The 72,089-nt window shown below is 42.1% G+C and overlaps 3 protein-coding genes and 1 long non-coding RNA gene across 17 annotated transcripts in view; 2 read left to right on the top strand and 2 right to left on the bottom strand.

The window, feature by feature from the left end:
* The window catches only part of LOC105018784 (BTB/POZ domain-containing protein KCTD1), a 14,002-nt gene extending 6,649 nt beyond the window's left edge, over positions 1-7,353 (top strand). For 3 of the 4 annotated variants that reach the window (XM_010884507.5, XM_010884530.5, XM_010884522.5), the window contains 4 exons: positions 1,334-1,512; positions 2,468-2,612; positions 4,545-4,850; positions 6,046-7,353. In XM_010884507.5, coding sequence (XP_010882809.1) covers positions 1,334-1,512; positions 2,468-2,612; positions 4,545-4,850; positions 6,046-6,210 — 795 coding nt within the window. In that variant the 3' untranslated portion in view covers positions 6,211-7,353. Of the gene's footprint in view, positions 410-1,333; positions 1,513-2,467; positions 2,613-4,544; positions 4,851-6,045 lie in introns of all 4 variants that reach the window. The other variant, XM_034291459.1, reaches the window with a different exon arrangement.
* Positions 7,354-37,903: 30,550 nt separating this feature from the next.
* Positions 37,904-40,741, bottom strand: LOC105018818 (proteasome 20S subunit alpha 8). The gene is made up of 7 exons (XM_010884553.4): positions 40,561-40,741; positions 39,917-40,043; positions 39,545-39,669; positions 39,233-39,355; positions 38,608-38,727; positions 38,420-38,482; positions 37,904-38,328 (listed from the first exon to the last, which is right to left on the bottom strand). The coding sequence occupies exons 1-7, from the start codon at positions 40,660-40,662 to the stop codon at positions 38,233-38,235; spliced, it is 756 nt and encodes a 251-aa protein (XP_010882855.1). The 5' UTR covers positions 40,663-40,741; the 3' UTR covers positions 37,904-38,232.
* A 446-nt stretch (positions 40,742-41,187) lies between these two features.
* On the top strand, positions 41,188-56,588 carry ss18 (SS18 subunit of BAF chromatin remodeling complex). Of its 11 annotated transcripts, XM_010884584.4 has the most exons (14): positions 41,188-41,370; positions 42,012-42,088; positions 42,206-42,290; positions 42,854-42,892; positions 43,464-43,623; positions 44,004-44,240; positions 44,381-44,551; positions 44,962-45,039; positions 50,716-50,793; positions 51,352-51,399; positions 51,749-51,871; positions 53,316-53,452; positions 53,955-54,017; positions 54,774-56,588. In XM_010884584.4, exons 1-13 carry the CDS (start codon positions 41,302-41,304, stop codon positions 53,970-53,972), a joined length of 1,320 nt encoding a protein of 439 aa, XP_010882886.2. In that variant the 5' UTR covers positions 41,188-41,301; the 3' UTR covers positions 53,973-54,017; positions 54,774-56,588. The 11 variants fall into 11 exon arrangements, with proteins under 11 accessions (XP_010882886.2, XP_010882878.2, XP_010882870.2 ...); XM_010884576.4 differs by lacking the exon at positions 53,955-54,017 and having other exon boundaries at positions 42,857-42,892; XM_010884568.4 differs by lacking the exon at positions 53,955-54,017.
* Positions 55,563-61,557, bottom strand: LOC109615629. Its single transcript, XR_002196627.2, has 2 exons — positions 61,434-61,557; positions 55,563-59,869 (listed from the first exon to the last, which is right to left on the bottom strand). It is a non-coding gene; the product is annotated as an uncharacterized LOC109615629 (long non-coding RNA).
* Positions 61,558-72,089: the final 10,532 nt, after the last annotated feature.

Here is a 72,089-nt window from a genome sequence, read left to right as displayed (position 1 = left end):
GGCTTTGACTTATCCCAACAACCGTTGCTAAAGCGACACAGTGACTGTCTGCCACAGCAGCGTCTCTGTGTGTGCGCGCGGCTGCCTCCCATTCACTCCTCCCCGAAGGCTGCAGGTTGAAACTGACAGCATCTTCCAGCTTTAAGACGTTTTTTGCACCAGGTTTGTGATCATGGACGCAACGGATATCATGGATTTAACGCATCAGAAAACGAGAAAGCGCCCGCGTCCAATCAGTTCGGTGGATGAGTCTGTAGTGCACGCGTCCCTAAAACGAATCTCAATGCGAACAGGAGAAGAATCCGGAGACGCTCCGTTCATATACTCCAGAGAACCCTTAACGGCTGCACCACTAAAGCAGAATGATCAATCTGTGTCTTCCTCGCCAGCCACTATTTTGTCATCGCAGGTAACACAGATTTAGTACAATTTATCTTGAACTGTAGGCATGTCAGTTGGCGACCAGGGAGTTATTCACTTGGCTGGATTCACTTTTGCGTTCTGTAGACTTTTTAAATGTATCTTGCACCAACCGTGGAAGTTTTTATTTTTTTAATTATTTTATTTATCTTTCATTGATTTGTTGTGAATCAATGCAAATGTTTTGTAGCTATCAATTGTCCAGCTTGAAAAAAATCTGTGCAGCAGGGCAAAGTCATTTAAAACTTATTCTTGAGTTATCAATGAAGGCGTTCTATATACCTATGTAATTAATTAGAACATATGTATTTCTCCCTCCAATGACGATGTTCGCATATTGTGCAGAGATGGACATATTGTAGGCGCCTTAGTTCTTATTGGCTCAAAGGGTTTTTAACTTTTGATTAGGGAAACTCAATTTGTTCTGTGTGCCATTAGAGATGTCGGCTAATTGTGTTTTTAAGTTAGCAGGGAACATTTCTTCAAAATCTTATTACATTATTTAAATCTGGACTGATTATTTCTAGTTTACAGTCTGTGTGAGATTGCTGCTCCAAATTAATTTGATTTTAGAATTTGATTATGCCCAACAGATATGGAGGGTTGTGTTTGGTAACATTCAGGTCAAGGTCAGGAACTACTTAGTAGTTTCATAAAGAAAGACATTTCTCAGTCATGACTGCATAGTTGGGCATTGGCCAACTATTTCACCATTACCTTTTCAAAATTATGACGAAAGAATTGCCTGGCCAATCAGAGTTCTGCAATGTTGCTATGATGGATTGTCGCTTTTAAATCTGTCCACATTAACCGAGTGAAAAACCATACTCAAATCACTTCATTGCCTTAAATTCCATCTACTCTGTCCACTATATTGATAATCACTAACATGTATTTGTCTATTTTGTGACAGGATAACCGTTCCAACATGTCCAGGCCAATGATCACCAGATCGCCAGCGTCCCCACTCAGTAACCAGGGCATCCCGACGCCCGCCCAGCTCACCAAGTCCAATGCCCCTGTGCACATTGATGTGGGTGGGCACATGTACACCAGCAGTCTGGCCACTTTAACAAAGTACCCAGAGTCCAGGTAAGCATATCATATTGATGCAATTCCTCAATTGCAAGTTGCATAGTTCATCCAATCACAGACCAATGCAGCAATGTGCGGAAACGGATGTACCACACACTGATGAATGAGGCAGAGAAGATTGGATCTGTACACATGGCTTAATATAAATTATTATTGTCTGAGACTAGCCTACCATGGTTATAATTACTGTACAATCAACCATCACAATATTTCCCTATTGTTTTTTCAAACCTACCCAGAGTTATTTTGAGCTGTAAACATTCGGATGGCTCAAAAATTCAAACTGAAGACAAAAGCAGCTCAGTTATTCTGACAGATGTCCCAGTAGCAGTAAAGGTCCAAAGGGCACAGGGCCATCTGGAGGCAGGAGGGCCACGTTGCAGCCTGGAGCCAGGCCCCCAGGGCGCCACCCTGCCTGGAGCACCTATCTACCAGCTGGCCCTGACCCCTCCATCAGACCACAGCACAGCTCTCTCCTCACATCTATGTGCTACATTTTTTCTTTTTCTTTCCCTTTCATTCTCTCCATCTTTCCTTTCTTGTCTTTATGACTCTTTCTCTCTCTCACTCTCTCTCTGTGTGTACATGGAACAGAGTAATGTGTGCATCACTCAACAAAGGTGTGAAAGAAATCAAACACTCCTGAGCTCACCCACATCCAGTGAGTCATAGCTGAGTCGGTGTACTGTAGCCATATTAGGGGATATTTTCCTATGCGCAAAACCACACCTGGTGTACTGTCAACTCAACTGTGCAGCTCAGCAGCTTAACTCAAGATTAGCAGCAGTTCCATTGGCCCTATAATAGAAACTGTGTGCATATACAAAAATCTTCCATGGACGTACAACATATCTTGACTGGAATGTTTTCGTCAGGCTAGACGAGTAACCGAGAATGTCACCAAGCATTTTGTTCCGGGTCATGTTATCGCTCCCTCTGTTTTCCCCTCTAGAATCGGGCGTCTCTTTGATGGCACAGAGCCCATCGTTTTAGACAGTCTGAAGCAGCACTACTTCATAGACAGGGATGGACACATGTTCCGCTACATCCTCAACTTCCTCAGGACCTCCAAGCTCCTCATCCCAGACGATTTCAAAGTAAGTTTCTGTTCATCTCCATTGCAGTGTCCTATCAGCTGACAATATTTATTCTCAATATTCCGGTCTACAAAGAGACGTAGTGCTTGGTCTCCCTGTAGGATTGTTTCTGACACATTCCGTATGTGTGTGGAAAAGGTCTATGGTTTGAAGCTTGTATGATATTATATTGTATGTCATCTTTAAGAGAATTTCCAGAACTTTGGCAGATTTGTCAGTATACCTCCCGCTTTGGGTGGGATGTGTCAATATGCTGTTTATACATGCACAATAATCCATGAACAGAATTCCCAATATACCTCAATTAGATGGACAATTCTTAATTTGAAAGCAATGTTTTCTGGAAGGTTTGCAGTGCTATTTCCCTAGCAATTAGAGTTCCAGCCAAAGAGCTTTAACATCCTGGCATTTAAGTAACATCTAGCAAAATCAGACACATGCGAAGAGAGAATGCGAAGATGTGACTGTGTGCAATTGTCAGTGACGTGCTTTGGCTTGAAAGTGGTACTTTCAAAACCACTAAAAACGTAATTTGGAGTTAGAGACCTTTGTTTTGGAGTAGATTTGCTGCTTGACCCTCATCTCTGTGTTTGGGATGGCGTGACTATCATCACTGTGTTTGGGATGGCGTGACTATCATCACTGTGTTTGGGATGGCGTGACTATCATCACTGTGTTTGGGATGGCGTGACTATCATCACTGTGTTTGGGATGGCGTGACTATCATCACTGTGTTTGGGATGGTGCGCACAGAAAAGAAGTATGTCGAGGAAGAGGGCTTCTGATCCTCACTGTATGTGACACATTTGCATTCCATTTGCTCGCTTTTTATGTGTCATTTAGCCCTTAATTACAAATTTGCCCTGAGAGAAAACAAATAATCACATTATCTGATGGACTGTCCACACACAGTGTGACTCAATCAGGGGGAAAATATGTCAGCTAAAATAAGCAAAGACAAAAGACTGGCCCAAGTTCAGACAGTGGCCAAATTCATCCCGACAAACACAAAGATGTGAGACTGAGAAAATTTGAGTGCAATACAGCCCCACATTTGTCTTAGTATGATAACCCCCCAGAAGGCCTTCTTGGCCACTCTAGGCCACTATTTAACATCTAAAATAAAAACCTATGTAGAGTTTGAAATGGACCATTACATTTCCAAATGACTGCCCTCTTTCTGGCTTACAACTTGCTTTTGCGGAAGAAGCCTAGTTCCAAAACCAATCTTTGAGGCCTTTTTGAATTCTACAATCTCCATGTGCCCTTCAAGCCAAAATGACCATGCCCTAGATTCCAGTGATGACAGTCTTTGGCTGGATCTCAGTAGATTTAACCAACTTTCCTGACTACATGAATAGTAATCCGGTAGAAAATCAATGTCGAAGAAATGGTTTACTTTGAGAACTCATCCACATTCATCCTCCCCTTGTGTCAACCTGTCCTAACAAACCTGGTGATGCTTCCCCATATGTCAACCTACTTTAACTGACCTGGTGTCCTGTGCTATAGGACTACAGTCTGTTTTAACTGACCTGGTGTCCTGTGCTATAGGACTACAGTCTGTTTTAACTGACCTGGTGTCCTGTGCTATAGGACTACAGTCTGTTTTAAGTGACCTGGTGTCCTGTGCTATAGGACTACAGTCTGTTTTAACTGACCTGGTGTCCTGTGCTATAGGACTACAGTCTGTTTTAAGTGACCTGGTGTCCTGTGCTATAGGACTACAGTCTGTTTTAACTGACCTGGTGTCCTGTGCTATAGGACTACAGTCTGTTTTAACTGACCTGGTGTCCTGTGCTATAGGACTACAGTCTGTTTTAACTGACCTGGTGTCCTGTGCTATAGGACTACAGTCTGTCCTAACTGACCTGGTGTCCTGAGCTATAGGACTACAGTCTGTCCTAACTGACCTGGTGTCCTGTGCTATAGGACTACAGTCTGCTCTACGAGGAGGCCCGGTACTTCCAGCTGCAGCCCATGCTGTCTGAGCTGGAGCGCTGGCGCCAGGACCGCGACCTCGCCTGGGTGTCGCGCCCCTGCGAGTGCCTGGTGGTCCGCGTTGCGCCCGACCTTGGCGAGAGGATCACGCTGAGCGGAGACAAGGCCCTCATCGAGGACGTGTTCCCGGAGATCGGGGACGTCATGTGCAACTCCGTTAACGCCGGCTGGAATCACGACTCCACGCACGTCATACGCTTTCCACTCAATGGATACTGTCACCTCAACTCTGTCCAGGTGAGGAAACACACACACACACACACACACAAATATATACAATCAAGCAAGTATGGACCTGCAAGTATAAAAACTAATTGTGTGGTTTGCTTTGTGTATACTGGCATGTGACTAATAATCTTGAAACTTCACACCCACATGCACACACACGCACACACGCATGTCACTTTTACTCTTTGAGGGCACTTTTTGATTGCCAGATATGGATGCTGTGTGGTAGGCTAGTTCCAAATGTTCCCCTTATGTTCGTCAGTTCTGATGAAACCGTTGCCTCAGTTGGGGATGCATCAATAAATGAAGGCACGGAATGTTATTATTAAAAAATGTTGGACAGTGTTTCTCCCTGCTCTGTGTACTGCAGAAAGCCTTTCTCTCTTGCATGCATACACACACACACACACACACACACACAAAACCACTCTCAAGTGTATGCAGTGGAGAAAGAGAGAAAAGGGGGAGGGAGTGAGGGAGAGAGCTCCAATCCGCTCCCTGGCAAGTTGTCCTGAGGCAGGGCCCATAATCCTGTTTGGTTATTAAAGTACGCCGGCGGTGGGTGCTGTATCTGGGCCTAATGGAGGCTGGGTGGGGGTAGCAGGGGGGCACGGTGAGACTGCCGGCAGTGGGGAGACCTTTGTAGATCAGGCGGGGGCTTTGGCTCGGGGCTGGGGACGAGAGGGGAGGGGGAGACGGGGAGGATGTAGGGAGTAGTCTGAGAAGCCCACACCGCAGAGCCAAGTGGCAGAGAGAGAGAGAGAGATGGGGTGGGGGGGGGGGGGGCTACTGCTCCCTGGGGCCTCTTTGATGGAATGTGATCCTGCTGCCCTCCGGACATGTCTGTAGATGTCTGCAAGGCTGTAAGTTTGGGAACGAATCTACAGAGACAAATACGCTCATACACGCAGGCATGGAAATGCATGTACTTACAAACAATACCAAGTCAGGGAGTAAGATAGAGAGGCTCTTGGTTTGTGGTAAGAAGGGATGGATGGCCCCTCCATTCCTCTGTGTTTCGGCCACCCGCCTCCCCTTGTACTAGACGATGGTGCGTGTTTGTGGAGAGCGATGTCCCTGTGGATAAGTGAGCATTGTACATGAATCTCCTCACTGTCATTAGGAAAGCCATAGGCCCTCTGTGTGTAACATCTAAACGTTTTCAACAGTGTTACCTCAACGCCCTTCTCTCGCTCCTCTCCAGGTTTTGGAGCGCCTGCAGCAGCGTGGCTTTGAGATCGCCGGATCCTGCGGTGGGGGCGTGGACTCGTCCCAGTTCAGTGAGTACGTCCTGAGGAGGGAACTGAGGAGGCCAGGCCAGCGAGGAGGGCCTAACTCAAACAGGATAAAACAGGAACAGCTGGACTAGACTGCGGACCTCCCAGAATCCAGGGGGTGCTAGACTTTTTTTTTTCTTTTTTTTTTTTTGGGTGGCAGCCAAGCGCTTGACGGGTGCAGCGGAGCTCTGTAGACTCTGTGTATTATCTTTTTGTTTTCTTTCTTTGTTGTTGTATTTTTTTTTTTTTACTTGAGAAAAACCACAGAGAAGGAGCGACAGGAGATTTTTTTATTTTTTTTTGCCATAAGAAGAGACAGAACATTTGATAAGTTAATGATATATAAAGGACATTTGTGATTGTTCAAGCCCCCCCCCCCCCCCACATCGAGAGATAAAAAAGGGTTAATATTTTCCCAGGGTCCCCAAATGAAGTTTGTTTTAAAACTTTGAACCTACATTAGGTTAGATATGATTTCCATGACTAAAAGGGTTTGATTGCACATGTAGTGCAAGGCCTCTCACAAATGATTTGTAGTTTTTCATTTCCCCACTGGCATATTAGCCAAGTGTAATTTTTCTCCCAGTCTCTAAAATGTTTCAGTGTAATGTGTTGCTTACAGTATGCAAGATCGTAGTTCACATGAACATTATTCTTTTGAACCGCACTGAGTATGAACACATTCTTATCTGCACACTTACTCACACAGTATGGCAAGTGTCGGGATACATACAAATGAAGTGGTTTTACTTTAATGGAAGTTACCTTATTGGATTTTATGCTATGGAATAATAGTTCACATTAGTATTAAAGATTTTATGTCATAGACCATTCTATAATCACTAAATGAAAATGATTAATGAAATGATTATAAGAAACATCAGTGCATTACCTCATTAGGGGACTAAGCCTAGAGAACAGGTGATTCATTCAGATGGGTCACAGGATCCTCCTGGGTTCCGTACTGTAAATTAGATTTACCATTGTATATGTGTTTGTGTTTTTTTTACATTGAAATGGACACCTTTTTAAACTGAATAATGTTGCCTCATAAATGACTGAACATAGACAGAAGGCTATTATTATAAGACCCACATTAAGATATACTCTTAGGACACATTGATGATACGAAGTTCAAAATGATTTCTAACATGATCTACCTACACTCCCTAGATTTGAGTAAAGAGGAATGTAGCACCAAAATGTGAAATAAATCTTAAAACAATCAGAAATTGTTCTGACGGCTGGCTGACCTTTTGACTGTGTCTTCCTCTGGTGCTAACTGAATATCATTGCGCATGTTGTTATGCTGGTATTGGTTCTTGTTGGGTGCAATAGTATATTCAACACCAAGTTGGAGAACGATTATTTTCCCACTTTCCGTTACGTGAAGTTAACACACTCGTAAAGCATCAATCAGCGGTTGACAAATCAACAAAGGGTTCTCCTGGCACTGTTTCAGTAAAAAACTGACATATAGTGCTGACGTTTTTTTAACCACTCTCATATCATAGACATGGCTGTAGATGCAAGCACGGTTCATCGATGAAATAAACATTTATAATTGTAACCATGTTTAACTCTATAGGGTTAGTTAACATTAACAAGCAGCCATTTTGGATTCTGATGGGGTACGTTAAACCTAGCTGATGAGGTTACGTGTAAGTTACATGTAAGTTACGTGTAAGAAACAATGGGTACATTTAGTTAATTTGTAAGTCCTGAAATGGGTGTAGCAAGTGCAGATTGCCTCCGAGTGAGTAGTTAGACTGTTGAGAGAAAGTTAATATTCTCCCGTTCGCCAATGTTTTCTCTCTGTCCTCCTCTGTCATCTCTTCCTTTCAATACTCTGCTATATTGTGTTCTTTGTGCTGACTAGAGTCACATGGACAGCGCTTCACATCATGGTGTTGTGAGAAGTAAGAAATGAATAGGTAAAGCTTTGCTTTGCTTCAGATTGAAGAAGCACCTACTGTACAAAGATTTGTTTGGGCTGGATCGGTGACTCAAATGGGCATTCTTTACTTAGTTAAACTGAATAGAGATGACTGCTCCTCGCAAGTCCTGTCAGTTGTGTTTCCACATATCCCTCCAGGACCACAATCCAAAGTGAAATCCCACACAGAGTGCTGTCGTACTGTCTTCTTCCCTCTTGGCAAAATCTCCACTTTATTTAGGCTTTTTCTATGCTTCTCCCTAGTATATATCCCTATTTCAGCCACGTTGGCCGAGATTCTCTTTTGACGGACTTGTTCTTTTGGGTTAGAGGTAATATTTCGCATAACATGCTCCAGACAAGCGTTCAACTCTTGTTAGTATTTCGCAGGTTTGTTAACACTTTCCAATTACTGTATTGTAGCTGTAGTGTAAATGAGGGGACTGGTGTCTAAAGGACATGTCTTCTGAAAGTGTGGTGAAGAGAATTTCACTGTTATGGAATGATGGCTGCAAATTCTCACGCAGTTTCTGACCACTTCAGAAGTCTGCTCTGAACTAGCATGGTGTGTATGCAGCGAAGGTACTTTTTGTGCACTCCTATGTGATTTTTAAGTTTGTACCTGTGGGGCATAAGCCTTGGTAATGAGACCCTGTCGAGCCCTATCTCTTCATTTCCTGAATTCACACAGAGTTGAAAAGGAATCGCAGAAAGCCTCCTATCAGGACACTGCCCGTCGGAGGAACAAGATGAATGGTATTAAGAAGCGAGACTTCCAGTCTTCTTAGAGGACAGGTTTTGAAGAGCAGAGAATGGGCTAATTTGAGAGATGCTTGTCCCATCTATGTGTCCTCTCTCTCTGTGATCATGTCTCTCTCCAGTGATTAGTCCCAGTCGCCAAACCAAGGGCAGTGTGGCCGGTAGACTCTCCGCTAAGGGCCCAGACCTCCCCGGGCATTGCTTACTCATCACTTGGGAAGGTCAGTGTATGGACTCTCTCACCTCGCCTCCAAATCATCACTGACTTGACTGCTTCCAGTGGCCAGTAATACAAGCTACCGTGGCGCGCTGCTAATGAGTGCCCTGGCATACTGTATGTCACTAATGAGAGGATGCTATTTGTCCTAATCAGGTTCTCTATCATCTTTTGCTCTCTGAAAACCATATTGCCAATTATATATACTGTAGCATGCCTTAAAACTTTTTAACAAAAACCTTGGAGGCTTTTTAAGCCTTTTATTAAAACGGTCTCTCCCATTTGAACGTCTTACAGAGAGAAGACTCAAGTCTCATAAATACCTTTATTAAAATAGAATAGCCACATTTGTACCAATTATTTATCGTGGAAAGATGGGTGGATTGCTAACTTGATGAATGCATCAACAGTCTTTTAGGGTTTTGGACGTGTTCGACTGAATATTCCGAAATGTTTAAATAGGACCCAAACTTGGCCCTCCCTTGAACAACAGAACTAGAAACAGTACCATTATTGAACGGATCGTCCCTACATTGAAGATATTGAGTAACAGGCACATGTGTCTTCAGAACTTACCTGGTACACATCTTATCAGTCATTGCTAAGATATCGGTGAAAAACTTGAATTATATTCGAAAACCTATAGATGTGACTAAACTGCTGGGGTTGAGAAACAAACCTCAACCTCCAACCAAGCCAGTCTTTCAGTGGAGCGTCTACTAATTCAATATATCTGTGAGAGCAGTCGGAGTAGAGGCTGTGGAGTGGTACTACTGATCAGGAACCCACTGCGTTCGGTATTGTTTATTTATCAGGCTAGCCTTGAGTTATGGTACGCTTGCGGTGAGGAATTTTAGCTTGGACTATGGTCGCTGTGGGCCCCTTGGCTTTCACTGTACACCGAGGGGGAATCATTTATATTCTACACCAGAGGTGACAGAGGAACATGAGATTGGGAAAGCTCCAAACTTCACTCTGCCTGTGTGTGGCTCAGGGCACCGAAAAAGCATCGCAGAGTTAAGGTTGCAGGAGCATATTCAAACAGCTTTCAATATGCATATGTTTTCCTTTTTTATGGTTACTCAAATCTACTCATATGTATTCTATATGACTCGCATGACCTCACTCACTCTCTAACTTTCTGGTGTATGCTTGGATTGTAATGTAACACTGTGCCGTTTTATTTTTCTTCCAAGTGGTGAAATCAGACCAGAGAACATGGCAATAGATGCCACAGGTACCTCTCTCTCCTTGCTAATGTATCAATAAACCTCTGCGGCCTGTTTAAGCCACCGAGACGTATAAAAATATCCTTTTGAAAAAATGAAACACCAGCAAGAGCGTCTTTTACTCAGGCCTACATACACACTTTCACTCACACTCATTTCCTTACTTCGTTTCATGTTTCAGATACTGGCTTGCATTGCTCACGCCAGATCTCTCCTCATCCCTACTTTCCTGGCTTCTGCATGGGCAGACCTGCATATTAGGAGTAGTGCTCTAATGATTCAGAGAGCTTGCCATTGGAGGGCCACCTATCCATCACCGCGGTAAGGCCAGGGGCTGTATTATAATACAGAGGACAGACGTGCTCTGGGGCTATGTGGGACACAATAGAGGTCTTTCAACAGACCTATAAATACATGATCTGTCAGAGCCGCTGTCCTGGGGGCGCTTTCAGCCAGCTTCAGCCCTCCGGTCGGCCATCACTTATGCTAAGATATGCGCTAGCCCCCAGGGCTCAAGCTAAGGCTCAGTTCATTTGAGCCCCTCATCAACCATCAAGCGCCTTCTACCTCCAGCCACAAGAATAAATAAGAACAAGATGAAAAAAGTGATTCATTATGATGGACTAGAGTAGTGAAACCATAACAAAACAAACACATGGAGGTGGAGTAGAGACTGAAAACAGAAATACAATTAAGCCATTTGAAGTAGGGTTGAAAGAGTATTATAGCATGTGGAGTAACCTAACCTATAAAGACCTTAGGAGTGACAGGTTGGCTTACTAAGGACTGACAGTGTGAAGACCAAGACCGATCTTATTCAAAAGTGGAAGCCAAGGCTTGCAGAACCTATCATGAGCTTATCACAGATGTGTCCCAGTTTCTGAATGCATATTTCTGCACCTGCGCATTAGTTTGTGGGTAATACCATTGTATTGGTACTTTTTATGGTGCTTTTCGAAAAAGGAAAGTTTCCCCTGTCTCTGTATGACTGTGTCCAGCTGACCTCATCCTTTTCCTTTCCGCACCTTCCATCTTCCATAAGAACACCAACACTATTACCCCCCAGCAAAGATCATTGCAAGTAAGAATAACAAACAGGTAACTCTGCATAATTCGCTATCTATCTGTTAGCCATCCATAAATGTTAAAATGTTATTCCCCCTCAGGGATGGAAACCAGTGGGAGATAACCATTATGTCCAGCATGAAGTGACTGGAAATGCATCGACACAGCCTCACACTGCTAAACGCAGCAACAGGGATGAGTCTGACGTGTGCTCGGTGTGTTTGGAGACACAGCCTTAACATTGTTGATTAGCCCAAAACAGTTGGATTTGAACTGTCAACCACGCTGATCCCACCCAGGCATGCTAACCCCATCGCACATCTGTCCACTCCACTTACCCACCTCCGAGTTCCTCCCCAATCCCCACCAAACCCACCACCCACTCCTCTCCATACGCTTGACTGCAGAGCCAAGCAGAGGGTTGACATTGGCTGGCTCACACTGATGTAGGTTTACCCCACATCACCATACCCTCCCCGCCCCCCCCCCCCCATCTCCCACTATTCCTCCAGATCTCTCCCCATCACAGCTGCCTCCCCCTGGTCTAGCCCACGGCCTTCAGGAGGCTTCCCTGACTCCCTCTCTCTACCCCTGCAGCCAAGACGGAAAATCAGGGAGAAGAAGAAAATAAAACTTCAGGCACACCACGCAAGGCCATCTGGGTAATCTTGTTCAAAAGGCTTGAGGTGATTGCTACAATTTACACAGGCAAAAAAAACTCACACCTAATTTCCATACCTACCATCCTCAAGGTGACGGAATTTAATAAACCAAGAATTAGAAAAAGAATTATACTAAAACCAATACAGAATATTCAACATTAGTTGCATTTTGTTCCTTGTAATTCTCCTTGCTTGCTCCCTGTGTATACTTTTTGATTTATTAAAGAAGAGAAGTATATTGGGACAAACATAAAACCTATGAGGACATAGTAACACACGTGTAAACACACCCGAGCACACACACACACACACACACAAATTCAGCCATGGGGGCGAAACAATATTTGCGATGAAAGCAAATCAAACAAAAATTCAACACGTTAAAGTCAAATTGATTAGTAGAAAAATGCAAAAACGTCTTCAACTGGCATATCCTACAGTCATAAAATGTTAATTTGCCACGTTATAGCCAAAAGCAGAATTCTGCTTATATAAACCTTGAAAAACTCAGCATTTCAAAATGTGCCTTAATTTAATGAAGTAAACATCCCCACAAAACAATAAATGGCCCAATTAAAAGAACAGGCATGAAGAGAAGTGTCTATTTCCTGTTTCGCCCCTGCGGACATATGTACCCAAGCGTGTCTGTGCATTTACCCACACTCAGGAGCATATGCATTGTGTGCAGCTCGTGAACATCATTCCTTCACGTTTCACATTAGCATCTGTCCCTGTTTGTGATGTAGGTTATCTGGTGCTAGATCCAGGCTATATGTTTGTGAAACTAAAGTGTATGTGCGCACCAGTGTTCGTGTGGTGATGTTTCTGTATGTGTGTGGGCATTAGCCGTTATTCCATACGACGCTGAATGTGGAAGCGTGGAATGAAATATGCATTACGGGAATTTATTGAACGTACATGTATGCAAAATATTCAGCGAGTGTAGGGCATGTTTGCGTGTTAGTCTGTATGGACACGATCTGCCCTCTCTGCTCCGCCACATTCTCCCTGTTCCTCGTCGCTCCGTCTGTCTGTCATCCCGTGGCCTGCCTGCGTCTCGTTCCCCTCCGGGGCATTTCCCATCAGGCTTGCTGTGCTCCAATGTGTCCCGACAGACCTGATGTGATCTGAGTGGCTGACGGGTCTGTCCCTGCTGCCCGCTGTCTTTTCTCCTCCCTGCATCGCTCACACATGCAACGCGCTATGGAACACATACAACAGGAAAAGACACACTAAGACACACACAGACACAAACGTACGTAAGCACAAATACATGCAACCCGCGTGCATGTGGAAACACAGTGACTTCAGTCTACATGTACTGTACACAGAGCCTAATCAAAATATAAGCAGACTTTCAGATATCTTCTGTAACAGTGAGGCATAAAGTCAGCGAAGCAGGAGTAAAAGGTTTTCACTTAATTGATAACGTCTGGTGGGAACGCCATTGTGAACGTATTGTGATGAATGCTGTGCAAAGGAAGTAAATGGTTCCTCACCTGTAATAGGAAATCCCCCTTCCCAGGTGATGCAGTGGTCCGAGGTGCTCTTCAGTGGGGCTAAGCCGTATGCTACTGTCTCAGTTTGAGCCTTCACCCTTGCCGCTTGCAAACGCGTGGCTGGGAGCTCCATGTTGTGATGCATATTGGCCAAGCATTGCCCAGTGTCGGGATTTCCCTGTCACATGGCACTCAGGTGGAGTCGTGTTCCTGCTAAAGCTGAGTCTGTCAGTCCAGTGATGGTGACCTCACACACATTAATCTGACTGAGTTCTCTAGGACATGCAGAGTGAGATTCCCATTAGGAAGACAAGCAGCAATGGCCAACTTTCTTCCAGCCCCTTGGGAGTTGCTGTGGCAATATAGAGTCATTGGTGCAACTGGTTATCACAAGTAAATGGGAGGGGAGAAAAAATGGCAGAATATAATGAGGGGAAACAAAATACTAAAGATAAGTTGTATTTATCATGGCCATAAAGTACCCTTTTGTTTTCATCATTTATTTTGCTATGGACAATTTTGACCATTTAAAATCACATTTAAGCATCACCCATTGTAGGCCCAGGCCCTAGCATGAGGTTTCTGTTGCTGGGACCAAAGCCCAAAAATACAATGTTGTGAAAACACTGTGTCATCCATGTTGGGTCTTTATCTGAACCTTTGATGCCTTCCATAAGAATACGTGATGTTGAAATATTTTGGGATCAGTCTGCATTTGTATATCTCCGGAATTTTCACCTTAACTGCATGGTTCCTCCCACAGACTTCTGGGAAAATGGGGGTTAGAGTATTTGAGTTTTCTGGAATTTGGAATTTGGATCACTGGCGATCTGTGTGGATGTAAATTAATCGAAGTAAAATACATGAAATGAAACTGCCTTTGTTCTATCTCTTTTTCTCCATGGAATTCAGTCGTGTGAATACGTATAGATGTAAAACCTTGTCTAGGTTGTCAAAGTCTTCTTGTGTAATGCCTTTTAATTCATTATCTCTTGTATAGTCTAGTCATTTTAATAAGATCCATTCTCAGACCAATCCTTGCAGACAACTCACTGAATTATATCGCTTATCTTTATCAATTATCAATTCGATCCGATTATAAATGCTATTTTTTTTTGTATTTGATAAAAGATCCCATAAAAGGTGTGCAGTGATATGGAATATTATTCAACTACACAATGGTGTAACAGTGTATACTGGTGTAACAATGAAAGAGTGATTACGTACAGTATGTGTGCCTGTGAATAATGGTGTAACAGTGTAAGAGTGTAAATGTATGTGTATGTGAACACTGAGTGGAGAAAAACAATGCCCTGTTGGTGTAGTAGGCATCACATACACAGAATAGCCTGAAGGGATACGCAGAGAGGATGGGTGTAGGAGTGGGGGTTGGATACCATGAGATGAGGGCATAAAAATGGGGCTTAGCGACATTAAGATATACCAACTGGAACCTTTACGCCAACGGGGGAGGCGGAGGGCGGGGTCGGGGGGGGTGGGGGGGGCTGCAGGTCTAACTATGGGCTGTGCTGATAAAACTGGTCTGACATCTCAAATTAAAAGAAATGCCTGGCCACTCGTGGCTCATCATATATAAGTACAAATATACCACCCAAAGCTGATCTAAATCTGGTCACAGTTCATGTCCTAACCTGCATGTGCTCATGGCCGTAAAGTGCCTTTTCCCGCCATCATCAATACCCGATGGACTGGACACAGGAAAAAAACAAGACAGCACTATTTCCCAGAGTCAAGCTTTCCAATACAAGATCAACATCTCCAGTGAAAAGGCTTGGCACTTTAATTAAAAGACAGAGGGGATTTGTATTGATATTTGGCCACATACTTCAGGCGCCAGTCTATAACGCCTAGAGAACACAGTAATGTTTGCTTGATCAATGATTAACTCTCCTAGTTGAGATCTTAGATCACTCTGGCGACATACCTGCCGGTAGTCCTCGGTTTGCCGTGTTTCTTCGGGTCATAATGAAGCTCAGCAGGGAGGAAATGACTGCTGAAATGGTGTTGGGGAGGAGGGTTGGAGGGTTGGAGGGAGAGGGATCTAGAGGCGACAGTATTACCTACTATTATCCTGTCCATTCAAGCAGAAAGAGGGAACATCTACTTGAGCTCAGTAAAAGGTACAAACACTGCAGGTGCTTTCACTCAGTAATTTGGTCCCTGTGACAAGCCTTAAAGTGGCGTCTGTGTGAATAATGTTAAGCTTTATTCCACCCAAGTTGATCTACAATGTTGTATGATGATGATGACTCCACATAAGCCAAAGGGGTTGATCATTTCTGACAGTGTTCTGACACATTGTCAGCCCTGCTGCAAAGCCTTCCATCGACAGCCCAAGGACACTGACGCCATTTTGGAGCGTGCAGATGACCCTCAAGTTGTCCCTGACTCCACAGACCTGTCTCATGGCCAGCAGAGAAGTACAAGAGGGGTAAAAGTGGGGTGGAAGTGTTCTGAGGAAGAGGGGCAGAAAGGTTGAGGGTCACATGAGTCACATGACCACCCCATGGGCTTTGAGAAGGAGAGCGACAGAGGGAAAAAGATACAGTGAGAAAGAGGCAAAAAAAGAGGTGGTTGAGGGCGGATGTGAGCTGGGCCCAGGGGTGAAAAGGAGGTCAGTGCCACAGGAAGAGGTGGAACAGAGTGCCCGAGGCAATGTCCTTAATGAGAGCAGGTCCCTAGGCTGTTCTCTCCCTGTAGCCCAACAGCCTCATAAGGCAGGCTAACTCTTCACAATACAAAGATAGAAGATCTTAACACTGTGGCCCATTCCCAAATGCAACCAGGGCAATTTTTGACAGGAACAAGCCTAATAAGTAAAAACATGTATATCTTTGGAAATAGACTACTGTTAAAAAAAATATTATGGTAATTCATCTTGAGGAAATCCTAAAGACATTACTCATTGGGCATTATTACAACAATATGGAATTCTATCAATTATTGTCTGTCTTTCCCAGTTAATTCAGTGTATCTAAATCATTTTATTAATGAAGTTTGTAAGCTGGTGGAAAATAGAACTTAATCAATTTTGGGGAAAAAACAGAGGTGTGAGGCGAGTAGGCGAGAGAAACACGTTTGAAAATAAACTTTGAGTAACTCATTAGATTAAGAAAATTATAAGAATAATATCCTGGAGCGCTGCCTTGGGGGAGAAATCTCATTAACAGGTTTTTCGATTCTCCTCTTTCAATACATTTGTTAGAAGTGCCAGAGAGCGTTCAATTATCACCCGCCCTCTCACCTCAGAGACACGGGCTTGACGCCTGGTGCCAACCCCTGCTCTAAGGGAGAGCTTCAAGGCTCCTTAGTCAATAACATTATCCACTCTCACCAACATTCAGGATTCAGTTTTTGTTTGTAGGTTTGAATAGATCCATCCAATCAAATGTACACGAGATAAACTCAACGTCATTATCTAACAGAGCTGTTTAAGAGAAACCGGGTGCACATTTTCTTCTCTTACACTCTGTCTTTCTTTTTCTTCCTGCTTTCATGTGTTTCCAATCTTCCAATCGGGCTTGGGAGCTTGAGGCCAGATCCTTGGGGCTGGGGCTTTGGAAGGCTGTGTTTATTCTGGAAACGTCCTCCATGCCCTCCTCCCTCTCAAGACATGACAGAGAGCGCCTCCGGGGGGGTGCAGCACGGCCCACGTGGAGTGTCTTGTCTTCAGCCAACCCCCAACCCCCCCTGGTGGCGGCCCACGGCGTTGCACGGTGACAGGCTAGACCCTGCAGGGCTGCGCTGAGGCAACTCCTTGGAAAGGCATCACCTCTGAACAATCTGGCTGCTCAGTCTTACTGATACCAGCTCCCCTCGCCACTCCTCCTCTAATGGGGCCGGAGCTACGGAGCTGAGAAGTGGAACTGGAACGGATCATGCCCCCCTGCTGATGTAGGACAAACACCAAAAAGACGGAGGTTGATCACAGTGATGGAGACGACCAACAACCGTGGTGATGTATCTGAATGTCATGCCAGGGAAACCTACAGTAATGATATATAACAGGGCATATGCCAACTTCTCTCCCCTCTTCAGTATATCTATATAGTCTAATGTAATATCTGATTAATATGTGTAAATTAGGAATTCTCACTTCTTTAGGAATCTCGACTACAAAGGGCTTGTTGTATGGAGACATCTTGGGTCACAGGAAGACTGCTGTGCATGTACCGTTTTTAGTTCAACACCAGAACGGTTATTGCCATCCGGGATGTCCGCTGGAAATGCACATTAAATAACAGCCAATCAGCAAGTAACCAGAAAGTGAAGGACCAAACAGGTATATAAATAGAGAGGCATCAAACAGAGCATTGTGGCGGTCACTGATGTGTGGCCCTTGTGTGTATTTAAGCATGCAGCGAAACACATCTTCATTTCCAACCTGAAAGTGACAATTTTGCTTTTAAATAGGTAGTCAAAGACCAACGCAGCCCTGTTTTCCAGATCCTAGCTGGAGGGGCGAGAGCAGTCATTTCTTCTTTGAGCCCTTCAGGAGAAAAAAAGCAGCGCTCCATTTCCATCTCTCCGTTGCATCTGCGGCCAACCAAACTGCAGCATCTGCTCTGTTTGTTTCATTTTATATCCATCCGATTGGCCTTTTGTGAGTGAGAGAGAAGGGAGGGCAAATAAAAAATTACCCATCTGTTGCTAAAAAGTACTTCTTCAACTGCTTTGTATGAAAAGAACCATGTACTCTTTGTTGATAATATAGATTTGTACCTCTGAAGATAAACTTTCTTTTTTGCAATCAATCTCCTGAAAAGAATGTGTTCAGACCAGTCAAATAGGATTCAAACCCAATCCCTCTACTTAAAAACATGGATTAGATAGAAACCAAGACAATAAGTTCACCACCCATGAGTGAACAATCCTCTGTCTTTGATATGTTAAAGCTTGTCACGGTATGAAGAATGCACACACACACACACACACACACACACACACACACACACACACACACACACACACACACACACACACACACACACACACACACACACACACACACACACACACACACACACACACACACACACACACACACACACACACACACACACACACACACACACACACACACACACACACACACACACACACACACACACAGGTTTTAAAGCGACTTGGGTTACAGAGATTTACTGGGATATACATCCCTCCAAAACCCAATCTCAGTTGGGTAAATAAATAACGGTGTGAAACCAGTAAATTATAAGACTAAATTGTCTATGAATAAAGAGCATGACAAGAAATTGAACTGTTAAATTAGATGCAGTGTCTAAATCTAACTTCACTACACCCTTCACTGCTCTGCGATCAATCCTGAATGCTTAGCGTGTGTGTGTGTGTGTGTGTGTGTGTGTGTGTACATGTGTTCTTCTGTAGCCTGCTACAGTATATATTTACAAGTCGCTATATAGAAAAATGTGAGGATTTCTCCTACCTGACATGCCACAGAAGAGAGGAGAAATTAGCTGTAATGCAGAAATAATATGAATAATATACATATACCTTTCAACTCCAACCATCACAACATAACTCAACATAAAGCCCCCAATAGAACAGATCCTTTAGGCAACTTGCATGGCTTCTGTACATTTGTTTTTCATTTCTATTTTGTGCAGGCAGAATGACTCTGGCGTAGGCTACAGGACAACAGGCACTCTCAAAGTAGTTGTGTTGACAATGGCCATTCTCTATCTCAATTCAAACTACAATGTGATACTGGCAGAAGCTCAAAATGTACTATACATTATTACCAAATGGCTGATAAACTCTGTCCATAAACAAGCTTGAAGAAAAGGACATTTGCAACTGTATACTTTTTTTCAAATACAAAAGTGAGCACGGGACCAGTCTTACTCAGATTCACAGACACGTGATCGATGATTACATCCATGGATGGAATCTGTGCTGCTATTAGTTTGTCTGCAACACTCTGCATCTCACTAGTGACTTTCCATGAAAGCTATGCCGAGTTGGTCCCTGTGAGGGAGACCAGATGCTGTTGAAAGTGGTGTTGGAGGGCCAGTGGGGGGCACTATTCCTTCTGGTCTAAAGATCAAATCCTCCTGTCTCAGGGCATTGAAGGGGATAATGCTCTCCATAGGCAGCTGTCTTTGGGTGTGATATTAAACTGGTGTCTTGACTCTGTGATCACTGCATATCCCATGGCAGTCATTGTAAGTCAACAGCAAAAACCTCCCTAAAAGTCATTTTCTCAAAGGGAATAGGGCTTCCATGCTGTCTGACATCTTTCAAAGAAAGGTATGCAAAAAATTCAACTCACCTAATTGCAGTTTCTCTAAGTCTTTTATATGGTTCTTTTATTTTTTTTTGTCTAATAAAAAATATTAGGAAAAGCAATAAACAATATCACATTTTTATTAGACCTCATAAGAATTTTTCCAGTCAACTACGTGTTTCATGTCGACAAACAAAACTAGGCTACATGTTGTTCCATTTGAAAGAAAGGAGAATTGTTAGATTGTTTTGAGATTGGTTCTGTAGAATTAATGAATAAACTTAGCATTATGAAAACATTATTTTGCTGAAATGTGATTTGCGACCAGAGAAAGTTAGCAAATGGATTGTCCCTGATACAAGAACTATAGAACCCAAAAATATTAACCCAAGAACTATATTTTCTGCCAATGAATTATGAAACAATGGTTTACCCGCGTCAAGCCCACCCCACTGGCCTGTACACAGTATTAGTTCTTTCTTTGCCTAGTAATATGTGGCTTTGATTATTGCTTCTTGATCGGTTGTAACCTATTCCCTGTATATCTGATAACGTTTTTCCTCTTTACTTACTTTTCATATTTATTTCATATTTTTTCATATTTTTTTCATTGAAATGATAAGATTCAGGCCCTTTCATCGACCATTTTCTAATCACTAAATGCTGCTCATTTCCCAAAACTGGCTCATTTTGTCAGGATCAAATTCAGTAGACTCATTCTGTGCAACCTTAAATATCAATATGCAGATTTTACAAACAGGTATCCAGAATAGCTTTCCAAAATGTTGCTGTATCTACAGGGTGTCCAACGCAATGTGTGCCAGTCGCCTTATTTGTACTATTGATTAATATAAACAGCCTTGGAAAACGATTCAGCCCTCTTGGACTATTTCACATTTTATTGGGTTACAAATGAAATCAAATAGATTTAATGAGGTGTTTTTGCCACTGATCAACACAAAAAAACTCTTTCCACATATTCTTATGTTTGGCTTTCCACATATTCTTAGGTTTGGGCTTTGACCTTTTTGTTTTCACGCCACTCATTGTGGCTTTGGCTGCAAGTTTGGGTTCATTCTCCTATTAAAAGATGACTATGTTCCCCGGTTTCTTATAGACTTTAGCAGGGTATCTTCCAGGATTCCTATCTACTTTGCAACATCCATTTTGCCCTCTATCTTCACTTGCTATACGAGCACTGAAACCGAAAAGCATCCCATGGCATGATGCTGCCACCACCATGCTTTATAGTAGGGATTGTGTTCTCATGATGCACAATGTTAGGCCTGCGTCAAACATTCAGTTTAGCATTGAGGCCAAAAAGCTTTTTTTGGTCTTATCAAACTATATAATTTTCATCCAAATGGCCTCAGAGTGTGCCTTTTGGTAGACTCCAGACAAAATCTTGTGTCTTTTCAACAATGGCTTTTTTTTGCCACTCCCATAAAGTTGACTTTTGTGAAACACCCAGCCTATTGTTGTGGTAATAACCGTGTCTCCCAGCTCAGCCCAGGAAGACAATAACTCCTTTAGAGTTGCCATGGGCCTCTTGGTGCCCTGCCTGACTGGTGCCCCTCTCACACGGATACTTGGTTTTGGAGGGTAGGTTGTTCTAGACGGATTCACAGTTGTGCCATATTCTCTCAATTTCTTAATAATGTCCTCTGGGGGATATTCTATGCCTTGGAAATGGCCAAATATCCTAGCCCGATAGGTACTTTGAAGAACCTTATTTCAGATTTGCTTGAAATGTTCCTTTGTCTACATTATGTAGTTTGTGTAACAAATTGTGTTGATCAGTGGCCAAAACTCCTGATTCAATCCACTTTCAATTTATGTTGTAACAATAAAATGTGAAAAAGTCCAAACGGTGTTGTTTTGTACCTAAGCATGAAGCTTAACTGTAATTGCTCTTAGTTCGTTTCTCTAAATTATTATGTGTTCTTTGAATACTTACCTTGTTCAAAGAGATGTAGTGACTCTAACCAAACAATGTTACCACTTTAAGACAAAGGGAGATACTTCAATCCGTCAAAAACATACATACTGTTTTAAAGATATTTAATAAAATTGCTGCTAGAGTAGTGTGGTTACAAAAAATGTGTGACAGAAGCTTTGCAGCACATTGAAAATGCTGAATTGTTTTTACTTTAAACCCTACATAGGCCATAAAAAACATATTGATGCTCACAAAAGCAAAGGTGTGTGGCTACATTTCAGAAAATAGTTTAAATATATTTTCAATAAGAGTCAGAGTTTGGCTTAATTTTATCTTCTCCCAAAAGTCCAGAACAAACTAGGGACCTCCCCGGACCAGTCATTAGTGGAAATGAAAGTACATTGATTACTTTATTAAACTTTTTGCTCACACTTGCAGCCATTATTTATGACACCCAAATGTGTTGAACATTATCAAGGAATTTAACAACATAGGTACAGCATACATTTTAGTCACCATGGATGTACAGCAGTGCTTCCCAAACTGGGTGCTGTGACTACAGTCCAGGGGTGCAGTGAAGAATCTGTACTCATTATAACAATTGATTGGCTTCTTTTTTTTTAAGAATGTGTTCAAGTTGACTTTTTTCTATTTCTGTCAAAAAAAAATATGAATCAGAGAAAGATGAGCATTTACTAGAGTGATGACAAGAGGTAAGTAGGAAAAAAAGAACTTTCATACTACAAAATCTGTGAAATATGCTGGGGAGCATGTTACGACTTGGGCCTTTTTGGATGCTACTGGAACTGGCTCACTTGTCTTCATTGATCAAGTAAATTATGATGGCAGCAGCTGGATGAATTTTGATTTGTACCGAAACATTTTATCTTAACAGATGCAACCACTTGCATCTACATACTCAGTGGAGAGCACTGTATCCTGCATTAGCAAATTGACCCCAAACACAAAAATGGCAGAATCCAAATCAGCATTATATTGACATGTTGAAGACAAGATTGAAGACCAAACTGCCCCAAAATAATTATTTATTGTGCATTATGTTATTATGTCCTTGTAGCTCACTAAAATAGTGGGACTATCAGCTAGTTATAGCACAGCTGTTCCCTGTTCAAGTAGGGGACACCATCAGAAGACTAACCACCTTCAGACAAGGCCAAGTATAGCTCACATCATTCTCTCTGTGACTTAATGCACTCTCCCCAAGTATTGCAAAAAGCCCGTAATGCACCATCTTATGGGCTGGATCGGGGAATGTGAGTAGGCCAGTGACTCAACCCCATGTAAAAGCAGTGGAGAGAGGGGGCTGAGATAATAAAGGTGTTTTGCCAATCCAGTGTCTTGCCATTCACCTTCAAACTCTCAGCCCAGGCTACACTCAATCGCAGGACCTGCTGAAGAGGTTCTTCAGTAAAGGTTTAGACCAAGACAGTTTTTCACATGAAATGGAATCCTGATCATTGCTCTATAACTGAAGGCTGTTTTTTCTGGGATCAGTTTTAATAGTGAGAACAAATAGTGATCTGAACACAGAACACCAAAATGTAGCTTTCAATTGTCCGAGGGCAGATCAATCACAGATAGAAACTGATACATTTACAGTAAATGGCATCTAAACCAGGCATGAACTCTGTGTAGACAATTAAGGATCTCTAATATATCCAAAAGAAGAATGGTGCAGTACTAAGGTCAAGAGGCACAAGAACAGACGCATCACCTTAGTTGAAGACACGCGTGTAAAACCGGCTCCACACGGGGCACAAGTGTCTGCAGGTTTTGCTCAGTAAGTCATTCAGTTTGTTAGGATCCACCCAACCTGGCAATGTTGGTCTTTAGGCACCAACTGAAAGGAAAAACCTGAAAAGGAACATACACTAGGACCTAGGGATTGTTTGACACGTGGTCTAACACCATTAAAAGATAATTAACAATCTACATGAGTGTGGTCTCTGTACTGTGATGTGGTCTATAAAAATGGAATGTTGATATTTTCCTCAGAAAGATGTTGGGTTTTTGGGATTGTCTTAGATGTTTGATAGGAATGGAACATTTAATATAGGCAGATAGTTATTAGTGTATTGCAGACCTTAAACAGAATTGATACCTAATTAATCTCCCGGGCCTGATGGACAACGTCTACAAGTGGGTTCAGAATTTCAAGGTTTCACTGATAGCCTAAAGGCTCATCTCTTCAGCAAGGTCTGTGATTAAGTGTGGTTTGCCCCGGGGTGTGAAGGTGAACGGAAAGACTTGGATTTACAAGCCACCCTTGCTGTCTTTGCCAGGTGGGCTCTCCACTGGGAAGTCCTCTCTCCAATGCCATTCGGGGGCGGAGTCACTGGCTTACTGATGTTCTCCATTGCTGTCCTCGTGCAATGGGAGTGAACGCTGTGGGCGATACTCGGCTCTCTTTCAGGTTGGTTGTGGTTGGCTGGTGTCCCTTTGGTTACTTCCTGCCTGTTGGGCCCGGTCCAGGGGGCCCTGTCCAGGGATTGATGTAAGTCTACAGCTTGACAGGGTATTTGAGGGAAATTACGGGTTTCACATTGTCGTCAACCTTCTACAGACAGTGTACAACAAGGGGTAAGATTATTAATAGAAATCATCATAATTTTGTTCTTTATTTTGGATTAACTATAACATTAGCAAAGTTAAATAAAAAAATAGCTAGGATTACTTCCTAATTGGAGCTATACACTGTATTATGTCATAGAAATTTGAGTAAAGAGTAGAACAAAGCGACATGTGTTTTTCCAGTGTTTTTCAGGCAGAACAAGCAGTGACCCCTGGAATATATATATATTTATTTTTTTACAGCTCAACATGTATATGGATTATGTATGTAAGAAATCATAGGAATCTATTTTTTTTCAAAGAAAAGGATATGGAAACTAAATTAAATAATTAAATTAAAGATTCACAGTACACATTATACATCTTCCTGCTATTGAAAAGCCTCTTAGATGCAAGTGTTCCACGACACAGAATATGACATTTAGTTTGACTTTGTACTTTCAAATTCCATTGAAGAACATACAATGGTGTATGTGTAAGCATCTGATTTTAAAGTTTGCTATTATAATGATGAGTACAGGATTTGAACTGGAGATGCTTTGGATGATGAAATCATATTTGCAAAAGTGAAACTCATGCATAGTTCTCCAGCAAGATCATTTTCTTATCCAAACAGAGAAGACATGTTATCTACAAAACCAAATACCATCTATGCCATAAAGGCACAAACCACTGCAACTGGTCAGCAATAAAATGTAGAATGTTACAACATAATTTCAAATGCACTAAACAAAGAAAAGAAAGTTTAATAAATGTTAATTAACAACTTTTTGGATTCTTCATGTTGTACTCAATTTGGTTCAAATTAAATGTTGGGTACTATATTTATAGAATATTATGTGAATCCTATAAATTTAAAGGAGCTTTTTGGTGCAATGATTTGCTTATTTCTTCGAAGAGTAATACTGTAACAACAACAAGATTTCAGGAATGTGAATGTGACCTATTACTAACTACTGGAACTAAAACGATAGTTTTCATGTCTGTCCAAAATGGAACAATCAATTGTGTTGTGGTTTTAAATTAACTTTGAGTTGATTAAATTGCATTAAAGTACAACAAGAAGCTGTTAGATGAATGTGTATATTTCTCCACTTACAGCTATAATCATGTCAGATTTTAGCCTGCACACTTTTAAATAGTTTTAACGGCAATACTTGGGTGCCGGGTTATTTCCTGCAATTTTCCCATGAAGAAAAATTGGTAGATTCTCTGGGAAATATTAACATGCGTACGCACACACACAAACACTACTCAAAGTCAAAGTTTTTGTGCTTAGTTTTGATTCACTCGCTCTCTTCATTAGCCGTGGGGCCTAGCTCCGGTTAGCTCCAGTATTAGGCTCAATTAGGACACGATCCAATTAGAGGTCTCCGCTCCCCTTGGGCAAGGAGAGGCAGGAAGAGGGAGACTGGGAGAAATGTATAAGTCGACAACATGCGGACACAGCCAACGTAAACAAACTAACTTTGTTGATCTCTGCGGTTGCTACGCAGTGGGTCCTCTGGGAGTTGAAGCCCTGCTAGTCTAAGCTATGAGATAAAACAAAATAAAAAAAAGCCCTGCAGCAAAACATGAACTCTGTGAACACAAGGGCTCTGACACCATGAAGGGAACGTCTGGGCCCAGAAATTGAAAAGCCCCCAGGCCTTTTCCATTTACAGCAAAAAAAAAAATCCAGCACTAGCTCCTAGCCAGGGTTAGTATCAGACTCACAAAATGAACACTTACACTACGGGGGAACAAATGAGTAGCTCCTTTATTGTAACATGTCTGTTAATAGAAATATACCTTACTTGTGACAGGATATCACTGCTGGAGATATATAATCTGATGGAGGAAAGAAAGAGTCGCTATTGACACATCTTACCATTCACATCTCTTTTAATCATTTCATCGGCATTTCTGTCCTGTACGTATGGTTGGAGGTGGTTGGTGGCAGCCATCTTGAGTGAGCTGTTTGGACTTGCCCTTGCCTCGGGCCTCTTGTGTTCCTACCTCAGGCGGTGTGTGTGGGAAATGGTGTGTGATGGTAGGGTAAACCTTGACCTGCCTGCCAGGTGGCTGCTGCACACTGAATGAAATGAGCACAAACAAAGTAAGAGGGGAGGGAGGGACAGAGAAAGAGAAAAGGGCTGGTTTGGTTCCTCCTATATCACTTCTCTACTTCTGTCCCATGAAATTAGGGAGGAGACTGTGCATATTTACGTCACATAATACCACACTGAATATCTCAGACATCACTGGCTTGATCAAAGACGAGTTCCATAGAGATTTGGAAAGCACTAAATTATGCTGATTTGCCAGATGGTGGCGCTATAAAAGACTAAATCAGGGACGGTTGATTTGTTCGGATGTCACACACAGAATGTCAGAAGGCCTGATGATGGCGTAATAATAAGTGAATGACAATGTACAAGGTCATGCCCCTTACCCTATTAACAAATGCTCTTGAAATTAGTTCATAGGAACCAACATGGGTGCTCCGGTCAAGCCATGACAGTTTTGCCTCTATTTTTAATGACCAATCTGAAAAAGCTTGATGTGTGGCATCTATGAACAGCGCATATTGTCTAGATGAGAACACACAAGAACATGTATATTAATCAATAAATATTCAACAATCAACCAAATTGTGAAGACAACATAAGTACTGTCAAAATAACATGAACCATTTATATTTACTACACAGCTGCACTATAATGGGCACATGTTCATATCTCTTCATCTGTTTGACATACAGTGATAACATTTGGCATACTTGCTCAAGTATTTCAGTCAAGCTAACCGACGCAATATCTTAGATCCCACAGGCCTGATGTTTACAAAATGCGGTGAATCATGTATTTACAAAATTATATTTTGGTCTTTATAGTACTGAACTGAAATATAATAATCATGCAATATATCAATTTCCCAAAAGGGGGTGCTGCATTATTAGTGGGGGACAGCATGTTAACTTTACCATTGCATAACCAACAAGAGGATCCTCATTCTCCATTGATTGAGAGCATTCAGGTTGCGGTACGTGTAAGTTACATTAAACATGCACTATTTTGAAGGTGGAATGTTGTAGCCATTTCTTTCATGTTATGCCAAGCCCTATTTGTAATGAAGATGGAAATCCCATTATGTCACATGTTGAAATTGGTTGACTTCCACTCGCTCAGGGCCTGAGCATTTATATATGCTCTACTTAAACTTAACATGTGAGTTTGAACTGTAATGAGCAGAAAAGTGGTTTGATCTTAAAAGGCTTTAGAATAAATATTTGCAAGAACATCGCTCACTGAGAGTTGTTTTGGATCATTCACTTACACAAACCTAGTCCCGCACTGCCAGACCTCACACTGTGTTTCTTGTTTCTGCAAAAACCTAGCATGCGTCGATACATTTTGCAGAGATGAACAATCCAAAAACATACTCCTGCATTCAAACAGCTAAATATTTTTTTTCTAGCAAATGTATTGCTAGTTTATAGAAGCCATATATAGTAACAGAAAACATATAAAAAACAACTTCATTAAGACATTTACTGAGACAGTGGTCAGTGATTACTTCTGGTCACCTCAACCCAATGCAGATTTAACTTGGATCTTGGATTGAGAAACATTCCATTTCCTCATGTAAAGCTTCATTTTTTGAAAAACAAACAGGTATACATCTAAAGACAGGTAAATGTCACTCCTCTTAAAATCCATACACAGCTTCACATGGAAAGACTGAACCCCAGATCCAAGACTGTACATCCATGGGCAGATTCCTGTTGGTCAGTTAGGGTCACGACCAGGGCAGACGGTGAATCTGCCAGAGTGATGTCTCCATCTATGCACACCCCCACTATTTTACCTGTGAACAGTCTACTGAAATCCATTACGCACTTTAGAGAAGACTCATAAATGGAATAATTAGCACAGCATGCTCTCCGCTCAGTTGGAAGTCAGTCCTGATAATGAACAAAAGGAAGAAAATTAGGTTTTGTCTCATAAAGTCACAACTTCAAAGATCCCCGGCATTGCATTAGTGCAGCCATAGCCCCCAGCAGCACGAGAGTGAGAGTAAAATAAGCACTCTACTCTCGCTCAAACCTGATTCCACACAAGGGCTTTCTCAGGACAAAAATACTACTGGTGCCATAACACACACTCCCGGAAACACACACGTCCAAACACCCACACAAATATTCTACCTGATGGACGTATGAAAAACAAGTTGCAGAAAACACAGGTCATTATTTCGATAGGCCTCCTAAGCCTTTTTTTCTATGTTTTACCCACCCGTCTGATCATATTCATCCATCCATCCATCACCCAGCATTCCATCCAGATTCACTTGCTGGCCTGAGGCCTGGAGCCCTCAGGGTCCCCAGCTGTGGCCTACCCTATCCTCTCCTGGCCTGGTTGAACCTCCAGGACTGTGGCCTACCCTATCCTCTCCTGGCCTGGTTGACTCTCCAGGACTGTGGCCTACCCTATCCTCTCCTGGCCTGGTTGACCCTCCAGGACTGTGGCCTACCCTATCCTCTCCTGGCCTGGTTGACCCTCCAGGACTGTGGCCTACCCTATCCTCTCCTGGCCTGGTTGACCCTCCAGGAATGTGGGCGCTCATCTCCCATCTAACCGCTGTTCCAGTCTGTGGTGCCCAGGACCGTGGAGAATGGAGCGTGACTGGGTGGCTTAGCCTAACCTTCTTATTGCTGCTTAACAACAAACACAGTGGAAAACTGAACACACTGAAATATAAACACAAGTCTGTGGTCCGTTTGATTTGAATGGGGTGAACTAATATTTTAGAAACGTGCCAGAATGGCTGTAGACAGTATACTCAGTTTGTAGTGAACTAATATTTAGTGTGTTCCTCATATGTGATCTGTATAGGACAAGGCAAAGGCATGTACGAAGTCCATAAAAGGGGTTGACTCCATTAAAAAGCAAGGGGTTAATGGCAATAATGGGTCTGAATCTGGGATCCAAGTCTTTCCGTTCAATCTGGGATTACATTACACATGTATTATGCTTAAGTTATAATCATTTAATTACATTGACTACTGAACAAAGAATTGACTGTAAAGTCACATGAAAGTTTGTCAAAACAAAGCATGAACACATACTGTCCCACTACGCTGAAAGCCATTTAAGGGCCACCCTTAAACAAGGAAAATCATGAAACCTTTAAGAGGGGAGCAGAGCCCTTTTATAGCTGGGAGTTGTTGGTATATAAACTGGATTGTTGACTAATCGTATTACTGCCAAGTCACCTTCCAATCAGGTGTCAGACATGCAGGATGTATTCTCAATGTCACAGAGGTGACAGAATTGTGCTTGACAAGAATTCCTGGGCTACCTTGTATGGAAAGTCCTGGAAACAGTCTTGATATATAGAACCCCTGGACACAGTGTTGATATATAGAATCCCTGGACACAGTGTTTATATGTAAAATCCCTGGACACAGTGTTGACATGTAAAACCCCTGGACACAGTGTTGATATACAGTATAGAACCCCTGGACACAGTGTTGATATTTAGAACCCCTGGACACAGTGTTGATATACAGTATAGAACCCCTGGACACAGTGTTGATATACAGTATCGAACCCCTGGACGCAGTGTTGATATTTAGAACCCCTGGACACAGTGTTGACATGTAAAACCCCTGGACACAGTCTAAAAGGAGTGTATGATGTACAGTAACATTATTAAGTCATGTTGGGGCAGACACAGGACAGAGGTGGTAGTCAATTGGCTTAGATAATGTTTTCTTTCCTCTCCTCCTATCTCCTTTATCTGCCAGGATCAGTTCTTAGCCCTGCCAGCTTCTCCTCCTGCCTGCCAGCCTGCCTCTCCTCTTCTTGTCTTCTGGAGAGAGGTGGCTCTCAGCTGGGGAGGTGCCAGAGGCTACACACGCTCCTCCATTGTGTAGAGAGACATAGAGGACAGGACAAGATCTGTGCAGTGTGAGGGGGAGAGAAAGAGAGAGCGAGGGAGAGAGAGGGAGAGAGAGGGAGAGAGATGGAGGGAGAGAAAAAGATGGAGAGAGTGGGAGAAAGAACGTGAAGGAGAGGAGCAGAGAGGGAGAGGGATGGAGAGAGGCAGAGAGAGGGGGAAGGAGAGGGAGAGAGAGAGAGGCGGAGAGAGGCGGAGAGAGGCGGAGAGAGAGGGAGAGAGAGAGGGAGAGAGGGAGAGAGAGGGAGGGAGGGAGAGGGAGGGAGTGCGCACCAACCTCACCAACCTAAGGGCTTCTTCTTTCTCACAAAATTGTAACTTGTTTTTTGAGGGGCCTTTTTTGTGTCAGTCGGACCATTGCGTAACCTGGTTACAGATCTGATCTCATTTGATAGGTGAAAGCATTGTGGTAAAAATCGTATTTTAACCCTACCCACACTTGTCAGATCAATGAAATCAAGTGGCCCAACGCATATGTGGACTAAAATAAGTAGGCACTGAAGTTCAAAGCACTTACAGAAGACGAATGCACGAGTTAGTACAATCCTCCTGTTTTCCTTTTCGTGTGGACACCGCCACTTCAGACACTCACACTAGACTCCCACACTGTTCACACTGTTGGGGACAGGTGCAAGACACAGTATAAATGCTCTGCGTGTGGGGTCACATTTGTCCCTTTCTGCTTCAGTGGCAGGACACATCTTTCCCCATGGACAGGTGTGAGTTGGAAGGGGCAGTGAGTGCGAGGCCCGGGCTAATGATCTCACCGCAGACACACCGAAAGTCTTTCCTGTGAAAGTGATACTTTCAGTGACTGTTTGTACTGACAGGCTACAAGAGTCTCAGTGACAGCGCCTATTCATCACCCTGAGTGCAGGAAAGAGAAAGAGAAAGGAAGGAGGTGGGAGGAGCAGAGGGGCTAGGGAGCGAGGGGCGGTGGAGGTGCGTGAAAAAAAAAAAAAAAAAGATACAAATTGCACCACAGGTGAGATTATCCGTTGAAATTCATTCCAGCGGCACTGCCACAATCATTTCAATAGTTCAAGCTTATACCTTTGGCTTTGAAACATCTATAAGAAGGTCCCAGTTGTAATTGGAGAATTCACCTAGTCAGACAGTGAATGAATGAATGCAGATTTTTCCATCCCAGCCGTATGAACCTGATTTTAATTATACATCTCACTCAGCAGACTCTTTCCTTCCATTCGGCTAATTTAGATTGAGATCCTTCCAGGCTTTCCCCCTATCTTTCATTTCCCTCCTTCCCTCCATCCCTCCCTCCCAACGCTCTCCTCTCAGCCTCCCATCAGCCCTCACTCTTTGTAAGGAAAACGGAAGAAAAAAAACGAATGTCTGTGACTTTCTTGCCCTCCAGCACATGAAGCCCTCTTTCATTTTGATCATCGCAGCACAATGGATTCATGCTATTCTGGCAACTTTATTCAGTATCAGTTCAAATTTACATACTGCTTAACAAGTTAGCGCGCGACTGTTGATGCTTCTGATCAAAGGGCTTTTGGAAATCTTTCTCTCATCGCATCTTTTTTTTTTTTTGCCTTATTTTTTTTTTTTGGCCCGATTGCAATGCTGAAGACAGGCGTCTTTAACTTGGGGGCAAACAAAGGTAACCTCAGCACTGCACAAGGCCAAATGTCATCCAGCAATGAGGCTATGTGTCCAGAGGACATAGATAATGTAATCTAAGCAGTATACAGTGTGTTTGACCATTTGTGTGTGAGTGTGTGTGTGTTAGCCTGGGTGTTTGTTCGGGGCTGCCTGTAGATTGTAGTACGGCTGGGGGCGGGGAAGAGGGGGAGGGGGATGACAAAAGTCAAAGCAGTCATGTGTCATTTTGGGTGCTGAAGGGCTGAGACCTGCCTTTAGGCATGTCCTCCCTGTCAAAGGCACTCAGATATCCGCACGTGCACGCGCGCGCGCACACATACACACACACACACACACACACATACACAGACACTCTGACCAACATTATATTTAGAATTTTCATGTGATACCTTAATGGCCATGCTTCCAAAATAAACAGTTGTACCACACAATGCACTTGTTTCAACGATCCAATCCTATTTCTTTCATTAAAGGCCGTAAGCGTAACCAACCGTTCCGCCTAAGAGGGAAAAGACATCTCCCACCAGTAACAGAATGACAGGCAATATGGATAGTTTTGTGTGGCGCAGGTTATATGAGAGTCAAAGTGAGAGCATTTAGAGAAAGCAGCAGGTCCTGAATAACATAACAGTCAGGTCAGAGACCCTTTCTATAGCCCTGAACATATCCATGGGGAATAGGGACAGGTGCTTGGGGATACTGCAGTCATTCCTCATAGAAACACACTAGGCACACGTTACATGCTTGGCTACTAGAGCGCATAGTACAATTGAAAACATTAAATAATGGAGAAGAGTGAGAGAGAGAAGAAAATGGATTCAGAAATACAATGAAAAGAGGGTGTGGGTGGAAAGAGAGGAATCGTGGGAATCCGAGATTGCACCCCCCTCAGGCCATCGAATTATGCTATGGGCCGATGGTTCCTCCTTATGCGTCGGCTGACATTTTGCTGTAACCCCATCCCGTGTAATGCCATGTGATGTGTGTGACTGACTTCTGCCACAGCCCTGAGAGGCCAACCACCCCTGGGCTACTGCTTCCTGCCCCGCGGCATAATGGGAATTGTTTACTTAGCCCTCCCTGCTCCTTTTGCCTCTCCCTTTGTTTCTTACCCCATTTCTCTCCTTTTTTCCATGCCATCCCCCTCCCTCCATCTCCTTGTCTCTCCCCTTGTGTATTTGTATCCTCTTTCAATTAGAAGAGGATGCACTCATATTTTTCTCCAATAAGACAAAACCCTTGTCAGGCGACTCTTGAGGGGTAATACTAAACTGTTGGAACTGTAAAATATTCCAACAGCCATTCAACACACACAAAGACCAAGGCTATCAATGCGTTCTGTTGGATCTGTTACCCCACTGTCTATGTCAGCAACTGTGGCGACAATGATAGAGGGTGTGTTCATAACGCCAAGATAGACACTAAGGAGGCTTATGAATGAATGGATGGTATGAAAAATAGAGTGAAAGTGATTCTAGAACAGCTATAATAGGGGAAACAATACGTGATTATTGGCCTACGCACTGTACATTCAGTGTTGTGAAATGTTTGAACATAAAGATGAATGAAGCTTGGAAATAATTACAAATCTAAGCTACACATGTATGTATTAGTTGAATAAAACAATTGGAATGGATTTTGGACCTCCATACAGAATCCTTCCAGATTTTCCATGTCCTTCGCTTACATTTACATTCATAGGCTATTGTAAGTTGGGTTTAAAGTCCAGTAAATTTAATGGCCATTCCATAATGTTTATTTTTTGGGGGCAAATAACAATTTATTTGGTCCAAGGTGCACTTCTTCAGTCAATGGCATCAACTTCATCCGATAATAGGTTATTTTTGCTGGAGGCAGACACAAAATACCTGGAGGCAGACACATGGCCACACGTGAATATACAAATAAAATATTGTTTCCTAATTTGAACATATGATATAAATCACTATTTGAGTTATCATTTCATATTTATTTATGTTTATCAACAATGTGTAAACTTTCTCACCGACTGTACTAACAAATTGTTCATTGTTTTTCTTCTTGGTATTACAGCAACCCTACAGGGAATGAGCAAAAGCTAGCGGATCCGATGGGCATGGAAAATGGTGTGTATCGTACCTAGTGATTCAACACACCTTCCATTTTGCTGCCTTCAAAATCTAAAAATGGATTACACTGCATTTTTCTTTCCTACAGATCTATACAACCTCCACCACAAATGTGAAGTGAAAAAAAAACGAGTTTAGAAAATGTTGTAAATGAGTAAGAAATACAAAAGGAGGAGGTATCGATGACATGTCTTCACCCCTCAGAGTATCTACCTGGTAGGAGCACCGTTGACAGCCATTGCAGCTGTGAATTATTTGGAATTGTATTCCACAACTTTGCTTAAATATTCATTTGGTTGGAAACCACTGATGGATAACATTTTCAAACTGTGTCTGTTTTGATGGGGTTTCCCATTCAGAAAAATTAAACACTTCTTGGATGCTACTCTTGCATGTCACCACGTGCCACCACAGTACTTGGCAATACTTGAGGAAGAACAACAAGCAGCCTGTTTGAGCATCGTGGAGGCAGAATCATGTTGTTAGTATGCTGTTCATTGTCAGGTAATGTGGAGTTTGTTAGGAGTTTAAGAAATATGAAAGGGGTAAAGGTTAAAGGAAAAGTTCAATCTTATTTTTCAGCAAAATAATTATACTCATTTTCATGACAATGACACACTGGAATGACTAGAGTGTTCCTGAGTTGTCCAGTGCAAAGCCTGATTCAAATTGACTAAGATACCAAAGACAATGTTTAAATCTGCCTGTCCATCATAAATCACCAAATCAACTGGCCTGGGAGTGTTTCACAGTTGTTAGAAGATAATTCAAAAGGATTAACAGCTGTAACGGCTGTCGAAGGTGCTTCCATCAAGTATTCATTCAGGCGAGTAAAGACATACACATTATTATCTTTTATACATATTCTATAATATTCCTTTACTTTTAAAATGTGCAATGGGTTGTGTGGATCATAAGAAAAAAACATGCCATTGAATGTAAATGTTAGGCCACACAACGGGAACCGTGCCAAGGGGGTGTAGACTTTCACAACCCACTCTTTATCTTTCGACAAGTGACACACAGAAAAGGGACAGTGTTGAGACTGTAGCCTTTCATGACCCAACACACTCTGACAGCTTGGCCATGACTTCAGGACATGAGCCTTGTTGTTTTTTCATCTGACAGCTTTAAGCAAACCCAACTCTTTCTCCCTCTCTTTCCCTCTCCCTCGGTCTCTCTCTCGATGGATTCAATTGTTCTAAGAGTGTTTGAGGCTGTGTGTTAAACTGCAGAGTGACAAAAACATGTCAGAAGCCAGTAGATTCAGCTTAGCTAGACTAGACTTACACTTTCAGTCTTTAGGACAGAAGTGAGATGAAAGAGTAACTGATATGATGTGTACTGCTTTTATGCAACACTGCACCCTGCTGGTGAAGAGTGGTACTGGCTCAAATGATTTCAGCGAAACTGAAGTACTCCATATACAAGAGGACTGATATAACCTTAGCTCCCAAGGGTCTGTGTGTGTCTCTCTGTCTCTGTGTGTGTATTTGCCCTTGAAGCAGTTATCTTATCTGGACCCGGGGACATTCCACACTGATAAATTTAAACATCCCAAGAGGGGCCTGCTTTGAAATACAGCCACAGGGTAACACATTAGAATGACAAAATGTAGATCCCCAGCCTGCGCGCTCTACCATGTGCACTGTACGTGAATTGAAATCCACACAACAGGAAGGCAGCTACATTGATTATTATACAAATGTGTAGCAGAATCATCAAGGTGGTTTCTAATGTTTTCCACATTCAGCCAACAACTGTTTCTGCATTCAGTCTATTGAATGCATAAATACTGTGTTCAGAGTAAGCAAGAGTTGAGTTTTATATTCTGTGTGCGTGTGTGTGTGGCTGCACATTTTATTCAGTTTGTTATCTATATGTTATCCATTGGTTTAATGTGTGTGTGTGTGTGTGTGTGTGGGGGGGGGGGGGGGGGGGGGGGGGGGGGGGGGGGGGCATCAGGGTGGGTGACAGTTTCCTTTCAGTTCAGAAAGCACACTGAAATTCCAAATCTGTTCAATGCTTTTCAATGAGCAACATTTGGAATTGAGTTTACTATTTGAATTGGGAGGAATTTAAATGGAATTGACCCCATCCTGATGTACATGTACATCTTATACTGTTTACTGTGCTGTCAATAGCCAACCACAATGTGTGTGCAATTGGTTTCTGACAAACATTGTGTGTGTGTGTGTTTGTGCATAAATACACGCTGTAAAGCACTCAGTCTACAGCCCTGGGCACTGTGCATTCTTGCTTGAAGAGCACATGTCCTCCGGCATCGTTCCTCCATAGATGACCTCTGGTTGAGCCATTATTTTCTGCATTAATGACGAACAGCATCCAGCCAGCGATGAGAAAGATGGGCTTTGCCCTCAGGCAAAGTAACTCGCTCTGATTATGGGCAACAACAACAGCCAGCAGAGAAAAACAAGGAGAAACTCTTCCCACAAGCAGTTCAAACTAAACTAGGAACAGCAGCCAACTTTCGCTTTATAAACTTAAGCTCCTCTCAGTCTATAGATGAGATGGATGTAGATAACCTCTGTGTCTGAGTGGATTAGTGAACTTGGAAAAGTTAAAGAAGAGGCTTATTTCGTAGCTCCTTTGTAATTCGGCTTCACTTTCAATCATGACCGCAAGCACCAGAACGTATTTGTCGGTTGTCTGTCCTTGTCAAAATAATAGTTTTACATGAGCTTCTGACACAACTAAAAGCTCCAGCATACAACTGATATTAATACCAAAAAACGTAAGCGCGTGGATTACTAACTGGAACACACATTCTTGCTCAGTACATATCTACACTAGACATTACATGATTTAAGAAATTAGATGGCAAAAATAATTTGACGATCTCTACACAACAATCAAACGGCTACAAAGGACACTCCCGAAATGAACTTCCTCATACTCATCACCCACCTATAACCCCATGAAGAAGACAAATTGTGCAGACAAATTGTGGTTGCTCTTGCCATGGCAGTCAAGACACCCACTCAAGAAATCCTGGCTGGGGGAGATGACTAAAATGAAGGACTTTACCATTCACCATTATGTCTTTGGTGAGAGTCACAGGGACCCCCCGGGGCTCCTCAGCAGCACAACTTTTCAAAGGGCTCCAGATTAAAGTCAGTGAAGTTTCCCACTGGGGTCTGAGGCCAGGATCCCATTAAGCAGGCCTAGCACACCGCCGGCCATAATTGTGTCGGAGAATTCAGAGCAGCGGTTGCTTGATAAGCGAATTTAGGGTGAAATAAAAGGAGGGTGTGAGGCAAGAAAAGAGGGAAGAGGCATCGGGACCCACCATTAAGACACTTTCCTCAGTCCATCGCTAATTTGTTTTAAATGACTATGTGAGAGGTGAGCACTTCATAAAGTAGCCGTCAGGGTGTTAGGCTGCTCTTCATTTGCTGTACAGTGATGTTCTAAAGAATGCTGAGAAGTGAAAAGGTTCCATTATGGATGTTGAACGGCTTTGGATGGTATAATAACAGAGAAACTGAAATTGACTCTTGGAATAGTTGGTGTGAACTGTTGTCCACTATCACCAGTCTGAGACTCAAAACGAAGTCTTCAGCTATGAGATTCTCTAACCAGAGCATTTTTCCCCTGTTGCTATATCCAGACATGCTCTGGGATCAATAGCAACATTTAGATAGTTATTGTGATAGAGAAATAATCTTGAACGTACCCAGATCCAGCCTGAAGAAACTGACATCCGTGGGGTTTAGCCAGAGCAGTTTGGGTAGCAAGGGAAGGTAAAACGCTGTTCTGCTGCAACTGTTGTGACTCAACAGTATTTGTTTATTATCTAGGCTAGGGTGCTTTTTTTTCTTTCAATAAATATTTCACATAAGCAAATGAAGAAACTAATGTAAAGAAAGTAACATGTTCAATTTAATGCAATGAATGCTTGAGAAAAATAAGTATATAGTATAAAATGGCACACAATCTACTTGATTTTATTAAGTATGTTGATCCATTAACATTCACTCAAGATACAAAAAAAAATAAAAAAATAAACTGTTCTTACAGAGATTTTCACATAGGTCTGAATCCTAATTTGAGTTCCATACATTAACTAAACCTCAAAATAAAACATGGATGACAATGCCAACTAGAGAACTGAAAATTCAACATACAAAGCCAGATCAAATGAAGACTCAGACCTTAGTTTGTGACAGGTATACCATATTTGGGCCTGTAAACCCAATACAGGAGCCTTTACCTAGTACTAAATGAAAACCGCTGGTTCAGTAACGACATCAAGTAGATTTCTTCTGTTTTTTCTTCTCTGCCTCCTCTTCCTTCTCTTTTTCAATTTCAGCCACCAGTGTCTCAATTTCTTTGGACTCCAGTAACTACATGGAGCAACAAAACAAAAATGCATTTAGCCCATAAACACATTTGCAACACTATAAATAACAGCACTTTAAAGTCGGAGGAGGCTACCTTCAGTGGCTGGTTTCTTCTGATCACTGCAAGCTCAATGTTCTTCCCACCAGACTGAACCACCTGTAAACATTGATAGAAAATATTTGTACAAATAAAAATAAACCTTATGAATTACAGAAATGCCTAGGGATTAAGATGTAGAGGTCTATATGTTTTACCATAACAATTTGAGTGCTAGACCTCACCTCAAGCAAGGCTTTGATTGACAGCTTTATCGCATCATTGTCAGTGGCAATGGCTTCGTCTGTGTAGTTCTTCTCCAGGAATTCCCTCACTGTCTTAGCACTGCGGCCAATTGCATTTGCCTGAACAAAGGGGTGAGGGGAAACAAGTAAGTACAATCAAGAACACCAATGGTGTGGTTTACATACACCTAAATCCGATCCTTTTGAATTCATACTTGCATAGATTAAAAAACAAAGCTCATAATTAACATATACTTCAGAATCACTTCATATAAAAACATAATATTTGTATAATATTTTTTTTTATTTAAAGCACCTAAAATTTTTATAAAAAAACACTGCACAGCATAGACAGAAATCCCCCAAACACCAATATAAATCTAATTAAATCAAAAAAAAATTGCAAGAACTCAGTAATGGTTGCGCTAAACTGAGGGAGAAGGCCAGACTGAACCGGCAGTGTTTGATATTTCTGAACCTGGTGATCCAGTCACAGTTACAGGTGGCTGGAGGGAGTTATAGTTTTCGGGGCTGCAGCTCCCCCTCCACGATGAACAATCTGGTTTTTGGGATGGTGAGGAGAGACAATCTAAAGACAAAGGGGTTCCCTTGCGAATTTGCTAACCTTCCATGCATGGTATGTTCCTGAAGGGTCAGTCTGGTAGAGTCTTGGGGTCCCATCGTAGTCAAAACCTACTATCAGCGCAGAGATGCCAAACGGTCTGCGTCCATTGCTCTGAGTGTACCGCTACAGAATCAAGATATCAAACAAGTTATTCGTACAGAATGTCCTTCAGTGACCAAACACTCAAGCACCATATGAACCGACTTTTAGGTAACATTGTGGCATGTTATTAATCCACTGCAAAGGCTTATCACAAACGGTGTAACATTTCATTTGAGTTGTGTCAAAAATGGAAACAGTAGGTTATCATACCTGTTTAAGAGTGGCGATGTGTCGTGTTATGTATTCTACAGTGACTGGGTCCTCCACAGTGAGCCGATGACTCTGGCACTCCACACGCGCTCTGTTGATCACAATGCGGGCATCTGCAGTCAGACCTGGAAAAGACAAAAACGTGTTTAAAAAAATAAAGAAAACGACACTAGTGCCAATACATGATTCAGACTGAGCAATGACCTACAGCAACCCTAAAACGATTGAGCAAAGGCAGAAAGCAACTCCCTCCACAAAGCTGTGCCTAACGAAACAGATATTACATGTGCATTAGATGTTAATTGGTATGTATATTGATCTTCCGATGTTTATGAAAATGTAAAGCAAACGCATGACCATGCAGCCACTTACCGGCGAATGCCATGCAAACATGGTCGTCTAAGGCGCAGATTTTGCGGACTGTTCTTTCCTCTTGTAGTTTGGCGACGGACTTCTTCTCAACTCCAAGGACAACAATGTCTTTGCCTCTGATGCCCACCTAAGTAAGGAATTAATAAGAAAACTAGTCAGACGCAGAATAGTTAGCTAAGTAACATATATTTCAGACAAAACATCCAGTCATTCTAATAGGTTATTTAATACAGCAGCTACTCAGAAAAATTAGTTAGCCAGCTAAGCTAACGTCACCCAATTACAGAAATGGCAAGCATTTTGCTCTATCAATCATCAACATTATGGGTGTATTGTAGTGTTCATTCGCCATACAGAAACAGGATTGGCAAAACATTTTTCGCCAAACAGAAAAAAAGAAACGATACGCAGAGGTACCTAATTTAATTTCAAAAACTCAAAATCTGTTTAAAGGAACGCTTTCGAAAATACAACTTTTTGCTATGGATACACCCAGCAAGAAAGCATCACAAGAACGTTAGCTAGCTAACTAGCATGTATTAGCCACGTTAGCTGTAAATGACAGTTATTGTATAGCTATCATCATGCTAAGCTGGTGACACAGCTACGGTAAGCATCGCCATGGTCTCATAACATAAACTTACAGCAGTGGAGCCTTTTTTCACAGCCTCTTGGGCATATTCCACCTGAAAAAGATGACCGTCAGGAGAAAACACAGTGATTGCCCTGTCATATCTTGCAGCCATTATGTTTCTACGGCAGATCCTGACAATTAAATATGTAAGTAGCTACTCGGCAAGGGAATGTTTACTAGCCAGTGTGCAATCACACTGCGCATGTGCTTGAACTCTGAACTTGGACGAGTTCATTTTAAGAATTTCCCCCCAAAAAATATTAACACTTTAAAAGTATGCCACGGAATCTTTTTACTTCACTATTCATAACTCAAAAGCATTTAATTCGCATATTATTTGGGGTTCAATTACCATTTTATAGGTTTGATAATAACGTTTTCTGCACTGTTCGCTATATTCCAATCCCCAATGGCCTTTGGGGCTGAGTTTGGAATGTTCCACTACCGTGAAGGGGTTTTAGGTATGAATAAGTATTTAGAAATGATTCAACTGTATTCTACATATAACGATAAATAATATGTAAATAAAAAAATAATTTCGATATTTTAGGTATTACCGTATTTCTTTCTTTTAAATATCACATTAAAATATATTACAGCTCAATGGCAGTACTGTTCACCCCTGTACTGGACTACTACATTACAGAATAGCATCCTATTCCAGCTAGCTAAGTTGTCTGGCTTGTGTTCTACAGATTTGTTAGCTTTTTAGTTGAATGTTTTAGTTTATTTTGTTTTGTAGGAAAGCACCATGTCGGTGGCGTTTGCACCTCACAGACAACGTGGGAAGGGTGATATAACACCAGCTGGAATTCAAAAGGTAATTAATCTTTATCACGCACCACAAAAGAGATGGAGCTGGAGAGCACCAGCTCCTGCTAGCTAACTAGCCTAGCCAGGTCGAACTGTTAAAAGGGAAATAGATTGGTAACAATGTTGCTAGGGTAAAGGCAAGCGCGGTCAATATGAACTTCGCGGCTATGGGCAAATAATAAAATCATTACGAACATGTTTGGTCGATTCGATGGACTAACATTGCATTTGTTTCTAATATTAATTAAGCTATAGGCCTAGGCTAGTGTTTTCTTAGCTAACTGAATTGTTGGCGTCTTTTGTTAGCCAGACACACAACGACAGAACACTATTACTAGTAGTATTAGCGTTCAGCTGACCCATTGATTGAAGCTAGTTAGCTAGAATGGCAAAGGCGGGCTGACCACTTATTTACAATTTTGCTACCAACATAATTTATTACTGTAGTCCAAATAAGAAAAATGTAACGAGTAGTTGTCATTTTAACAATTACTCTTTCTACATTACACCGGTATTTTCATGCATGTAGTATACCCCCTTCACATTTTATTTAGGCGTTTTGCTGACTGTACTGTTCTCGTTTTCTATAGGCCTACCCTAATTTTCTTACGTTTTTTCTTTCTTTCCTGTTTTTCTCTAATGTTTAAGTTATTGGATGAGAACAATCAACTGATTCAATGTATAATGGACTTCCAGAGCAAAGGAAAGACAGCAGAATGTTCACAGTAAGTTAACCTTAAGTAAAAAAAAATTCATATCTAAGCTTTCAGGTAGCGTACTGTTATACACTTATGTATTTGCAGTCTACTGGTTGCGCCTAATGTGTTTATTTCTGTCAAAAGGTACCAGCAAATGCTCCATAGAAATTTGGTTTACCTGGCCACGATAGCTGACTCCAATCAGAACATGCAGTCTCTGCTTCCTGCTGTGAGTATGGGTCTGGGGCGAAAAAGGCCAATCATGTTAAACGAACTGGGAACATAATTGGATTCACTTGTAAAGTTTTTCAGGAACACATTCTTGTAGTCAGTAATTTTAAAATCTTGAAGCAAGCATAGCCTACTTTTCTTTTTGAAAAACACGATTTTATTTGAAGGTGTCTAATAATATTCCCTCCTCAATACTCTCTTCACCAACGGATAATCTGATAAAATCATACATAGGCCTAGGTCATGGCAAGGTAATCTACTGGCAACAACAGAGCTAAGCTGCAATTGAAGAATAGGTTTATACATGACAGATAGTCAAAACATTTTTGTAGTCTTATCAAGTACAGCTAAATGAAGCCATAATACTAGTTACCTATTCCCATTTTCTAGCACTTCTACGCCGTGGTGCTCGGAATTATTTTTTTGAGCTGCATGTGAGATTGAATGTAATCACAATGTGCCTCGTATGCCACCCAAATGCAAGCTTTCCCCTTTCTCCCCTATTGATGATCAAAGGGGAGGTGTATAATGTTCACCTAGATGCTTTGTACTTGATTTCAGAAGTGTGACTCCCCTACTCCCCCAGAGGTAAAGTTTGAAGTGAGTATAAATGGAGAAGTGGGGGTTGAATAATGATAGCTATGATAGGGTGTCTTGGTTCTCACCATGTCCAGACAGTTTGTTTGACGCTATATGGCTCCCCCATAGATTCCCTAACAGATGGTCTTTGATTTTGACACAACACACGTGATACATGAGTCTTGAGCTACACTGCAGGTGTTAGGCTAATTGATGGCCTTTACGGTGCAATAATAAGTTCTAGTGTAATGCAATGGCATACTCTGTTGGTTAGCGGTCCTTTTTTTTTTACAATTCACGTCGCTTCAGTCTGCTGCTGTGAAATAGACATTATCATAACATGTTCATTCCAGTGATAATCTATCATCTTATGTCCACTGAAAGCCAATGCCATAACCTTTTAACTCTGTACCTAGTACATGTTTTGCTTTAATTAGTTTTAAGATGATTGATGTCACTATGTGTTTTGTTGAGGTGGCATGGTTGTCCATGCATCAGTCTTCAGCCCTCACTCTCCCCCTCTCTTTCTGTGTCATACATGGCCCCTATTTACTGTATCTGTTAAACGGTTGTTGTTTCCCTCTCTCTTTAGCCACCCACTCAGAACATGCCAATGGGTCCTGGCGGGATGAACCAGACCGGAGCTCCAGGCCCCCAGCCCCCCCATGGACACACCATGCCCTCTGAGGCCATGGTCAGCGGTGGCCCTCCAGCCCCACACATGCAGAACCAGATGAACGGTCAGATGCCCGGTAAGTGACCCTCCCCTCCCCATCATGTCCTCCCCTTGTCTCACTCACTAGGGTTGCCTAGCAACACCACAGTGCTCCGAGGGGAGGAGATGGTGCCGGGCGATGATGTCACTTGTTTATCTGCGAGCTGCGCTGGTCTTGTATTCTACTTTGCTGTGTTTGTGTTGGTTTGTTTGTGTCAGGCGTAACTGTTAACATTCAAACTATTTCATCGTGCCACTGCCTAGGTAGACTAATCTTTACAGCACCATACAGCAGATATGCCTGGAAATATTAGAATAGGGAGAAATTCATTTCAGAGGAGAGTGAATGTTTTTAAAGGTTATTATGGAGTATAGGGTAACACATTGCAGATTAAATTATCTGTGGTTGTTTCCTAGGCCCTAATCACATGCCCATGCAGGGCCCCGGGCCAGGCCCCAACCAACCTCCCAACATGCCCGGCAGCGGCTCCATGAACATGCCCCCCAGCAGCCACGGTTCCATGGGCGGCTACAACCATGCCGTGCCCTCCTCCCAGGGCATTCCAGCTCAGGGCCAGATTAACATGACCCAGGGGCAGGGACCCATGGGCAACTATGGCCCCCGGCCCAACATGAACATGCAGCCTAACCAAGGTATAGGGGAATGGGGCTGGTATTTGCTTGATGGACCTTCATTTGTCGCTCTTGATGTTGATGACATCCACTCATAGATTCTTCTTTTCTCACCGGGTTCTATCATAAAACACTGAGCATGTTTGTTGTTCTCCCCCCAGGGCCCATGATGCACCAGCAGCCTCCCTCCCAGCAGTACAACATGGCTCCTGGGGCTGCTGGGCAGCACTACCAGGGCCAGCAGAATCCCATGGGCATGATGGGTCAGGTCAACCAGGGCAACCACGTGATGGGACAGAGGCCCATGCCCCCTTACAGACCCCCACAACAAGGTATGCTGCGCTCCTCAGAGTGGACCACAGGGCCTCGGCCAAGCTGCCTGGATTCACTTGACACAGGGCTGAAACCTTCTCTCTTCTCTCCATCTTCTTGTCCTTTAAGTGGAGCTATCTTTCAGCGTAACTCGGTCGTTGACCACAGACTGCGGTAGCTCAGTAGCCAGAGAAGGAGCACTGAGTCAGGACCACTGAACGTTGCTCTCAGCTCAGCCCAAACTGTAGTCTGGTGACCAGGGGAGGCTCACATTGGAGCTCTCTAGCGAATAAGCAGGCCAAAGTCCCACCACTCAACTTTCCCGCCGAACCCCCCCCCCCCTCCCCACACCCCACCAACCCACCCACCCCAACAACACCTTGAATCTACCTGTGTGTGTGTTGTGTGCCGTGTGTGTATGTGTATGTAGGACCCCCTCAGCAGTACCCAGGGCAGGAAGACTACTATGGGGACCAGTACAGTCACGCAGGACAGGGAGCCTCAGAAGGTAGGAGACCCAACCCTCCAACCAACCAACCGATTGCTCACTCGTAGAACCCACCCAAGCCTTCTCGGTCTAACGTTCATTTAAGGCTCTGATACATGACCCAATTTGTCCTACGGGTCCTGAGAACCACTCCGGTTCAACAGTACAAACCCAGTCATGTTGCCACAGTAAGCGGTGTTGTTCAGAAACTTTCCCGTCCATACAATCGGGCAGTCAGGGCATAATGGGGCTAGATTTGCTGGGCATGTATCCCTCACCAATGTCTCACCAGATTACTTGGTTTATTCCACACAGTAAAATAGAAGTTCTGCATAACAAGGCATAGTATAATGTTAGCAAAAACACAGTAGCTGCGCCATTATAGGTAAACACGCTATTACTTAAAGAAAATACAGCTGGGAGTGTAGCATCTTAATTGTTTCTGTTTTAAAGTTTGCTTATACAGTGTAATGTTACCCAATCACTCAAGAATAAGATCAAAATGCATGTAATTCCCTTGAAACAGATTAAATCAATACAATTGTTGGCTTGCAGTCAAAAGAGAACAATTAGGTATCAGTCATGACAGTGATTCACTAATTATTTCTTAATTTACTATAAAATAGGTCTAATTTAGTTGATTAGGCTGGTTATATCCTAATCAACTTAGGGGATGTTTATATTTGGATGATATTGTAGGCTAACAATTGGTATATTGTTACACTAACTATTGAGAATTGATGACGTACTTAAAAAGAAAATATATGCTCCTCTTGCATAAAATACTAGGCTACAACTCGGGCAAACTCATGCATTAAGAAGTGAATGCCATCACTGTTGATTTTACGAAAATATCCTATAAGAACAGTTTTAAACGTGACTTCTAACATAGGTTAGACCAGCAGACAAGCTTGGTTGCTTGAGTGCGTGCATGCGTGCGTGTCTGCGTGTGTGTGTGTGGGCGCGCACACATGTGCACGATTAACTTATAGGTGCATAGGTGTAGAGGACCTTTTATAGTTCTAAGTAGCTGATGGTGGGACACTAATCTGTGGATGCTGTAAGTGCCCGTAGAGTCTGTGAGAGCCATCAACTGATGATGTATATGCTTGTACCTGACCGCTGCAGTGTTATTTTCCTTGGGGTTTCCTGCCATTTCCTAAGACCTGGAAAAACAGGCTGCTGATAGCGGATGGTAAACCTGCAGATGGGGTGTCAGTGTGGGCTTTGTGGAGCTGTTGAGGCATGGCCAAGGACAGCGGATAAGGGAACTCATACAACATGTTGTGACACATAACTGCTCCCTTGTCTCAGTGGATTGTTCAGTACCACAAAAAGCTGTATAGGAATTGAAATGGCTTTATTTAGGTTTCAACGTGGTTATCATGTGGAAGTAGACCGTGGAGGTTGCCTAACTACTTAGTTGGACGTTAGTCACATTGCACTGTAAGCACTTTGCCTGCCCACCATCCCTCAAGGGCTGTGCGTCATCGCTAAACAAATAGCTATTGAGTTCTGTCTAACCATGATCTTGTTAAGCTGGGGCTGAAAATGTGTACAGCAATTCAGTCCATGGTGTTGATATCAAATGAGGCTTCTAGCGGAAGAGCTTCTACTTTGGCAGAATGCCAAACCCAAGAGTCTGCAGACTGGCCAGATGTTACGTTGAAGGGTCCTGGCAGTAAAGGAGAATAGTTGGACGTCGATCTTTTTTCCAGAGTATTTGCACCCCTTAAATATTGAATTTGCGTCACCAAAAACCATTATTCTGAAATGAAAAACGTTGTCTTGCATGTGTCTCAAGTACCTTGGTTGTACTCTGATGGGAGTTACCGGACTCAAATATTGTCTTGAAAAAATAAGTACATTCTAGAATTAAGAATATGGCTGCATATCCACATTTTTGGGGACTTTCCTAAATCTTCTGCGCATGTTCACTCTCAGCACTGCACAACTGTACGTCATTCAAAACTGCAATATCGGCTACTTTGAAACATGTCCCAACTCAAGAAGAAACTGATTGAGATCAAATGGTTCCTAAGCACAGGGATGCTGCGTGGATGTCTCACCACTGAATAATGATCATTCCTGTGGTGAATGACTGCAGTGGATGTGCAGTCAAACATTATACTAGGCTATTATATTGCGTTCTGTCCCGCGTGTGCACAATACCATGATATGTTGTAGGATGTTCTCTATGAGCGTTGTGGATTAACGTGTGCCAAGCATGATGCTTGCACGCTCCGAAGCTTCTGGAAACTCAAGCTATTTTGGTCTAAATGTGGACTGCATATCCTGAAAATGTCTGCTGCACAGCCTCCTCAGTTTAATTTCCGTCCATGATTTATTACATTTGCCATATAAACAATTACATGCTTTTGGACGCTGCTTAAATGGAAAAAAATATATGATTTGTACAGTACCATTACAAACCTAATCATTCAAAGGTATTTCTTTATTTTTACCATTTTCCACATTGTGGAATTATAGTGAAGACATCTAAACTATGAAGTAACCGATATGCCGACACATGCACAATAAGGGAAGGCTTAATGTGCAGAGCACATGCCCCTTTGCGATATAGTGCCATTTCCCATTGAGATTGGCCCGTCCATCTGCCTGACTTGCGCAAACTCAGATGCTTCGGCCATCTTTGTTACACTTGTCACATACTCTGGCGGCCATGCGTCTTCTGTGTTTAAGGGCGTTACTAACTCTGATGCCTCATCCGTCCATGTAAGCAGCCAATTTACTCCACCTATTTATTGTGTTTCAGCCCATGCCTCTGGAAATGTCTGAGCATGGTGCTCTCCATATTGCAGCCAAAAAGTGGCAGATCAAAATATATTTTCACTAGCCGCACTTTGGCTTGTTTACATCATTACACACCCTGTGCATTCTCACAACCAGCTTCATGAGGTAGTCATCTGCCATGCCTTTAGATTGACAGGTGTTTCTTGTTAAAAGTTAATTTGTGGAATTATGTAATGCGTTAGGGTGGGTGTACAGAAGACAATCTTTGTCTTTTAAGTAGTTGTCCATATTATGGTGAAAACAGCTAAAATAAGTAAAGAGATAAAATATCCATCATCACTTTAAGAAATGAAAGTCAGTCAGTCCGGAAAATGTCAAGAACCATGAAAGTTTCTTTGATTGCAGTTGCAAAAACCATCAAGTGCTAAGATTGAACTGGATGTCATGAGGTACGCCGCAGGAAAGAATACCAAGATTTGCCTATGCTGCAGAGGATTAGTTCATTAGAGTTACCTGCCTAAGCAGTCGGCTATTAACTGCACCACAGATTGCTGCCCCGGGAGTGATGGTGTGGGGGTGCTTTGTTGGTAACTAAATTCAAGGCACATTCAACTCACATGGCTGCCATAGCATTGCGCAGCGATACCCCATCTGGTTTGCGCTTAGTGGCCCTAACATTTGTTTTTAAACAGGAAAATGACGCCAAAGAAACAGGCTTTCTAAGGGCTATTTGACCCGGAAGTAGATTGTTGGTGCTGCGTCAGATGACCTGGCCTCCAAAATCACCAGACATCAACCCAATTGAAATGTGTTGGACTGCAGAGCAGAGTGGAAATCCCACTCACCGCTCCAAGTCTTTCCCAGCTCACCGCTCCAAGTCTTTCCCAACTCACCGCTCCAAGTCTTTCCCAACTCACCGCTCCAAGTCTTTCCCAACTCACCGCTCCAAGTCTTTCCCAACTCACCGCTCCAAGTCTTTCCCAACTCACCGCTCCAAGTCTTTCCCAACTCACCGCTCCAAGTCTTTCCCAACTCACCGCTCCAAGTCTTTCCCAACTCACCGCTCCAAGTCTTTCCCAACTCACCGCTCCAAGTCTTTCCCAACTCACCGCTCCAAGTCTTTCCCAACTCACCGCTCGAAACCGCTCTTTGCTCACAGGAAAAAAACTGCTCCAAATTCGCTTCATTCATTACTTTTGTTTAGTCATAATTCAAACAATCTGTCAATTCTGCGATTATGTAGGCTGTCGAGTATTATATATTTTTTAAATATAGTCAAGTCATACAGTATTTTAATGGTGGCTAGCTTGTTTTTGTTAACAACATGAAGGGATGAGGATACAGTATAAGTAATCAGTAGTCTACAGATCTCTTTTAACCAAAATGTAGGCACTCAAACAAGTAGGATGCCATTATTAGCTTATTATTAATTGTATATGACAATGTCATACTAATACCTTTCCAATACACTTTAGGCTGCCATGAAATCAAGTGTTCAGCGTTAAAAAAAGTGCCTTATAGAATGTATCAAATAAAAATTAAATGTAAATACTTAGATTTCAATTATAATGAAACGGAAAAGCCTTATCAGCATGCAGCCAAAAAGGAACAGAAAATGTATTATTTCAATAGGCTACATGTAAGACATTTCAAATGGCATGCTTTGAAATATTAAGTGCTCAGGATTTAACTAGCTTATACCTTTCCCATATTGGCTTTAAAACAGAAAATGCAAATCTTTCAATTTAAAATAACATCAAATTGATCAGAAATATAGTGTAGAGAATGTTGTAAATGACTTATAGCTGGAAATGGCTGATTTTTGTAATGGAAGGTGTAGAGAGGCCCATTGGAGAAAAAAAATTTGGACAAACGGATCTAAGTTTGAGGTGTTAGGATCACAAAGAACATTTGTGAGACACAGACCAAATGAAAAGATGCTTTGGTGGAGTGCTTGATGCCATCTGTCAAGCATGGTGGAGGCAATGTGATGGTCTGGGGGTGCTTTGGTGGTGGTGAAATGGGAGATTTGTACAGGGTAAAGGGGATCTTGAAGAAAGGCTATCACTCCATTTTGCAACGCCATGCCATACCCTGCAGATGGTGCTTAATTAGAGCCAATTCCCTCTTACAACAGGATGACCCGAAGATCAGCTCCAAACTATACAATAACTATTTATCGGAAAAGTAGTTTGTGGTATTCTGTCTATAATGGAGTGGCCAGAACAGTCACTGGATCTCAACCTCATTGAGCTGTTGTGGGAGCCCTAAGTTAGCTTTATTTTGCACCGTTTTATACGTTTTTATTAATTTATTAAACTCCATGATGTCTTAAGCAATGAGATATGTAGCACACAAGTTGCATAAGCATGTTGGGATGAGCATGCTCTGAACATGTGGAGTAAGTGCTCCTCAGAGCAATTGAGCGAGAGTTTTCTGGCCTGCTCAGATAATGCTCCTCAAGCCAGTCATATTGGGATCGCTCCACTCACCACTCAGCTCCTCTTACATACTCTGATGCTGAGTGAAGGAAAGGCTGCCAACAAGTGCTCAGCATATGTGGAAACTCTTTCAAATCTGTAGGAAAATGGTCCATGTCACTTCCTCATGAATCTGGCTGAGAGAATTCAGTTAATTTGCAAAGCTATCATCAAGACGTAGGGCGGCAACTATACATGTATTTTTGATCTATAACTTTTTGTTTAGTTACCCCATGATTCCATATGTGATATTTCATAGTTTTGATGGCATCACTGTTATTCTGTAATGTGGACAAGTATAAAAATTAAGAAATACCCTTAAATGAGTAGGTATTTCCGAACTTTTGATTTGTACTGTATATAAGTCTAATGAATCCCCTGAATTTGCCCCATTCACTTGTATCTCCTCCATAATGGACATTTAAATAACGTCTTCCCATGTCCTTGTGAAATAATTCTACAGGTGATAGTGGTTACGGGTTGCTACATCCACCGTATCCTGATCAAGGCTTTGATTCCTCACCACAGTACTACCAAGGAGGTATCAATTTAGCTTCACAGAAGTGTACGTAGGGAAGAAGCTAAGCTAAAGACACAATGACTTAAGGAACATTTGTGTTGCTTTCATGGGGACCTTTTTGAAACTTCCCACGTGATAACCGCTATTTTGTTCGATAACTGCAGTAACCGAAAAGCTGCCTTTTATAATTAATAACATCCCTAAAATACACTTTCTGCATCTTCATTATTTTCCCATCATGAAGCCTTCCATGCCAGCTCTGTTAAACTTAATGGAGGTTGTATTGAGCAGGTGAAGTTTGTCTGACCTCACTGTTTTCTGGCTTTGTTTTCTTCACCTCTATGCACATGACTGCTTCTAATGGTTCTTAATTTCTCACTCACATATTTAATTTCTCATGAATATTGTTCAAGCTTAATTTATTTTTATTAATGGCTCATACCAGGCGTCAGGTAAGGATTCTGAAAAGGTGTCGCTATAACAACTCTGTTGCATATCAAGAACCCAGATCTTACTGTTTGAATGGGCGTGCTCACAGTGTTGGTTCTTTTCTCCTGTGGTTCTTGTCTTGTCTGCCAGAGCGAGACCCAGCAGCCAACCAACAGTCCCCCTATGAAAAAGATCATGGTTTGTTAACTTTGTTTGTTAACAGCCTACATCAGTATTTAAAAGAAAAAAAGGAAAAGAAAACATTGTGATCAGGGTTGGGGTCAATTTCCTGTTTCACTTATTCACATCAGGAAGTGAACTGAAACATAAAGTCACTTAGTGAGAAGGACTTTCCAATCCTAGACAACTATTGGTTAGGATTTGAAATGGGATCTTCAGCTTACCTCCTGAACTGAAATGGAATAGACCCTCACCCTGTTTCTGGCCACACTGAGCACTGCTCTACAGTCTCCTGTGTTGTTGTCGACCCTGGTTCAGATATTGGAATGTTACAGACACTGTAATGTCTTTCTTCTGCCCCCTGTAGGTAATGCCCAGTATGGCCAGCAGCAGGAGGCCTACCAGCAAGGCCCTCCCCAGCAGCAGGGCTACCCTCCACAGCAGCAGTACCCTGGACAGCAGGGCTACCCAGGGCAGCAACAGGGCTACGGTGGGTGGCGGCTATGGTTGCCTTTTTTCTTTTGGAATTCCCCATTCTTCTACACCCCAGTTTCGCTGTGCCATTGTTTGTGAATCATTTCAAGCCGTATATCTGTATTTTCAGTATTACTAGGCTGTCCAGTGATGAGAGGAGTCTGAAAGCCAGATGGAATTGAAGTGGAGTTAAATTAGGATGTTGTGGAGGATATATAATTGAGGATCGATTTCTTGAAGTTTAACTAAGATTGGAAATGAGAATAGAATTTTCTCTATATTCAAAGACTCATGTGGAATGGGAATAGTATTACATGGCATATACACGGGGAGAGAATTTAATTAGAAATGACACTGCTCTGACTCGGAGTCAACAGTTGTCCTGTAGGAGGCGCCATTTACTTTCCATTTACTTATAAGTCTTTCATTCCAAATGTAGCACACTATTGTTTTGCTATTTGACATGGTGCATTTACAGTGTTGCTGCACCATTTTGCTACACACTGTCCCTGTGATCAGAAGAGGTAGAGGGCAGACCCTGTGTGGTCCATGTCCCTCCATTACCACCGTGGCTGTGTGGTAGACCGTCCCTGCTCTCACAAATCAACAGATGGAGAGAGTGAGGGAAGAAGAATGACGCAAGCTTACGGGCGATCATATAAAACACCCTTGGTTTTTAAAATCATGTCAGCTCTTCATTCTCTTTCTCTAAGAGCCAGAGGCCTTTCTCTTATATCAGTAATGAGCTGGTGGAGAACGGCAGAGGCTGTGAGGTGGCCTCCATCTGGAACAAAAACACACTCCCACGTGCGCACACTTACACACACACACACACCATTCCTTTGCAGACGAGCCCCCATAAGGTTAAGCTTTGTGGCGGCTGCGCTTGCTTTAAGAGCTCTCTAACAATGTAGCGTGGGCCTTGGTTGACTTGACCCCAGTCACACAGGCAGCATAATACCGATCAGCCTCTTGAACGGCCAATAGCAGAGCGGTTGGATGCTAGCTCTAGTGGCGTAGCGTTATTGTGTAGTGATAAAGTCTCTGCGCTTCTGATAAAGGCACAAGGAGCCTCCTTTATGTCTCCTTGCATTAGGCACCGGAGAAGCCGCCCTAGTTTTGGCTTCAGCCTCGCTGCACAAAGTTCCAGTGATTACAAAGCCGAGCAGGCACGTAGTAGTGTGAGGTCCAACTTCTTATGGGACAGGGCCCTACTGAGACCCACCACTCTCTGGCTGGCTGTCTTTTGGCCGTCGGGAGACGGTTTGGGGGGGTCACTGTCAATTCACACTGAAGCTCTTAATGGTGCCAGAAGAGGCGGTGTCATAATGATTGACATCAAACAAAGCAAAACCCGTCAGCAAAGTGTGATGTTTTTTATCCCAGGTCAACTGTGTTTTTCTAACTATGACATTATAATATTCCCTCTCCTACCCCAATTCTTCTCTGTCCAACCCCAGGTCCCTCCCAGGGAGCCCCAGGCCAATACCCCCAGGGTTACCCCCAGGGCCAGGGACAGCAGTACGGGGCCTACAGGGGCCCCCAGCCCGGCCCCCCTCAGGCCCAGCAGCAGCGCCCATACCCAGGCTACGACCAGGTGAGTATGAGCCCGTGAATAGGCAGGCCTAACCTCAGTCTCCATGCGGCTCCTATTGGTGCACTTAGCTGTTGCCTAGTGATGGTTAGAATTGAACGTTTAGATAGAACCATTACGTTTCTGCAGGGTTCAGGGAGTGTCCGTAAGTTGATCCAAGGGTGGAGGGGGTCTTGTGCATGCTTGACATTGTATGGAGAGTTTAAGATCTGCTTCCTGGAGATGGTTTAATGTATATAGTCAGCTAAAGTGTGGTTCTCCTCAGTTAGGAGAAACCTGGAGTCTCAGTTCATTAATATTTAGAATAATTCAGTACATTGCCTTGGATGATACAGCAAGTCAGAGCAGTGCAATGCAAGGGCTATGTAGTCTCTCCTCCCTAAAGGCAACATATACCTTTGGGAGTGTTACAGGGGAGGGGAGAGCTACATGATGCCCTGTATTTTCTGTGGTCCTTTTGCGGGGGCCACAGCTACACTTTGATTCTTTATCTTTGAATATTCAGGGACACATGAGGAAATAAAGGCCCAGGGATTTGAACCCCTGACTAGCTCTGTAAGAAGCAAAGGTAATGGTTGCTGTGAAGACGTCACCTCAACGTCAAATCTGGACGTCTGACCGTTTGCCTAGCCTTGATTTGCATTTGTCATGTTTCTCCTCCTCTGTCTTCTATTTAAACACCTGATTTCCACCTTTACTTTAACGTCTTTTTGTAACCAGGGGTCGAACTTTATGCTTTAGGTTTTAAAACATACCAAGTCCTATCTTTAGGAGTTTCAAAGTTATAAAAGGAGATTGAATTGACTAAATCAAAGTAAGAAAAATTATTGTGTCATTGAATAATTATGCACAGTATGGAATATCTCATCGTAAATAGTAATAGTAAGTAAATATCGAATTTGAATTTGTACTTCTAAAGAGCAGCCACTTTCGACCCCTGTTTAGAAATTAACCTGTAAAATACTAAAATGTATAGTTTTTTGTTTATTTATTAAATGGCTCTCTATCATCTGAAAAATATGTCAGAGTAGTGTTTCCCTACCGCTATATATCAGTCTAGTGATGTAAAGTCCCTTCCCTGATTTCACGAGGCCATGCTTCCACCTGCTGGTTAAATCCAGCCACTGCATTCATACACAGGAATAGTCTGCATCTGTATTTGTAACATAAGGTTGATGGCTACCACAGATGTGCTTGTCTGCATCCTGTTTAGCTGTGTAAATACGAACATGTCCCTAGTCAATGCCTGTTTGTTCAGATGTTTAGATAATGAAAATGTATTAATACATGTCAGTTTACAGTGCCTCCCTTTCTCCCTCCACAGGGTCAGTATGGAAATTACCAGCAATGAGAGATGGTCATGGCAGTCACTCAGTCACCAAGAGCACTGCTCTGACCTCTAAACTCTTGACCTCTGTACAACTGTAATCTGGACTTTTAGAACGGCTGCCGCTCACACATTCACACTCCTTGTGGTCCTTTACGTGAAGTGTCATTTTTGTAAATGTGGATAATGAGAAGGTTTTTGTCCACTTCCATCACTCCCCTTCTGGTCTGAGTTTTAGTCTCAAAGCAGCAATGCCTTAAAATGAAACAGAGCTGCCTTATCCAGAGCACTGCAGATTTGTGAAACTGGCCAAAAAATAACAAGTAACATTCATTTTTCTGGATACCACAGAGGACAGAAATGTACAGACCTGAAGTTCACACTCTCATAGTGCAGTGTTTCTCAATCCAGTAGACCCCCATCCATAAGAAGCAATAATGCCAGTGGGATTGGGAGGGTTGGGGCGGAGGCCGTGCGAGATGAATCAGAAAGAAATTCTGTCAGGCCGTGGTACATGTCAAGGTCAACATATGTCATGTAAAAATGTATTTTATGCTTTTTAGATGGAAATAACTTTGTATAAGAATTTGGAGACTAGAATTGTTGAATATTGTTTCTTTTTAGTATTACGTCTCAACCAGAAAAAGGAAAAAAAAGTGTAGTGAGGATATTGTCTTCATCGCCCTTTTGTTTATTTGTTCCCCCTGAATTATCTTTGCTTCTTCAGTGACTTGTACAAAAAGTATGTGCTTGGGGTTAATAAATCCGATGCCTTGGTTTTATGTATATAAGAAAGCCCTATAAAAAAAAAATACTGGGAACATACCGATCTTTATTGAAGCACCAGTGCTGAACATTGTTTTCATTGTTGTAACAGAACGATGACCTGTGAGTGGCTGTATTCTGACTTGAGATGTGTGTCTAAGATAAGGGGCTGGACCCATACTCAAAGTCTCAGATTAGGAGGGCTGAATTGGGATTTGTTTTTCCTTTGAAATGACAATGTAATACACGGAAATTGAGCCTGGCCCTAGATTATCACTCCTAATATCAGACGCTTTATGAATGTCCTAGAAGTTGGAAGCAGCCTTGGCGCTTCAGTGTGTTCTGATATTGGCAGCATAAGGGGTATGTTCAGTTGGGGGATATTCCAAATGTAGGCCTAATATAAATTAGGCACATCTCTGTTCCATGTGATCTTCCCGATCGTCTTTTAAATGTTATTTGCATCTTTAGTCATTCTACTCATGCTGAATATTCCCATTATCAGCATGGGGGAGTGCTTTCATCACCTACTGTCTAGTCAGGCTCACTCTTTTATTCAGAATATTTGCCCTCACCTAGCTGGGTTCAGTATGACGACTTTACAAATGCAGGAAGCCATTTTTCCCTGAATAAACTTAAGTTGTTGTCATTCAAAAAATGGTAATGTTGTGAGTTATCCAAGAACTGAAAAATGTGAGTTATGTATAGTTTAACATCATTGACTCAGTGTTGTCTTTTGAAGCTGTTATGCCTTCAGGTTTCTTATGACAACACAGGTAGTGACTGGTAGTGCTACTTCCTAAAACCTTGGGCTTCATGTTAATGTGTACTACTACGCGAACACGCAGGTTACAGAGAAGTACATCATTGGTTTCCAGTCAGCCTCAAAGATGCTAACATTGGTGTTCTGTAGTACGTATGTTGTAATGAAGGGTTTCATTCTCATTAAGCGCCCTGTAGGCAACATGACTGGTTGTTACTGTGTCATTGTGATGTGAAACTGTACAGTATGTCTGAGAAATCGCAACAATAAATTGCTTGACTTTTTATACAACTGTTTTTCTTTGTCTGTTTTAGAAATGCGTGTACATAGACAATATCGTCTCTAAGATTGATCGTTTCCTCATTTTAGATACGACCATGTGTTTCTTACTGTATGGTCATTAGCTCAATACTCTCCCTGCGCCCTGTCATTTTTTGTCTGTCTGGCCCAGATGCATCTGGAGAGGTCCAGGGCACATTTGCACCCCGAATGACCTCCCCTATCTCCCCCTTCCTCTCTGTTCACCCTCCGGGGAGAGGGACTACCTGTCACGCAGTGGAGGGATACAGATGGTACAGCAGATGTGTGGCTGGAGCATGTGACCAGTGTGGCGATAGCGTTAGGAGGCTGATCATACTGTGTCTATAATCCGTGTGTTCACGGGTGTGTCAGAAACCAATCGGAAGCGAGCGCCAAAGAAAAATCTGGTTGAATTAGCGTTGGTTTTCAGTCTTCTAACATGTAGCGTATGGGTGTTTATGTATGAGCAGGGCTCAGGGTGTGGTGGCATCTCCCAGTCACTCCAGCACCATCCTGCTGCTCCACAGCTGGCCGCCCCACCCTTCCCAGCTGCCACTGGGGCTCCCACCGGCCCCACGGCTTGGCAGACACGCCGTTTTGGGCGCTCCCCCACCAGCCCTCCTTGGCAGCTGCCGCCCTCAGCTGCGCACCCGCAGACGGGAACAGGGTCAGACAAAGTCACTCCTCCTGTGACTGGGGCCGCAAGGGGCAAAGAGATGAGGGGATGGAATGGGCTGAGCGTGATGAGCAGGAGTCTATCCTTATACCCTTCATGTTCCAGAGATTTTCTTTTGGGCAGCTGGTCTGCCTGGTCCAGTTAGCAAGGCACATTTCTAAGCGTAATAGGATAGTAAGGGATGAGTATCGCCAGGCTGGTCCTGCTGATCTTGGTAGCAGGACAGAATGGTTGGAAGCTTTATGGAATCAGACTTGAGGGTGAGGTGAAACAGTTTGTTGTCGTCCCTCTGTTTGTGTCGTTCTGCCGATTATGGAAACATAGCTGTGCCCGCAGGGAGAACAGGAACAGTCATTGTCCCAGATTACATACAAAAAACTAAATCAAACCAACAGATGTATGGCCAGAGTGCATAACACATTTTGCCGTAATTGGGGTCTGTCTTGTTTTTGCTAGTTGAGATACCATTTGATGAGTCATGCAACCTACCACTCAGTATTCAGTATAATAATCAATGTTCATCGTGAACTTTTAGTCCTGGAACATACTGTATATGCATGCATTGTCCACAAGGCAAACATTAAGTTGACAGTTTTAGTTCAGAATAAGATTATCTTATGTCAATATTATGATCATTAAAATTCAAGGCACCTTCCAGGAAGCATTCTAACCACGAAGGGGGAAATGACATTGTGAGCATATAGCTGGCAGGTAAGATGTGATCTTCCTTTCTCCTCCCGAACTCCCCCTTCTGTCCCTCTCTGTCAATGTGACAGAAAGTCTATGGGGAGGGATAAGTTTAATTGGAGATGTGTCACACTAAATAAATGGTTTGACTGGAAGCTTGAGGGAGGGGCCTAGGGGAGGCAGACTGCATTGTTGGGACAGGGATGTGTACCGCTTCAGGGTGAATTGGGGCTATGGTAACCTAGCCTTCACAGAGTCCACTCGACAAACCACCAGCAGTTATTAAACTAACTAATCAGCCGGTTGAAGATTGATTTGTTGACTAGATTATATGAAAATGTACTAGAATCTATTGTTGAACTTGAAATATGAAAATATGAAGTGTTGGCAAACTTGTCGATGTCGAAGTGCATCTATAAATTTTTTGACTAAATCCGGTGGAAATAGTTTTCCTGATCTGCCATCAATTTCAATCCTGACATGTCATCACAAAAATCTGTAAACATAATTGTGACACAAACAATTTTCATCTCCGGAACGATTTAGCTCCACAAAATTGTCTTTGTCAATTTCTCTTCAATTTCTGTTGAGAAAGAAACCCAGCCACTCCAATCTGCCTGTACAACCCATACATGAGCTAAGAGAACCTTCAGTGTTTTACCAATGTTAATATCCATTGTCCACGGAAAAAACTGTTTTTGTTGATGGTGCTTACTCACACGTGTGTACATATGTAGAAGATTGTATACCTGACATGAGCTGTGATTTACCCTCATAGTGTAGCCAGATAATTGGACATGACAACATCATATGCGGTCTCCTAGGGGAATTGCAAAGGATTTAGACTATTACGCTTCACCACAAAGGGCCATCATGTGGTAATTCATTCCGTATGAATAATAATAGATCCAGAACATTTTCAGAGGAACATGTCATGGTGTTTCCTCAGTGACAAGTTCACACTGCTCTAGAAAAGGTAGGAATGACAGTAACCGCTTACAGATGGTGTTAAGAAGTACCTACTTCACATGCATCATTATTCCAGTCAGATGACCAAAAAAACAATGATAGTGTACTGAAAAGCAGTAAGTCAACTGAAATGTGTGTTAGGGACGTACTGTAAGAATGACAGTATTTTGTATTCATACAATCTATTGGCTTCGTTAAAACCAACTGCTACGTCTGTTGCAGTTTAGCCATCAACTCAAATGAACAGTGTGCTGTTTTTGTTTGTGCTCTAGCCTCATAAAAGTTGTGCCTCTGGGAGAAGTAGCAGGTATGTTGATATCAGTATTCCCACAGCCTGCATAATTGCAGTAATTTGCTTACCCTTTGGGTAATCTGTAAACATGGCTGTTTTGATGTTTTTGGCATCTTCCATTGGCTGGGCTTTCTACTCCTCCAGTGAAGCCCCCATCTCAGCCCAGGGTGACACAAATAGATTCTTCCCCAGAAGGCACACGTTCTTCCAGTGTGGCGTGATCAATATGGCCCAGTCCACACAGGGACGCTGGCGGCATTAAAAGCGCCCTGTGAGTCGCCTCTCGCCACACCAGCGTTTTAGGGAAATACAGCTATCGACCATCGACTGGCCCCTGACTGAGCATTAACCTGGCTAAGAAATTAGAACGTGCTCATCTGGACACATCTGCTTGCAATGTTCCCAAAATGTCTGGCCTGGGGAGAAGGGGAAGGGGTTGTGGAGGGTAGAGGGTCCCTGCTGGTCCGGATGATGAGTAGAGCCCTACTTGACGCCCCCGTTTGGCCGGGAATGATGGGGAGAGGCAGTGAGAGGCGTCAGGACGCCCAGGACTTCCATTAGAAGAGCAGGTTGGTGGCGTGGGTCGATGTGGCCCGGTCTGGTCAGGGGTACTCCATCTCGGCACAGTGTGGTTCAGATCCCTGTGATGAGGAGACAAAGGGGATGCTAACCCACGGATAACCTGAGGAGGAGGTCGAGAAGAGGGAGAAGGCAGGGGGTTAGGGCGGGTGTGTGTGGGTGGTGGGGGGGGGGGGGGGGTGCTGAGGGAAGAGGGAGAACACGTTGTCCGCGGTCTGGCCCTGTAGACTTGAAGGACCTCTGTACTGTTGGATCTTGTTTCTCTTTTCACTGTGGTGTCTGTTCAAAATGTCCTCAAATAATCCTATCTCTTCAGGGATGAAGGGAATTGCTTATGAAGGGCACTTACGAAGACCACCTGGAGTGAAGTCAAGAAAATCAGAACAAGAGTTCGGTTGAGGTGCACGGTTGAGGCCCTATGTTTAAACCAGGAGCTGAAAGCATTAAGTTGTAAAGGTAAAATGTTCTAGGTGTGTTAACGTTTTTCCTTTTTTTTCAGGACATTTCCCACTTAAAAAGCTGCATTTCTGTACCTTCATTCATCTTTATTTTATCTTCTGCAGCCACCCACATTGATATGTTGTACCATTTTCTATTCAGGAAAACCAGAGTTACACACATAACAATTTGTCTCGAACAGTTGTGTTCATGAGTTTTACTGACAAATGTAAAATGTGTTAAAAATTCACATCTGTGTTAAACATTCACACATTGCAGTGAAGTGGAATCAGAATTTTTTTTCATAGCAAGCCATTTGCAAAACATGAACCAAAACCTAGCATGGACAGGGATTCTTGGCTAAGAGATTACATTTATTTTCATACTTTACTGACCTCATATCTAACTGACCTCATATATTGTAAAAAAACTGAAAATCATATGCAAACCATGTATTACCTATCAGATATAGGGAAGACACCTCAACACCTTGATAATGTATGAAACATTTTATGAACATCTATTTTGGCCATGTACGAATGAGTGTAAAAAATCAGTTTGAATAGAAAATATAATAAATGATGAATGATAATAAAGGTACATTTTATTGTATTGTATAATATGGATTGTAGCATTCCCAATTGATTTTGCTAATTATCTTATACGCACTGTCACGCAACTGTATGCATTTGCTTAAAAGAAGTATAATGAATGAATGGGAAAATACTTTTGACCATTAAAATTAATTTATAAAAAAGTTGTACAGTAAATAAATTATTCGCTTTGTGGGAAATTGACTGACAATTAGTCGTTGACGACTGTGTGAAGTTTGGTGTTTTTGATTTCAACTGTGATCTTATTACAGTTTACTATAAATATAAATATATAGTTTTTTCTTAATACGTGATTGGCATGTACCTCCATAAAAAGCATAAATAATCAAAACGAGACAATATGAGGTATTGATTTCAAACTAAACCACTCTCTGGGACAGGCATATTGCACAACAAATGAGTAATTATATTTGACTGTGAGATCATAGCCTATTTAAAAACACACACAGCTGCGCGTCTAGACTGCTTGAAAATAACAACCGCACTAATAAGAACTATTCTATTGTCCATACGGCAACATTTGACCCAATAAAAAAAAATATGTGTGTATGGTTTGGAAGCTCTGTCTCTCAACCTGCCTTACTGCAGCAGTGGGAAGCTTGGAAGTTCTCTGCCCCAGTTCTTCATGTCCTTGAGAGTTGTACCTTCGGGCCGGGGCCAGTGGGGTCCTGTGGTGCACGTGTGCTTGGCGCCCAGACACTCGCTGTACTCCGCCACCCCCGCGTGGCTCTGGAGAGACGCCAAGCTCAGAGGGGTTGTCCGCGCAAGCGGGGTAGCGCTCCGTCGGAGAAACAGCTCCTCTCCTCAACTCCTCCTCTAGTTCTCCGTTTCCCGTCCACCCAAAATAAACACTAACATAGAAAACACGACATTCTATGTCACACCTAGAACGAGAGGCAAATTGAGAGAAAATTGTTAATGATTAAGTAGATGATAATAAACAGTGTTTACTGGTCTGTAAATGAATAAGTGTTTCCATTTTCCCCTTTTCTTTTTGCAAAGGGTCACACTACAGGATATCATGTAAGCCCTACAGCATGTTGTGGAAGTCAATGGGGTGCAGCAAAAGCATTTGTCATATTTCTATTTAATCTAGCTCATCTTTCTCTCTGTCTTGGATCACCTTTAAAAACATAAGAGCAAACATCCATTTCCGCAGACCACTCCCAGTTGCACCACTCCTTGTTAAACAAAGGTATCTTTATATTTTATTCAGGACATGTGATTTGTGATTTTGTAGTAATTAAAATGGATATTGGCCAAGAGCAAAAGATAAAGATCCATTTTCTACTATTTTGTCCTTGGATTGAGTACCATGGGAATTCACTTCCCTCTTTTTTCCCCAGTTCTTTTTTTTCCCCTAGCTTTGGCATGGGGGATTGGTGGGATGAGAGAGGCTATTCCCTAAATAGCCCATGGCAAGAGGTAGTCTGATTAGCATGCTGCCTGCTCTCTGGCAGCGGTCCTCTAGGCCACAAGCGCTATCACTTATGTGCTGTTTGTATTTGTAGTTGATAGTGTGTGCTGTTATAATTGGAATGAGCTCGGGAACCTCGTTTGCTTTTGATCCGTTGCCAGCCACTCAGAGTGCTACTGGGCCACAGCTCTCACCTCAACACTCCCAGAGGATTATGGGAAACGGCAGCGCTTATGTTCTAAAAAGCTGCCTGACAGCATCTCATTCAAGGTCGAATAATACAATAGTGAGTGTTGGGAATGGTAGACCAAAATCACAAAAAAAGGATTGGGAGAAAAGTTTCACTGATATAACACAGTTTTGGCAACTAGGAGAATAGGAGCAAGATACTTTAACACTGTCCAGAAAAAAGAATGTAAATATCAAAGGGTATCGGATAATATCAGCAACGCTGAAAATGCCAGCACCAGTGTTAACTAGCAGTATGACACTGTAAATACTCAATGCCAGTTACAGAACTAATAGTAACACCTGTAATATCAGTACTGACAGATTGCCGACACAAACGGTAGAAAACAGCATCGTTGTTGGTCAGGCCTTTGTCTGTGTATTACAAAATGAGACCGATCCCAGTGTTGCCCCACTTTGCATTCCGTCTGTTTAGACCCTATCCACTTGAATGAACATATCTTAGCAGGTGAAAAAGTTGAACAATATATGCAAAAAAAAAAATATGGCTTGATGTGCATTTTCTTTCCCTCCATGAAATCTTCAGTTTAGGCATCTGCTTGTACAGAACCTTCTTCCAGAGAGGATCATCTTTGGGGAGTTCTGGAAGTTTGACACACCCTTTCTTAGCCAAACGCCAGCCAGGCCAACAGAAAAAAGTGGTATCCTAAGCTCAATATTTAATCAAGCTCTAGCTGTAGTTACTTTTCATTTTCATTAAGTGAAGTGATTGGGCAGGCTTCCTCCCAGAGAGAATGAGACAGAGGTTTAAAATTGCTGTGAAAATATTGCTCTTCTTTGACGTTATGGTAGTAGTACAAAGTAATTGGAATAGTTGCACGCATTCCATAATCAACTCAAAAGACTGTGAACAGGTTAGTCTCTTAATGATTGTGTCCTAATATGATTACAAACAACATGCTCATTCTAACCCATTTTATCCGCGAAGGACCACATAGCAGATTCACCTGAGACTCACCCTGATGAGCTCATTCCACCTGGGCTTTACTGCTGGTTAAGTACAAACACCTGCTAAAATATTGGCAATTAGGACATAATTAGCTGCTAATGTATTTGTAATTCCAAAGCGAGCTATAGATTTGTATTTTTTTGCGGAGACTCCCTTTTTTAATGTACTCTGTTGTTATTGTTTTCCTCAGGTATTTGTATCCCGAGAACATTGACTAAGTGCCCTAGTTCATCATATGCAAATGGCTTATTAATTACACATTCTTTATGCTGCCGGTATTCAGAAAACATCAAAGGGCCTGTGAGTCTTCAGATGGTCCCCCTCTGTAACCAGGCTCAGGTTACAAATGCTTGCGTGTGCACTTTCCCAATAAGATGCCTTTCCAGGCAGAATAAATGCATGCTCAAAGAAAAATTTCACAGGAACCTCTCTCTTTGCCTCAAAGTATTTGACAAGCATCTCCAGTGGTCTAAGGATGTTTGGATTCAGTTTGTCATTTGAGTAATGTCTCATTAGAAAGCTAGAAGGCCTTGCAGTCTTTGAGTTAAATTCGGATCATTTCCATGGTGTATTGACAATATATTTTGGTTTTAAATGCAGACATTTTACTCTTATAGACTGTGTTATTTTGGCCCGTCATCTCTCCCTGGTGACTTTACGTTATTAATGACCTACTGTATGTACAGTCCAGGTGCCAGAGAATGATTTATACAACCTATAATGCATTGCATTGATTAGCAATATTCCTTGAATGCTGTACCAAGTTCAAAAACCCAACATACACAACAATATTTCTAATATTGTATCCTAGAACAACTCATTCCAGCTATGTATCTAGGATTGCATTGCATCATGTATCCAACAAGATGTTGAAGTAGATGTGCAGTGTGGCCCATCAATTTACCCATGGATAGTCTTGTGTTATCAGTCTCTGGTGGCCTGGTCTGACTAGGCGCTGCTACCACAATTAGCACAAGCTAATGCTCTGATGATAAACTGTGTGATTGAGACCAGAGAATTGGTTTCCTTTCTTGCTGTTTATCATCACATCTAATCTATGTATAATTTATTGATGTAATTAGACATGATTTTGTTTTTAATGGAGTGTTAAATTAAGGCATTAAAAGACAAAAAGATAGGCAGATAAATATCCAATGTATATTACAAATCAAATGACATTTTTGTAATACAGCTCTTGTGCATCAGTTACAGATGGTGCTTTGCACTGAAATAGATACCATGCAGTGTTCCACAGCTCAGCATTATACTCCATCATTTAACAGGCTAAAGCCACTAGGTGGGGCTCACACTGTTAATAGAAAAAAGCAGACTGTGGCAGGGTTTTCAAGATACCATTTGTGCTTTGGGGCCCTGTATCCCAAGTCCTTTAGTTTGTTGTTCTTCGATGGTGGTTTTGTGTATCACATACAGACCAATCATTCCTCATTAGGAGACTAAAGTGTTTCAGGTTTGTCCTCATTACTAAAAAGGTAGTTCGCTCCCCTGAGGTAAACTTCCTCAACACCAGAGACAGATCTATCTTAGGTACTGCTCTATTTATATGTCTGACTCTGTACTGCCACAAAGATTTATTCAGTGTTGCTGTCAATCCATCTCTCTAATGGGCAGTGGCATCATTTGTGTGTATGTGTGTACACATCATACACACACAAATGCACACACACACACACACACATATATATACACACAAGGAGAGACTCCTAGAGGTCGTCAGAGTCATAGACCTAGTCATCGCAAAGGGAGCATTGCATCACGATAGAGAGCTGAGACGCCATGTCATTAAGATAAAAAAGCCATTTCAATCTGCATGGGTTATTAATGTGGACTAATGATGCTAAGATCAACGCTGAGATGGCTGCTAGTTATGGGGTTAATCTCCTCTGAAAGCCACAAAGATAAGCATTGGAAACAAAAACAGTTTCATGAAGTCTCCTGAGAACTTTGCAGTGAACACTGACTAATTCATTAATGGGAGTAAAAAGTAATACTTTTTGGAAATACAAACCCCTTTGGCAACTCTATTCAATAATGTGTATGGAATATAAATGATTATATATATATATTATATATATATATATATAAAAAACTATGCGCTGGATTCAAACCCAGAGGTAGCAGCTTAGACCGCCGGACAAACATGGGCCATTGTATTGTAAAAAGCTCACACTCCAGCGCATCCATAACTAGATCAGGTCACTGGGTAAATGTACAGCTTCATGAGTCTATATCTGACAATGGATTCATGTTTATTATTGTACATTACATAATAAAGCTTATTTCAAATGGATAATTAATTTGTTTAGTATGTCACAGTTGTCTCTCTCTTGACCAGATGTAGTTGATTTTTAATGAAGGGTGTGGCTGTTAGCTGTAGTTCAGAGGCCTCCTATTACTGTGTGATTTTGGTCAAAGTCACTCACTGTTTGATTTATAAGTACAGTATGTTGGTTGTTAGTGCCTCGGATCATTGGCACCCCTCTCCTGTTGATGTGAGTGTTGCAATACTTTGTCTTTTTAAAATGGGAGTCATTTAAGTTGTTTAGCAGATGATCTTATCCAGAGTGACTTGCAATATAAAGTGCTTACTTTTTTCTCCTTTCCCCCAAAAGGAATCTAAACCCTGCATTGTAAGGGCTGCTATCTTATCCAGAGCGACTTACTGTCAACGCATTTGTCCTATGATCGCTAGGTAGAACAAAACACAACCCACGAATAGTACGGAAACATTACCTACTTTATTAATGATTTGATTGTTTACATGTAAGAAGGCTGTTTCTAATGTTGATTCTACCAAGTGATGGTGGTTTTCAATTTTCCACAGCTCCAGGGGAATTAAGGACCTGGGTTGAATACATATGTTGTTGTCAATTCATGATTGTTTCATATCTTTGCTTGGAATTCCCATACTGATATAAAGACCCTGTGTTTTAGTTTAGTCAGTCCCATGGACCCTACCTCGTGTTTCAAGTTGTTGCAATAGCTGAAGGGGCGTAGTTCGGCTATGGGAATAACATTTTGTTTAAATCCCCCATGTGAAATAAGAAACATTCCCATGTGTGATTGGTAAACATTTGGACTTGATCTAAAAGAACCCTGAGTTCATTGATATGTTATATAGCTCCTGAAATAACACAATTGTTTTTAACACAAATCTCTTTCTGACGACTTCATCATAAAGAAAAGGCCAGTGACTGCCTGATCATTAGCATGTCATTAGTTAGCGGACATGTTTTCACCTTGTTAATACGCAAACAATCCTTGTACCAACCAGTGGCGGATAGCGTTGTCTATGTTAGATGGCTTTAATGAAGGGAACATTAGCATTTTGCCCCCCACCCAGCCACCCTGCTCAACCCCCTTAGCCAACCCACCTAAAAATAAATCAAAACATAGTCTCTTGCCCATATCATAGGAATCTCAAAGTGGGAAATAGTCTCATAGGATTCTAATGGACTCATTAGGGAAAATATTCAAGGGAAAGTATTTATTAACAAGTGGGCATCGCTAATTTTATCATTGTACACTCTCTCATTGTCATTATTGTATGCATTAAATGTGTTAGCTTGGTGTTGCTAACCAAAAATCTCTAAAGCGGCTCCACAATGCAAAGTAAAAGTTAAGTTGAGTACCGTTGTATAACACTGCATCCATTAACTGAAGTCAAATTGATTAGATATCCCCTCAGTGAGTTATTTTCTTGATTAAATACAAGAAACTGTTTAATTTCAAGTAGTCTGTAATCTTGATTGCACTTAATTGTATAGGATACCACCTGAGGTGAGTTATTTTCCAAGCCATTTTTTCATTATTGAAAATCTGTGACTGTTTCTCCAAGAATAGTTCCAGCCATTATTTATCACTTTTTTGGTTCAAAAAGGTGTGTGTGTGTGTGTGTTTGTTAATCAAACCACAGTATGAGGAGGACAAGTCACAATGTTTTCTTTTAAATTGACTTGAAGAGGTCAGAGCTCAACCCTTGTAATCATGTTTCTCTCTGCCTATCTGTTTGTGTGTCCATCCTCGTGTGCACATTTGTGCTCCCAAGTCGAACTACCCTCCTCAATAAAGTGTTTCTCAATGCTTAACGGTGTGCACAGCCCATGCACCACTGATGTCCATCCACAGAGGACTTCCCGTGGCGACTGTTCGTTCCCTTCGCCCACTCCCTCCATCCCTCCTCCACTCTCTTAACCCGCTCCCCGCTCCTTACTTCATGCCCAAATTGACACTTGGTGCAGCGGCAGCCAGACAGGGGGACTCTCCACCCGGCGCCTCCAGAGATGTGGCCCAGCTGTCAGCCGTCTAATCCAGCCCAACCTCCCCCTGAGCCAGGCAGGGGAGCTCCAGGCAGGCGGGGGCTCCAGGCTGCTCTGCTTGCCTGTCTCATCGTTCCATGTGCCCAGGAGCACCAGCAAACCCAACATACATGCAGAATAACACAAGGTAGCAAGGAAATATCAAGCCCGACCATTCAACATAAATCCACATGCTGACCGTTTAAGTCAAGTTGTATATTTAAATGTCAAAAGGTTCCCCTTTCAATCAGTTATTTTTGTATGACACATGGGATAAACACTCCTATCGCGTATGCACCCGAACACACTATGACACAAAAAGCCTGACAGGAAGCGTGGCTTTTCAGGGTATATAATAACAATTTAGACCTCTCTCTCTGACCTTCCACTCATTATCCAACTGCACGGTGCACACTTTTCATTGAGATAAAAAAAAAAATATTGCAATATTACAACCTGCTTTTCTGTCCACTTAGGTGTACTTGCTCTACTGGGCGTTGTTACAATGAGGTGCCTGCAAGACTGATCACTGACACAAAAGCTTCTGAGACTGGTTCGTATTCTAGACTGTGTCCTTTGTCATGCAGCTTTAACATCACTGCTGCTAATCCTCAAACGATTTGCCTGGTGTGCCTCAGCTTGGGTCATGCTTTTGCTGCCCTTGTCTGTCCGAGTGTGTGCGATTTTTGTCACCAGCTGTACTCAATTACACTTGAGAGACGAAGTCTGGTAATAAAGCCTCTGTCACCTCCTGGAATTTTGCTTTGTGCAAGTTAGTGGTTACAGGTGAAGTGAACGAATATGGTCTGATATCGTGTAGCAGTCTCAGCCCGAAGATGGTGATGTTGATCCAATATCTTTCAAGCAGTGCTTAATTCGTTAATTTAGAGATCCCGGATTTCAAAGTGAATGCGGATCCTGTAAATCTTAGGAAGGAATACGGAGCCAGGCCGAACAAGCTATAACAGCAGTGCCTAGCTGAAATAATGGCGAAATAAGCAGAAAAGATAAATATAATGAATACAATGCCTTTACCCATCCATAACTATCATCACTGCCAAAACTGGTCTGTGCCCACATTATTAAATTATGCGACTTACACCGACAACCAAACTCATCTCTTATCATAATTCAGGCATTGCATCCAATTCATAGATACTGTAGGCCTAGCTAACTACATCATCACATCATAATTATCGGATGATACATAATCTGGGGTAGTCTTGATGAGTAACATATACACTCATACCTTTCTATTATATGTTCTAAAAGACCACAATAACAGACATGGAGCTCTCCTCCCCTGGGCCTTTTAGACATTATTTCTTACGTTAGCTAACTATCAGTATTCCACTACAGCTGGTAAACACATGCCCTTTTGACAGCCCTGTTGCCACGTTATGGATGACGTGACTATGGAATAGGCAATTTAGTTTTTTTCTTAGATATATTTTAGTTATTTTGGACTTCTTATTGGTCAGACTCTGTTTGATACTTATTGAGACAGATCCGTCAAGTTACGTGCAAGTCCCAATAGGTACCGGATAAGAGTTGCCAAGTCCCAGATCCGTCTGGATCCGGCACAAATAAAGCACTGCTTTCCAGTATCATAGCAAAGGTGAATGCGCATCTCAGATTATGAAATGAATGAAATAAGGCAATCACACAAATTACAGTAGTAAAGTACAGAGGTAAAATAGTGATTACATCAGGCACCATTTTCTGACAGACGCTGTTGGATGAGCATGCACTGTTAAGAAACAACAATTGTTGACCATATCATACTCCACCCTAATATGAAGCACTGCACATCTCGCCAGACACTGCAAACTGGGTGTGAATCTGCTGTCCCAGTAGGTGCTAGCGAAAATCTTTAAACATTGCTTGAAAATCTGCTTTGAACACATTCTATTTCCATTGGTTATGGATGAGCTTGCGCATCAGTTTTTTCATCATCTTTTGTGCACGTTTCCCTCGTTCATCCAGTATTATTTACCCATCGAGGATCAATGGTCTCTTATTTCTGATTGCTTTGTCTTTTGTCACATCATGGTGGCTAATACATTTTATGTGCATTCCAAGAGCCTGCAACTGAGCAACATGTTCCTAAATTGTGTCAGTTTCCCACAGTTCCAAACAGGTGAAACACAAATAAATCACAAGAAAGTTATTTCAACCTGTGTGATCGGCTCGCGGTTCAGGACTCACAGTTCAGTCTGAAAAGTTTTATATAAAGACAAAACTTGGTTTCTGTGAGAGCTGTAATATTTAATCAGCTACATTGCAATAAGTGAAGCAGGGACTGCCCTCCCCCCATGTATAGCTTCCGTTGCTAGGTTGCCCAGCTAGCAACTCTACATTTATAGTAACATTGTTAGCTCACATGAAAATGTCTATCTAACGTAACTAGAGAAGGAGACTTGAAAAACTATCTGGAGTGAATAAATCATCTTGTACAAGGGCTGCACAAGCAAAATCCCTTTTGGAATTATTGGGGGGTTTGTGGATAAGACCTTAAGGTTAACAAGGAAGGGACAGTCTACGAGAAGTGGACGTAAAACTTAAATGCTTCTTAGAAGCAAACACCCAAATCAAATGAATGCAGGAGATTGAAGTTACAAATATTATTTTGTCAATTTTGTCTGGAGGTAAGAATAGATTTAGCCTATACATTTTTGTGGGTAATGGTTCAGTTGTGGAACAAAATCCTGTCCTGTTGGTTGTTAGTTAATTCTCTGAACAGATGTAGCCAGTATGGTCCAGGTGCAACTAAATAAAATTGATCCATGCAGGATTTTACAGGATTGTACAAGTGGTAAATTTTATACAGTTGATCCTTGAGTTATTTATTTCATTTAATTATAGTTTATTTTTAACTAAAAAGTGCATTTGCATTTATCTTATATGTATACATAGAGTCATACTTAGATGTATGTCTCTTTTACACCTGAGCCCTGTGTTACAGCATACAAATAATTAAGAAACATATAAATATATTAATAATACATTCTCATTGACCAACAAAATGGTCACTTATCAAACACTTGAATTGCCCTACAGGCACCAAACAAATGTTGTGTTTTCTGCTAAACATTCCATGAGTAAAGTGCATTGTAAACAGAAGCAGTTTTCTTTAACTCTGAATGAACCTTTGGTATCTCTAAGACTAACCAGTCTTGAAGGTATGTTTGATAACTACATATCTTCCTCTTTATTTTGGCATTTGGATGTTTTTCCATTAAAGACTTATGTACAAAGCCCAGAGAAAGTTTGAGCCTTCTGAAAGCCTGAAACAGTCCCAGCCAACTGATGTATATGAAAGACAATGATGCGTGAAATAGTTCATACCAGTAAGAAAACATGAAGCTGCATGATAGACACAGCATCTAGTGGTTATACTACTGGGGCAGCATGCATGTATATCACATCATCGTAATCCAAGACACTTAGAAAATTGTCTTGTTCAATTTCCATTCTATATTGATAAAACAGACATTATTTTTTTCTATTAAAGACACCAATTCTAATCTTTATCTTCACAGCATCTAGTGGTTATACTACTGGGGCAGCATGCATGTATAGCACATCATCGTAATCCAAGACACTTAGAAAATTGTCTTGTTCAATTTCCATTCTATATTGATAAAACAGACATTATTTTTTTCTATTAAAGACACCAATTCTAATCTTTATCATCTTCTCCAACTGTGTAATGTACTTTTTTAAAGAGAGATTTTCATCTGAACGAACCTTCAAGGGTAAACATTTTGTAATCATCTAAATGTTGATTTGGGGACTAGGGGGAAAAGTTTACTTGCATTTAGCACCAGCTTTAGCTCTGTAAGGGAATTTAAAAAAAATTGTAAATCAGACAGTAAGTACGCAAATGCTTGTGCAAGAGATGGGGCAGCAGCATAAAAAAATAAATTACTGTCTCACAGAGTTACAGATATCATTACAAAGTAAACAACAAAAGACCAAAAATGCTGTTAAACTCCTTTGTGAACTATATGTGAACAAAAATGTGATTCAACCGCATACGTTACAATTGCCTGGGATCTGTCAGTGAAGTAATTCTGAAACCAAAAACAGGCATCCAGAGCCAAGACCAACAAGGTATATTTTAATAGAAATGGAATGATCAACTGCCTCAAAATCCTCTAAGTCAATAAACAGTGCAGAACAATTAGATTTTCCATCTTATGCTTTGGCAATGTCATTCTTAACCAGTATTGTAGTGATAAAAGTACTGTGCCCAGTACTGCTAAAATAATAATGCAACATTATATTTACTAAAGA

The sequence above is a fragment of the Esox lucius genome, chromosome 3 (genome assembly GCF_011004845.1).
Source record: "Esox lucius isolate fEsoLuc1 chromosome 3, fEsoLuc1.pri, whole genome shotgun sequence".
Taxonomy (NCBI): Eukaryota; Metazoa; Chordata; class Actinopteri; order Esociformes; family Esocidae; genus Esox; species Esox lucius.
Note: the sequence above shows the minus strand (reverse complement) of the source record. Positions and strands in the feature narration are given on the sequence as shown.

What these genes read in the sequence shown, in the direction of transcription:
- LOC105018818 (XM_010884553.4), bottom strand. Translation starts at nt 40,662, where the DNA reads ATGGCTGCAAGATATGACAGGGCAATCACTGTGTTTTCTCCTGACGGT. An exon ending in TGAAAAAAGGCTCCACTGCT is followed by an intron (nt 40,044 to 40,560) that starts GTAAGTTTATGT and finishes TTCCTTACTTAG; the next exon opens with GTGGGCATCAGAGGCAAAGA. An exon ending in TGTTTGCATGGCATTCGCCG is followed by an intron (nt 39,670 to 39,916) that starts GTAAGTGGCTGC and finishes TGTCTTTTCCAG; the next exon opens with GTCTGACTGCAGATGCCCGC.
- ss18 (XM_010884568.4), top strand. Translation starts at nt 41,302, where the DNA reads ATGTCGGTGGCGTTTGCACCTCACAGACAACGTGGGAAGGGTGATATA. An exon ending in GATGAACGGTCAGATGCCCG is followed by an intron (nt 43,624 to 44,003) that starts GTAAGTGACCCT and finishes GTTGTTTCCTAG; the next exon opens with GCCCTAATCACATGCCCATG. An exon ending in ACCACAGTACTACCAAGGAG is followed by an intron (nt 50,794 to 51,351) that starts GTATCAATTTAG and finishes CTTGTCTGCCAG; the next exon opens with AGCGAGACCCAGCAGCCAAC.